The 72089-nt window shown below is 34.4% G+C and overlaps 3 protein-coding genes across 3 annotated transcripts in view; 2 read left to right on the top strand and 1 right to left on the bottom strand.

The window, feature by feature from the left end:
• The first annotated feature begins 29248 nt into the window (after nucleotides 1-29248).
• Nucleotides 29249-34872, top strand: LOC136230993 (protein neprosin-like). Its single transcript, XM_066020219.1, has 8 exons — nucleotides 29249-29796; nucleotides 30122-30208; nucleotides 30294-30369; nucleotides 30484-30620; nucleotides 31280-31444; nucleotides 32582-32635; nucleotides 32782-32928; nucleotides 34078-34872. The coding sequence occupies exons 1-8, from the start codon at nucleotides 29455-29457 to the stop codon at nucleotides 34453-34455; spliced, it is 1386 nt and encodes a 461-aa protein (XP_065876291.1). The 5' UTR covers nucleotides 29249-29454; the 3' UTR covers nucleotides 34456-34872.
• A 12556-nt stretch (nucleotides 34873-47428) lies between these two features.
• Nucleotides 47429-50365, bottom strand: LOC136230506 (large ribosomal subunit protein mL101 (rPPR4)). Its single transcript, XM_066019590.1, has 2 exons — nucleotides 50023-50365; nucleotides 47429-48910 (listed from the first exon to the last, which is right to left on the bottom strand). Exons 1-2 carry the CDS (start codon nucleotides 50248-50250, stop codon nucleotides 47678-47680), a joined length of 1461 nt encoding a protein of 486 aa, XP_065875662.1. The 5' UTR covers nucleotides 50251-50365; the 3' UTR covers nucleotides 47429-47677.
• Nucleotides 50366-71107: 20742 nt separating this feature from the next.
• LOC136229340 (uncharacterized) overlaps nucleotides 71108-72089 on the top strand; it is a 3435-nt gene continuing 2453 nt past the window's right edge. The window contains exons 1-3 of the mRNA XM_066018056.1: nucleotides 71108-71709; nucleotides 71825-71919; nucleotides 72054-72089. The exon at nucleotides 72054-72089 is cut by the window's right edge and continues 68 nt beyond it. Of these exons, the coding sequence (XP_065874128.1) occupies nucleotides 71437-71709; nucleotides 71825-71919; nucleotides 72054-72089 (404 nt within the window). The 5' untranslated portion in view covers nucleotides 71108-71436. The remainder of the gene's footprint in view (nucleotides 71710-71824; nucleotides 71920-72053) is intronic.

Genomic DNA, 72089 nt, shown 5'->3' with positions numbered 1-72089 from the left:
GCATGGTTTATATATAATGTATAACAATAGACATTAATGGAATAAATTAAATATTTAGAATTTCAATTTAGAGTTTAGATTTTCAATATATAGATAATTGGAAGAGTTTTACGGGAAAAATGTAAACATCAATGAGAATACTAAATATTTATAATTTCAAGTTGTATTTTGTATTTCCAACTTATAGATAATTTCAATAGTTTTTTTTAGGGATAAGTACAAAAAAAATGCCTGTGGTATACCGGTTTTGCGAACTCGAACATGTGGTTTTTTTTTTTTTTTTTTGCAAACAGAGGTCTGTGTTACAAACCGTTAGCAAACAGAGGCTAAATTGACTAACGGTGTTAAAATTCAAAGAGAAAAGAGTTAATTTGACCCTTATGTTTATTTATTTTATAAATGAACCCCCCTAATTATCTAATTATCATAAATAAACCCCAAAATCAGAAATAAAAATAAAAAATACCATCTTTTCCATCTCTTTTTCATTTTTTATTTTCATTATTCTTTCTCTCTCTTCTCTCTCTCCTCTCTTCTTCCTCCTTTATTTTGGGGTTTATTTGTGATAATTAGATAATTAGGGTAGTTAATTTATAAAATAAATAAATATAAGGACCAAATTAACTCTTTTCTCTTTGAATTTTAACACCGTTAGTCAATTTAGCCTCTGTTTGCTAACGGTTTGTAACACAGACCTCTGTTTGCAAAAAAAAAAAAAAAAAAACCACATGTTCGAGTTCGCAAAACCGGTATACCACAGGCATTTTTTTTTTGTACTTATCCTTTTTTTTAATATTTTAGAATTTGGTTTGAATTCTTAATATATATATATATAGGGGCATAGTTTCTAAATGTGAGACTTGAAAAGTGTATAACAAATAACTTTTGAGAGGTTATTCCTATTTATAACTGGCCCAAGTTGGGACCGAGTTTTTTTCATAACAAAATAAAGGTTATTCTTATATAGAGTATTCCTATATAGAGGTTTTACTGTAGATATTGTTAGAGGTGTCAAAATCCCCCCGAGATTTGTTCAAAATACCATTGAAGGGGAATTAGGGTACTTTGCTAGAGTTCTAATTGATCGATTAGGTAGAGGCGGATCAACCTCATGATACCATGGTTGTGGTAGAATTTCTTAAATAGAACATATCTACCTTATGTGGGACTTCTAGAGCTCTAATTAGTGATGGGAGCACCCATTTTTACAACAAACAATTCTATCAATTACTTATAAAGTATGTCGTAGACTATAAGGTTGCAATCTTATATTATCCCTAAATAAGTGGGTAAGTCGATGTATCAAAATAGAGAGGTAAAATATTAGGAATGTTCACATGCACTTTAATGATCAAATTCATTTGGTCATTAAGGTCCATATAATCAAAACCGTGTAAAATATATGTTAGAGAAGACGAAAAGATTAGTTGCTAAAGTTAGATCATGTATGAGCATAAAGTCAATAACTTGTAAATATAGTTAAAAAGAATTAATGAATTAATGCAAGAAAAAAAAGTCATTGAAATGAGCTCTGATGTCATTCAAGTAATGTTCTAGAGGAGATATACCTTGCAATAAGAAGGATTCATACTCATTATTCCGCCGCCATGGACAATACCTCGCCACCACTAAATCCACCGCCGTTCCAACCTCCAGACCCTCCAGATCAAATTACTATAGCGTCACAGTCTGCTCCTGTCTCTCCTAGACTCTACAACAAGGTTGTTGAAGATGATGTCGAGATTGTTGATGCTCGCACCCTGGAAGATCTCCACGCCCTTGGGTTAGTGTCTTTTGATTTTGTGGATAATAATGAACTGAAGCCAAGGATAAATATTGCCCCTGAATTGATTGAAAGACTCCAACAGCCTTGGAAAAAGGCGCTGATTGTGAAACTGCTAGGGCGGAACGTTGGGTATGTTGCTCTCAAGAATCGTGTTACGACTCTTTGGAAACCACTGGGCGAGTGGGAGATGATGGACCTAGGCTTTGGGTTCCACCTGGTAACCTTTGACAAGGACTCTGATCGGGAACGTGTCGTCCGGGGAGGGCCATGGATGGTCCAAGGGCACTATTTAACAGTCAGAACCTGGTCGCCTGGATTTATTACGTCTGATGCGATTGTGAATTCAACTATGGCATGGGTACGTTTTCCAACACTTCCTTTGTAATATTATGATGAAGATCTTCTTTTGGCAATAGCTTGTATGGTTGGGAAACCTGTTAAAATAGATAAAAACACCATTGAAGCCTCGAGAGCTAGGTTTGCGAGAGTGTGTGTGGAAATGGACCTATCCCGCCCACTTGTTGGCCAAGTTTGGATTAATAATGAACCTTTCAAAGTTGAATATGAAGGTCTATATGTTGCTTGCTCCCGGTGTGGGAGATACGGGCATAATAAGGATGGTTGTACTCTCCCGAGCATCCAGGAAGAAGTAGCAGGGACTATGACCACAAACTCCAATGTGAGTGCTAGCACCCAAACTAAGTCCAATCCGGGAGCCTCTTCATCTGAAATTGGTCCTTGGTTAGTCCCTAAAAGAGTTTACAAGCCTAGAAACAAGCATACTTCTGAGGTGACCAAGGAAAATATTGAACCTGTGACTAGCCCGTCTCTTGCTACTGGTCTCTTGAATGGGGAGATGCTTTGATGAGGGCAACGGTTCCCTCTACCGAGGGTACTAAAAAAAATGGGGCCGATAGAGGCTCCTTTGTCTATTCCATGTCCCGAGCTCTCGTAGATATCACCAACAACAATATTTTTGGCTCCCTGCCTGTTGATGTCCCTAACCAGAATATTGATGCTGGTGGCTCTAGCTCGAAACAAGTAGCTTTAAACCTCGAGAACACCTCCAACCGTGGGAAGAGAAGCCGGACTGAAATACCACACTCCAAAAGCTCTGCTTATCCCAATGGCCATAAGGACAAAGGTATTGTTTTTAACCCTAACAAGAACTTGAATTCTAGTGAAATCTCTGGTCCTTTTAGTCAGAGTGTTAACTTGCAGGAAACCATGGATGTGAGCACCTTTGGTGCCTCTAGTGTGAATGGGAATCTCCTCCCTAATTGATTTGCCTGTTGGCTTACCGTCCTCCCCTTTATTTTCTTATGAAGATTATTTCATAGAATAGTTTTGGGGCTAGTAGCCCTAGTTTCTTGCGTGCATCTAGGAATTTGATTGCTTCTTTTGATCCTGATGTTTTTGTGATTCTTGAACCTCGGCTCCCTGGCTCACGCACTATTGATATTTGCCGTAGACTACGGTTCTCTAATGTTGATTTTGTGGATACAGAGGGTTTTAGTGGTGGGATTTGGGTCTTTTGGCATGCTTCAAGAGTTCAGCTTACCGTTCAATCATATAACAGACAGTTTCTCCATGCCCGGATCTCAAGTATTGGCGGATCTATCCATAATCCTATTTTTGATGCGTGATTTGTCTATGTTCGTCCCCAGATGGCCTTTAAACGCCAGTTTATGGAAGACATGCTTGCTGCCCGTACTAATGTGGTTAACCCGCTCTTAATTATTGGGGACTTTAACTGCATTAAATCCCCATCTGAAAAGCAAGGCGGGTCAATGCGTATTTTGGAAAGGTGTAGCTTCTTTGCGGATTGGATTAATCTCATGAACTTGGTTGATCTAAACTTCTTGGGACCCTATTTTACATGGTTTAGGGCTCCACACCCCGCACTAGAGTTGCCTGCAGGTTGGATAGAGCCCTTTGTAGTCTTGATTGGCGCACTTGCTTCCCGGAGGCCACGATCAGACACTTACCGAGAAACAGTTCCGACCACTGCCCGATTCTTCTTCATCTAAAGAGCCCCACCTCAGTCCCCCGAGCTCCTTTTAGATTTCAGACAGCCTGGCTTACACATGAGGCTTTCCACACTTTCTTTTGCAATAATTGGGATGTCAATTCTAATATTCAGGACTCTATGCTCAACTTTACCGAAACGGTTTCTAATTGGAACAGGAACGTGTTTGGTAATATTTTTCAGCGAAAGGAGAGTCTGTACCGCAGACTAGGAGGAGTTCAGCAACATCTTAGTAACCGTGTTACGAGTGGTCTACTCCGGCTTGAAAGAAAGCTTGTGGCTGAACTTAATAACACTCTTTATCAAGAAAAAATTCTCTGGTTCCAAAAATCTCGAATAAATTGGCTTCAGTTTGGTGATAGAAACTCTACCTTTTTCCATGCGTCTACTGTTATTCGTCGAAGGAAAAATAAGGTGGAAGGGCTGATTGACACTAATGGTATTTGGGTTTGGGATCATAACATTCTAAAAGACATGGCTCTTAATTTCTTTGGCAACTGTACTCGGAGGAAAGCTCATCTCAGCCTAATCTGGTTACTGGTGTTGTTTTTCCTCCTTGGGAGCCCAATGACCTTGAGTTTGTTTCCCGGCAATTTGTTGTCAAGGAAGTACATGATGCTCTCTTCTCTATGAACCCCTATAAAGCCCCTGGCCCTGACGACTTTCAAGCTTGCTTCTACCAGAAGCTATGGGGTATGTTAAAGTCTCAGATGTGCGCTTCTGTGTTGATAGTGCTGAATACAGGCGTTCTTGATCCAGCTTGGAATGACACTCTTATAACCTTGATTCCGAAGATTCCTAACCCGGAGTCAATCACACAGTTTCAACCTATTAGCCTCTGCAACGTTGTTTACAAGATAGTCACGAAGTGCATCGTCAATCGTCTTAAGCCTTTCCTGGGACAGCTTGTGAGTCCCTCTCAGAGCAGTTTCATCCCTGGGAGACAGATCACTGACAACATCATCATCATGCAGGAAGCTATCCACTCGTTTGGGAGGAAAACTGGTCCGATGGGTTTTATGGCCCTTAAGTTAGACCTTGAAAAGGCCTACGACCATATCAGTTGGAACTTTTTGAAGGATACTTTACTGTTGCTTGGTTTGGGATTGCCCATGGTCAATTTGATTATGAGTTGCATTTCAGCCTCCTCTATGGCTCTTCTCTTGAATGGTCAGAAGCTCCCTTCGTTCACCCCTTCTCCTGGCCTTCGTCAAGGCGACCCGCTGTCCCCTTATCTATTTGTGCTGTGTCTCGAGAGACTGAGCCACTTAATTGAAGATGCCATCCGGGGCGGAAGTTGGCATCCTTTTTACCTCTCGGCACAAGGCCCAAGGTTTTTGCACATTTGTTTTGCTGATGACATTGTGCTCTTTGCTGAAGCTAGTATCACCCAAGCCCATGTTATCAAATCCATCCTCAATACTTTTTGTGCGAGCTCTAGGAAGAAAGTCAGCGAAGCCAAGTCTAGAATCTTATTTTCTAGAAATGTTCTCACTAGTGTCAAGCGGGACATCTGCAATGTCCTCGGGTTCAAGAAAACTGATAACTTGGGCATGTATTTGGGAGTGCCCCTCATTCATACCCGTGTTACAAAGGAAACCTATAAATATGTTCTTGACAAAGTTACTCAGCGGCTATCAGGTTGGAAAGCCCATAACCTTTCTCTTGCAGGAAGACTCACTTTGATAAAATCTGTTACTAGTGCTATTCCTAGTTACTCGATGAAAACGACTCTTCTACCAAAAGGTATCTGTAATAAGCTCGATGTCAGAAACCGTCGCTTCCTTTGGGGTGGTACAGACAATATCCGCCAAACCTCTCTTGTGAATTGGTCAATTGTGAGCCGTCCGAGACATGAAGGCGGGCTTGGAATTCGTGATACTCATTCTTTCATTCTTGCAATGCTTGCTAAACTAAGCTAGGCGATCTTGAAGTCCCCTCATCCTCTATGGGTCCGTCTAATCAAGTCAAAGTACTGTCGTGCTCGGAATGATTTAGCTATGTTTGAGATTCGGCACCCATACTCACACACTTGGAGAAGTTTAGTTCGAGGGGCTGCTGTTATTATTGCACGAACTGGTCGAATTGTCAATAACAGGCGCAATACGCGGTTTTGGCATGTCAGATGGGTTGGTGCTGAAGCTCTCCTCGACAAAGCCATGGCCATCATCCCTACTGACCTCTTAGCAGCTTCAGTCTGATGCCTTTGGTTGCCCAGCGGTGGTTGGAACTGGAACTTACTATCCCGATATCTCTCGACTTCCTCTCTCTTCCTTTTGGCCTCAATTGTTATTTTCTCAGAAATATTGGAGGAGGATTGCTGGTTTTCGCCGGAGTCCGCCAGTGGGGATTACACGGTATCCTCGGGATATTGGGGGCTTATTGACACTAGATCAGACCAGCCTTTTTGGTCAGCTGCAATTTGGAAATTGATTTGGCATCCTCAAACTCAAGAACGAATCAGATGTTTCATTTGGTTAGTGGCTCATGAGGGAATTATGTTTAACGCAGTCAGGCGTCATCGTCACCTCGCGACTTCTGGCATGTGTAATGCCTGCAGCAAGGAGGAAACTGTCCTTCATGTGCTTCGTGACTGTCCCGTGGCTACCACTATGTGGAATCGGTTGGTCCCTACCCAGCATAGAGCTATTTTCTTCTCTCTCCCCCTTAGAGACTGGATAACCGCTAATGTTCAAGTGGATTATGTGTTTGATAATATTAGCTGGCCGGTTTTATTCTCTGTCTGCAGTTGGTGGATTTGGAGATGGAGGAACGACTTGGTTTTCAATGACAAGTCCTATCACAATTGTAAGGTTTCCTTTGTCATCTCTCAATCTCAGGATAACTTTAATCCTCATTTCTCTCTCTCTGATCCAAGGCAGAGTTATTGTGCTACTTGTGTTATTTTCTAGAAATGTTCTCACTAGTGTCAAACGGGACGTCTGCAATGTCCTCAGGTTCAAGAAAACTGATAACTTGGGCATGTATTTGGGAGTGCCCCTCATTCATACCCGTGTTACAAAGGAAACCTATAAATATGTTCTTGACAAAGTTACTCAGCGGCTGTCAGGTTGGAAAGCCCGTAACCTTTCTCTTGCAGGAAGACTCACTTTGATAAAATCTGTTACTAGTGATATTCCTAGTTACTCGATGCAAACGACTCTTCTACCAAAAGGTATCTGTAATAAGCTCGATGTCAGCAACCGTCGCTTCCTTTGGGGTGGTACAGACAATATCCGCCCAACCTCTCTTGTTAATTGGTCAATTGTGAGTCGTCCGAGACATGAAGGCGGGCTTCGAATTCGTGATACTCATTCTTTCAATCTTACCATGCTTGCTAAGCTAAGCTGGGCGATGTTGAAGTCCCCTCATCCTCTATGGGTCCGTCTAATCAAGTCAAAAGTACTGTCGTGCTCAGAATGATTTAGCTATGTTTGAGATTCGGCACCCGTGCTCACACACTTGGAGAAGCTTAGTTCGAGGGGCTGCTGTTATTATTGCACGAACTGGTCGGATTGTCAATAACGGGCGCAATACGCGGTTTTGGCATGACAGATGGGTTGGTGCTGAAGCTCTCCTCGACAAAGCCACGGCCATCATCCCTACTGACCTCTTAGCAGCTTCAGTCCGATGCCTTTGGTTGCCCAGCGGTGGTTGGAACTGGAACTTACTATCCCGGTATCTCTCGACTTCCTCTTTCTTCCTTTTGGCCTCAATTGTTATTTTCTCATAAACTTTGGAGGAGGATTGCTGGTTTTGGCCGGAGTCCGCCAGTGGGGATTACACGGTATCCTCAGGATATTGGGGGCTTGTTGACACTAGATCAGACCAGCCTTTTTGGTCAGCTGCAATTTGGAAATTGATTTGGCATCCTCAAACTCAAGAATGAATCAGATGTTTCATTTGGTTAGTGGCTCATGAGGGAATTATGTGTAACGCAGTCAGGCGCCATCGTCACCTCGCGACTTCTGGCATGTGTAATGCCTACAACAAGGAGGAAATTGTCCTTCATGTGCTTCGCGACTGTCCCGTGGCTACCACTATGTGGAATCGGTTAGTCCCTGCCCAGCATAGAGCTGTTTTCTTCTCTCTCCCCCGTAGAGACTGGATAACCGCTAATGTTCAAGTGGATTATGTGTTTGATAATATTAGCTGGCCGGTTTTATTCTCTGTCTGCAGTTGGTGGATTTGGAGATGGAGGAACGACTTGGTTTTCAATGACAAGTCCTATCACAATTGTAAAGTTTCCTTTGTCATCTCTCAATCTCGGGATAACTTTAATCCTCATTGCCCTCTCTCTGATCCAAGGCAGAGTTATTGTTCTACTTGGGTCTCTTGGAAGCCGCCTGACGCTGATTGGGTGAAGATTAACACAGATGGTGCTTCTAAAGGTAATCCTGGGCTCTCTAGTGCGGGTGGCATCCTTAGGGATGGAAATGGAATGTGGTGTGGAGGCTTCCTTGCCAACATTGGTATTTGCAATGCTTTGATGGCGGAGTTGTGGGGTCTATTTTTTGGGCTCCGGTTAGCTTGGGAGAAGGGGTATCGTAAAGTGGTGGTGGAAATGGACTCGATGACAGCTCTTAACTTCATGAAGGATAATGTGAGTCCAGCGCACCCCTCAGCCTGGCTTATTAATGGGTGTCGGGCCTTCCGTGATAAGTCTTGGGATCTCATCTTTCTTCATACTTATCGGGAAGGCAATCGCGCTTCCGATTGGATGGCGAATTTCGCAGGTTCAGTTCCACTGGATCATCATGAGTGTGACGTGCCTCCTGCAGGCCTCCAAAACATCTTATTTGAAGACAGTTGTGGCTCGAGTCTGAGTCGTCTAACTCGAGTGTAGTCCCTTTTGTTGTTTTGTCTCCCCGGGCTTCGGCCTTCTCTGTACTACCAAAAAAGTAATGTTCTAGAGTCAATGAATTTTTTGCAGTGTAAAAGAGGAGAGGTTTTTATTAGGATCCCACTCTTAAATTAAATGTCTAATATAATAATAATATACCATACATTGTGGCCCTATACTTTAATACTTATTGTTAATACATATTTTCTTCTTTTATGGCCTCAAAGCCACACCTAGTTATATCTATTAAACATGAAGTTGGAGACACCATGATTACTTCTAGGTTTAAATCCAATCATGCATCTATATATATTCAAATCAAATACTCTCAAATCATACAATATTATAGTAACTCTAGCTTTATTTTACAATGATTTTTATATTTGTTAAAGGTTATTATAAAACACATGCCATAAAATGAAAATGAAAATTTGAAAAAAAAAAATATTCAAGGTTTCAATTTGACTTAACTGATAGTTACAAAATCAATAGTTAGTTGAGTTAATTGTTGGATATATGAATTATTAGTTTTTAGAATTTAGAATTTAATAACTAAATTTCAAATATTAATGTTATAATTAATAGCTAAGGTGATAACATAATCAACTTAAAAATTTCAACTCCATATATTAAAAAAAATATATCTCAATATATATAAACATATGTAAAGTATTTAACACATCTCCTTATACATCAGTTGTAGGATCTATCATGTATTCCATGTTCTGTATGAGACTTGACGTTGCTTTTGCATTAAGCATGACTAGTCGATACCAGTCAGATTCCAGCGATGAGCACTAGACGACAGTTAAGGCAATCCTGAAATACCTTAACCGAACAAAGGATGCATTCCTGGTGTTTGGAGGACAAGAGGAGCTGGCAATATCAGGCTACACTGATTCAAGTTTTCATACTGTCAGCTGGAGCTTGTTGGGAGCTGTCCGTGATGGATAGAAGCGGACCGCCGGGTTGTTGGGTCTACTACACGGGTCGAGTTTTTGAGGTTTTATGTTTTAAATTTAATTTTAACTCTAGGGTCGTTTTTGTATTAAATAAAATGTTTTGATATGCAAAATGTTTTATTTTAATTAATTCATAGGATTTAAATTATTCAGTATAAATGATTTTAAATCAAAATAAATCATGATTGACATGCATTTTATTTATTATAGTTATAATATATTGTTTTATTTTATGCTATGATAAATAAAATGATGTTAATTGTGAAATTAGTTCAATGGATCATGTCACCGTGCATTAAACAGGCTTTAATTTGAGAATTAATGACGATCCAAATTTCAGTGCGAGCAGATTTGATAATTCTACATAACAAACCTTAGTTATAAAATTGGTAAAATTAAAATGGTTTCATCCTAAGTAACTCGGTTTAACTAAAAGGCTTAAGTCTGCATGGACTTGCTATGATCATGTATTGTATTTATTTTGACTAACCCTGCAAGAATGTGTTTTAATTAATAGAATTCTATGATCCAAATGCGAAGTATAGTTGTAATTTAATTTCAATTTTGCAAATATGACCTGCGGGGCATTATTATTATGTTATTAGATTATGATTTTATTTCAAGTAATTAATATATAATCAAAGCCATGAAGAAAGTAAAGATAAACCAGGATCCATGGTGAAAACTCAGAAGCAACCTGAAATAATAAATTATAGTTAGGACTGTTAGGGACTGTTTTGTATTTAGTTATATTAAGAAAGGGTAGATTAGACTTTTACTACAGGTTTTAGTTAGCGTTTATATAAATTGCCTTCTTCTTCTTCTTCTTTGACTTACTTTTGTACTCTCTCTTTCTCTGTAGCTTTCTTCCTCCTATTCATCAATGTTCTTCATTGACATTGTAAAGCAATTCATGTAGTTCTTCTTCAATTCAATAATACAGTTCCATTTCATTCAATTCTTTCAATTTAATATGGAATCAGAGCTTTAATGCATAATTTTTCATTTTCAAAGATCAGTCTGGTCTTTTCCTCTTTGTTTGATCTCTCGATCTTTTTCTAGATTTTCTTGATCAATCGTTTGTGCGTTTTCAGATTTCAGAATCGCATTCATCTTCAATCTTCAAATTGATCTCTTGGTCGTTTGATTTCATTGTTTTAGAGTGATTTTTCTCACTTTTCTTCCAGAGGAATTTTCTCGATCTAGAAAAATTTTCTTGCTCATTTTCCCCAATTTTCATCTTTCTCGATTGTTATCTCAATTTCTTTGGAAAATGACACAACCAAATTCAGGAGTCACAATTGCTTCTGCCATAGCAGTTGATCCTTCACTTAATCCTTCTAGTCATTATTTTCTTCATTCTGGAGAAAACCCTAGTTTGGTACTGGTTGCGCAATTGCTCACAGGGAACAATTATCATTCATGGAGTAGAGAATTCAAGCGAGCTCTGCATGCCAAGAACAAGATACCTTTTGTTGACGGAAGTCTGGTAATTCCTGCTATTGGCTCTCCTAATCGCGCCGCTTGGGATCGTTGCAATACTATGATCTTTTCCTGGCTTAGTCGGTCTGTAAGTGCTCCTATTGCTCAAAGCATTCAGTATTTTGATAATGTCTATGATGCTTGGGTGAATCTTGAGAAAACATATTCTCAAGGTAATTCTATCAAAATCTCTGAGTTACAGGAACAACTATATTCATTTACTCAGGGTAATTTGACTGTTCTTGATTATTACACTCAACAGATGATTGTTTGGGAAGAGTTGATAAACTTTAGGCCCTTATCTCTGTGTGTTTGTATTCCTGCTTGTACTTGTGCTCATTTGCTGACTAAGGCCAAGACTTATCAAGCAGAGGATTTAGTGATTAGATTTCTTAAAGGATTGAACTCTGAATTCAATGTTGTTAGGTCACAAATCTTTCTCATTAAACCCATGCCTGATATTACCACTGTTTTATCAATGATTTTGCAACAAGAGAGGCAAAATTTGGGGAACTCTATTCATATAGAATCTTCCATCAATCTGGCTAAGGGTCATTATCAGGATAAGAAGAAGTCCAGTTCCAAATGTAGTCATTGTGACAAGTCTGGTCGTACAATTGATCAGTGTTATAGGAAACATGGTTTTCCACCTAATTTCAAATTCACAAAGAGCAAGAAAGGAAATATGACTAACAATGACATTTTAGAAGGGGGATCATTACAGGCAGATGGTGATCGTTCTGCACATCAAGATGATGTTCATTCAGGAGGAATTACTTTTTCTAAGGCACAATATGTAAGGCTCATGGGATTAATTGATGCTGATGATTCTTCAAAAACCACTCATTCTTCACACATAGTTGGCAACGTGGTTTCAGGTTTGTCGAAGCCTTTGCATTTAGTTTCTAATTTACAATCTTTGCACGATAAAAGTGATACTGTTTGTATTTTGGACAGTGGTGCTACTGACCATATGGAAATAATATGGCTAGTTTTATTAGCTTGCATAAAGTATCAAATGTCACGGTTAATTTGCCTAATAACTAGCAGATTATAGTTAACCAAATTGGAAATGTCAGGATCAATGATCATATTATTTTGCAACAAGTGTTCTACATTCCCAGTTTTAAATTCAATATAATTTCAGTTAGTAGATTAAATGAACACTCTAAGGCAGCATGTGTTTTTATTGACAATGTATGTCATATACAGGACACACAACTTCAGCTGATGATTGGTTCAGCTAAATTGTGCAATGGTCTGTATATCTTGACTCAAGAGTGTTCAACTGCTCCTCCTAGTAATATTTCCGCTGTTTTCACACAGTCTGCTGCAAATAAATCTCAGCCTTTTCCTGCCAAGGAATTATGGCATCATAGGTTGGGGCATTTCCCTTTTTCAAAGTTAGGTTTAATAGGTGGTTTACCTATTTCTGCTGATTGTAATAAAGACTCTCATTATGATTGTAGTGTTTGTCCTTTGGCAAAAATGAAAAGATTGTCTTTTCCTATTAGTACTTCTACTTCTAGTTCTATATTTGATTTAGTGCATATTGATGTTTGGGGTCCTTTTTATACTGAGTCTCATGCTGGTTATAAGTATTTTTTGACTGTTATAGATGACTTTAGTAGATATACTTGGATCTATCTTCTTAAAACTAAATCACAGGCTATTAATTGTATACAAGGTTTTTATTCCTATGTTCAAGTTCATTTTAATAAGTGCATTAAAACCATAAGAAGTGACAATGCACCTGAACTGAAATTAGAAGATTTTTGTCTTAAAATGGCCATTCTTCATCAGTTTTCATGTCCTTATACTCCTCAACAAAATAGTGTTGTTGAGAGGAAGCATCAACATTTGTTGAATGTGGCAAGAGCTCTTAGATTTCAATCTTCTTTACCTTTGTCTTTTTGGGCAGATTGTGCTATGCATGCTACATACTTGATAAATTTGTTTCCAACTCCTGTTTTGCAAAATAAAACTCCTTATCAAGTTTTGTTTAATAAAGAACCTGGTTATGATAATCTTAAAGTTTTTGGATCTCTGGTTTACATAGTTAATTTTCAAACAGGAAAGACAAAGTTTGATTCTAGAGCAGTGCCATGTGTTTTTGTTGGCTATAAAGCTAATGTTAAGGGTTACAAAGTTTTTAATCTCATTACTAATTCTTATGCTGTTTCTAGAGATGTGGAATTTGTGGAACACATCTTCCCTTATAAACAAGCATCCCTTTTTACTTGTATTTCTGAGGTTCCTGAACAGGTTTTAAGTGACTCTTTCCTAGATAGCTTATCTTTTCAGAATGTAAGTGCTACTCTTCCAGAGATCTCATCTACACAGGTGCCTTCTCATCCTCTCAGTAATTCTATTCCTGCAGATAATTCTATTTTGTATGATGATGTTACTGCTGATCATTTTATTCCTGCTGATTTGATTGGTGATATGACAAATGAAATACCTGAAAATAATGATAGTTTACATTCAGTTTCTATTGATGCTATAACTGACGTGGTTAATGATATGGACTTGTCTAACGCAGATGATTCTAATCATTCTGCTGAATATCTTTCTGATGTTCCAGTTATAGATAACTCTTTACCTACTAGGCGGTCAAATAGAACTAGAATTAAGCCCACTTATTTGACAGACTATCATTGCAACCAACTTAGTTCTATTCCTGATTCCAATGGTTCTAATGCTGTTAAATATCCTTTATCTAGTGTCATTGGTTATCAATCTTTATCTGAATCACAAAGGACCTATATTCTAAATCTAAGCATTATTCCTGAACCAAAGAGTTACAAGGAAGCTGTTCAACATGATTGCTGGGTATAGGCAATGAATGATGAACTAAAGGCTTTAGATTTGAACAAAACCTGGATTTTAGTTCCGTTACCACCAGGAAAGAAAACAATAAGTAGGAGATGGGTTTGGAAAATTAAACTTAACAGTGATGGTACACTAGAAAGATATAAAGCCAGGTTAGTGGCAAAGGGTTACACACAGGTAGAAGGCATCGATTATCTAGACACTTTTTCCCCTGTTGTGAAATTAAGCATTGTTAGGCTTTTGTTAGCATTAGCAGTTACTCAAAATTGGCCTTTATATCATTGTGATGTTAATAATGCATTCTTACATGGAGAATTAGAAGAAGAGGTTTATATGGATCCTCCAGAAGGATTGGTTTTACCTCAAAAGGGTCTAGTTTGTAAATTACAGAAGTCTCTGTATGGCTTAAAGCAAGCCAGTAGACAATGGAATTCTAGACTTATTTCTTTCTTAACTGCACAGGGTTATTTGCAATGTGAATCAGACCATTCTATGCTTGTCAAATATAATGGTTCATTACTTACCATTTTGCTTGTTTATGTTGATGATATCATTATGACTGGTAATGATCATCATGAAATTGTTCATATTAAATCAGCATTGAATAATGAGTTTAAAATCAAAGATTTGGGTACTTTGAAGTACTTTCTTGGATTAGAGATTGCTAGGAACTCTACAGGGTTACATATTTCTCAAAGGAAATATGCCTTAGAGTTACTTGAGGATGCTGGTTTATTAGCTTCAAAATATGTCGTAACACCCATGGATCCTACTTTGAGGTTGTCCAAAGATAAGGGCATTCTGTTATAGGATCCTTCAGTTTATAGAAGGCTCATTGGCAGGCTCATTTATTTGACAAATACTAGGCCTGACATAACCTTTTCTGTAAACACATTAAGTCAATTTTTATCTAAACCAACTGATATTCATTATGCAGCTGCTAAAAGGGTGTTGTTATGCATTAAGAACAATCCAAGTCAGGGTCTTTTCTACTCAGCAGAGTCAGAGTTGCATCTTAAAGCCTTTTCTGATGCAGACTGGGCAACATGTGTAGATACCAGAAGATCAGTCACATGTTTCTGTGTATTTCTTGGGAAATCTTTAATCAGTTGGAAAAGCAAGAAACAGGTGACTGTTTCAAAATCCTCCACTGAAGCAGAGTATAGGGCAATGTCTGCAGTGACCACTGAAGTGCAATGGTTAACCTATCTTCTTAACTTCTTAAAGATCAAGCACAAGATTCCCATTCCTTTGTTTTGTGACAACAGTTCAGCCATTTACTTAACCAGTAATTCCACTTTCCATGAAAGAACAAAACACATTGAATTAGATTGCCATTTTGTAAGAGAGAAACACAAAGCTGGTTTGGTACATCCTTTGGGCATATCTACTTCACATCAACTGGCTGACATTCTTACAAAGGCTTTGCCTTCAAGACAGTTCAACTTTTTTCTTAGCAAGCTTGGCATTCTCACAATATGTATTCCAGCTTGAGGGGGGGTAATAAATTATAGTTAGGACTGTTAGGGACTGTTTTGTATTTAGTTATATTAAGAAAGGGTAGATTAGACTTTTGCTACAGGTTTTAGTTAGCGTTTATATAAATTGCCTTCTTCTTCTTCTTCTTCTTTGACTTACTTTTGTACTCTCTCTTTCTCTGTAGCTTTCTTCCTCCTATTCATCAATGTTCTTCATTGACATTGTAAAGCAATTCATGTAGTTCTTCTTCAATTCAATAATACAGTTCCATTTCATTCAATTCTTTCAATTTAATACGAAAAACTCAAAATGTTTTTAGATCATTTTAAGTTGTCCATATGATGTCTATTGTTTTATTACTTTTCTGTAAAAATATCCAATATAAATAGAAATGCAATATAATCACTGGATCATCTCACGTATTTACATATTAAATGTTAAGCGGTGTTTTTACAGAAAATAAGTTGCTGGTCAACTAACCCGTGTTTTTCATTTTTATGTCTTTTCAAAAATCAGAAATTTTCACATGCACCTTAATGAGTAAGTGAATTTGTTCATTCACTGTTAGATATAGGCTTATGATGAAGGATGTTCAAAAATATCGAAAGAATCCCTTCAGTCATCAGATTACTAGTTGGAAATCAATTCATTTGATTAAAGATTCCTTTCCTCATAGCCATAACATTGAAAGAATAAATATTCTCTATTTTCTCACCAAAACGAGTAGCTGCGGATTTGTTTATAGTAGCCAGCCATCTTTTAGACATAATTATATTAGTTTTCAGCTTTTATTGTGTTAAGATTATGGAAAGGCTAAATACTAATCGATACATTACAAGTAAAAAGACAACATTATCACATACATACATGGATGTTTTCACTTAACAAAGTATGCTCATCTTCACTTGCTCAATCGTAGCACGAGTATAATATTTTCACAATCAGACTATTTAGTATGAAAATTCAAACGGGATATTCTTGTGACACAAGTGAGCATGGTTAAATAGTTGTCATGGAATAAATAATGGTCATGGCACAAATTGGTTTTTATACCAAACAAAATTCATGGCTAATTATATCCCTTAGCCATGGGTAAAACCGTGGCAAGATAAAATACTTATGGCAAGTCATAATAATCGGTAAAAATCAATTTCACTTGGTCACGAGTATAACCGTGGCAAAAATAGAGAACATGTGGCTAGAAACCTTATTGAGCCCCAAACATAATCGTGGCAGCGGCTTACTGAGCCACGAATATAATCATTGTTAGAAACCTTACTTAGCCACGAACATGATTATAGTTTGTATTCCAGCTTTACATTCTATAATTAATATATATGCTCGTTCATAGTATTTAAACAAAGCCTACTAATAATATTCTGTATTTTCAGAATTAAGTTTCCATGCAATATTTTGTTTTAAGGAAGGTTTCCATCCAACTTCATTACACGATATATGACAGGTAATAATTTATTAATTCTCATCTTTTTATGCAACATACTGTTTAGTCCTTTTATTTTAAATATAAAGTCCATTTTTTATGAACATTAACCCTTCTTTTAGTATATTAACTTTCTAAGACTGTTATAGTATATGATACAAAATGATCATGTTACTCTTGTTATTTTCTGTCTGTATGGTTATATCAAATATAGCGGTTAAAAATCTATAAAAAAAATAGACCGAAGGGCCAAAAAGTTAACGTTGACAAAAGATAAAGACCTTATGACATGTTTTTTTAAAATAAATGGACTAAACAATATGTTAGATAAAAATGATAAGACTAATAAATTATTTACCCTGTAATTAATCCCAAAAATGTTAACTAATTAATTTAGCCATATAATCAAAATAATTCTAATTATTAATTTTTTTTAATTGTTTGCATATATATTAAAGGCTTAATACATTATCAGCTCTTCCAAAATAGTAGATTGACTCCCTGAATTTCGCAAGCGTCTCACCAGCTCTCTAAACTTGCTCATTTCGTATCACCAGCTCCCTAAACTTGTCCATAAAAGTAGATTAGCTCCTTGAACTTTGCAAATGTCTCACCAACTCCCTAAACTTGCTTATTCTGTAACAACTAAATACAAAAACTTATTAAACCTAAATTCTAAAAATACATCTCCATCTATTCGAGAGGTAATTTTTTCGTTTTTCTTACCTTTTAACTTATTATAAGAGTTAGTGTTGCAGGTTTGAAAGGTTGAATGAATTAGGATCGAGAGTTAGTATTATGGTTTTTGTATTTAGTTGTTACAGAATAAGCAAGTTTGGGGAGTTGATGGGACACTTGCAAAATTCAGGAAGCTAATCTATTTTTATAGACAAGTTTAAGGAGCTGGTGATACGAAATAAGCAAGTTTATGGAGCTGGTGAAACACTTGCAAAGTTCAGAAAGCCAATCTATTATTGTGGACAAGTTCAGTGAGATGGTGATGTATTAGGCGTATATTAAATAATTAATATAGTGAAATGAAACACATGCATTACAGCCTAGTCACGCATGGCCTCATCTCTTGATGGTTCTGACCTTTAAAATTTCTATTCACATTTAGCATATAAAGTTAATCTCATTATCAACTCAAACCTTTTTTTTATTATTTAATCCTGATGTTTCTCTATAAAAGGAAAAAATAATATTTATTTACTTTAGCAGCCTTTCATCTGCTGTGATCAGCTTTTTCAGCAGAATATGGAATAATATTTAATTAATTATATTTTAATTATATAAACATATGGAGAACAAAGTCTGAGGAATGTTACTTTTATGTTGGGTTGGGATAAAGCAGTGAAAAGTTAAAACTAAACCTATCCTTATCTCAGAAATTTCCAGCTATATTATTCAACTGAAATGAATCAATTTAAAGTTTAATTTTGGGGGACCATTTCAGTCCCTGGCTCCTCATAAATTTGTTCTCCTACTACCTACAATTTGACAGCTAAATCAGTATCTATTAATTTCGATTTTGACTATAACCACGTACCAATCATACAATTTTATAATAACATCCAAAAATGAAATTGCTACTAAAAAATAAAAAGAAGAGTAATTTTTAATTATTACGGTAAATTTCAAAAAAAACCCATTTGGTTTGGCCGATTTCCAAAAAAACTCTTGTGGTTTGTAAATATAAAAAAAAGGACTGTGGTTTGCGCCGTTATCCGAAAAACGGAAAATGGCTTAACGGTGTTAAAAGTGCTGACGTGGCAAAGGGTAAGGTTGGAAATTCGATTTTTTTTCCCTCTCTCCTCTTCTCCTTCTTCCTTCCTTCCTCCTCCTTCTTCTTCTTCTTCTTCTTCTTCTTCTTCTTCTTCTTCTTCTTCTTCTTCTTCTTCTTCTTCTTCTTCTTCTTCTTCTTCTTCTTCTTCTTCTTCCTTCTTTCTTCTTCCTTTTTCTTTTTTTTCCTCTATTCTTTTTTTTTTAATTTCGGACACTCTCAAATTTTCCAGAAATCTGGAAAATTTCCGGATTTCTGGAAATTTCCAGATTTCCGGAAATTTTCCAGAAATCTGAAAAATTTCCAGATTTCTCGAAAATTTCCAGATTTCCGGAAATTTTCCAGAAATATCCAGAAATCTGGAAAATTTCCGGATTTCTGGAAATTTTCAGATTTCCGGAAATTTTTCAAAAATCTGGAAAATTTCCAGATTTCCGGAAACTTAAAAAAAAAAGAAGGTAGAATAAGGAGGAAGAAAAAGGAAAAAGAAAAAAAAGAAGAAGAAGAAGAAGAAGAAGAAGAAGAAGAAGAAGAAGAAGAAGAAGAAGAAGAAGAAGAAGAAGGAAGAGAGAGAGAGGGAAAAAAATTCGAATTTCCAACTTTACCCATGTGCCACGTCAGCACTTTAACGGTGTTAAGCCATTTTCCGTTTTTCGGGTAACGGCGCAAACCACAGCCTTTTTTTTGTATTAACAAACCACAAGGGTTTTTTTGGAAATCGGTCAAACCACATGGGTTTTTTTTTTAATTTACCCTAATTATTATTTAAATCCATTGGTTCGGTGAATTTTTCATATTTATGATGTGTGTTTTTTTTTCCAAGTTTGGCCATATTTATTGAATAAGCTTCATGCTCATATGCTTGCAATATGGTCCTATTCGTTGTTTGTTTTACGGTTTCTTTCTTGCTTATGTTTTTATTTGGAGTGCAATTGAAAAAAAAGTTGGTACTCACCAGGGAAAAAAAAAAAAATTTAAAAATGTTCACTTAAAAATGACTTGTTTTTCAACCAAAATGAAATTGGAAGCTAAGTTCCCCTTCTTGCACTTAAGGATACATTTACTTCAAAAAAAAATGCAATAAAAATTTGAACATAGTAGGGAAAAGAATCTCCACTCTTACCAAAATATAAATGCAAACATTAAATTGCCTTCTAAAAACGTTATTTTATAGATGGTTAGCTCGACTTAAATTTAAGTCTCACCTATATTTTTCCGGTCACGTAATGAATTCAAATTTCTGGAATAAGCATTACATATTTGCATGTTAGATTCAAAACAATTTATTAAAAGCCATGATAGAAGTTTATAATAATTATGAAAGAGATTCATCTTCTCCCTTTTTCGATTACTTATGCAGCTCACAAATAACATAGAATTCGAAGTTAGGGAGAAGCTTGAACTCTTTTATGGTGAGATTTTTCTCTAAAGGGTTAGACTTAATCGACTCATAATCGACTAGAATTGGAACTTCCAAAACCCTCACAATTGGACGGAAGAGCAATGATCTTTTAAAGTACTTTGTGCAATGGAGTTAATTAGGTCCATATTTAAAATCTTTTGTGGTTGTTTGTAATTGTTATTAGTTATTTGTTGTTTGATGTTTGATGTTTGATAGTATTGATATCAAATAGATTTTAGTTAATTTTCTTTTCAAAATAGTTATAATCGATTGTTTTTCAAATATAATCAAACCAGCCCCTTTTATATCTAATATTGAAATACAACACAATAAAAACTAGCTACAAAAAGAAGAACCAATAGACATTTAATTGGTATTAAAGTATTGTAAAGACCGAGGGGAGGTGGCGTTCTGGTGTAGAAAGCCTGAGAAAAGAGTGATACTAAGGGATGAGGATTCAGGAATAGAGAGATAGTTATTGAGGTAAATAGTATTATGTGTTTCTAAGATATGTAAATGTATTTTAAAGTTGTGAGGCCTAATAAATTAGTTTTGTGATTCGAACTCATGACCCCCTAGTCATAAGTAAGCTCTCAACCACTAGGCTAAGAGCTCCACCACATAAATATTAAAATTGAAGTTAATTAACACAAATTATTTATATTTTTAATTTAGGATTTAATTTTAATTTTTTTTTTATCATCAAATCAGTTTTTAGATTTTAGTTTTTTCCATTTTAAAAAAAATCTTGAAAAAACCGGGATCAATCTGGTTCACTGGTTTGACCTTGGTTTAATATTGTTAAACCGTAGCATTTATAACCGGATCAGACTCATGTCTAGTTTGCGGTCCAATTGGTCCAACCAGCTAGTCTGGTTTTTAAAACACCAAATAAAACTAGAAGAATTATATATTTAAGCCATTGTTCAATTTAATTTTTACTAATTAGGTCTTTAATCTATTAAATAGATATATTAAGTCTTTGATCAATTATTTTTAAACACATTAAGCCCTTTTTTACAATCTAGTTATGTGTATAATTCAAACTCCATTTAGCCACTAAAACTGCCATCATATCATAATTTGACACATCAATTGACATAGATTGTCACTCAAAACAATTTCTTAACTATTTTATTTTAGAGGCATAGTGATATGCTTACAGTTATACGCATGTTAAATGGAGTTCGAATTACTCACACATAATTGGTATATCTAATAGGGGCTTGATGTGTTAAGAAAATAACTAATCAATGGGTTAATATATCCATTTAAAAGATAAGGGGCCAATGTATAAAAAAAAATTAATCAATGATTTAATGTACTTATTTAAAAATTTAAAAATTGAAGGGTTTAACCAATAAAAATGAATTATAATGGGCTGAAATATGTGTTTTGCATAAAATGAAGACAAAGTTTAAGAGAGAATGGGGGAAGGCAGGCATAATTGATAGAGCCCTAAAAAAGTCCCAACCTTGGAGCTCTCACATTCCCTCTATATAATCAACTTTAAAATGAATAAGATAATAGCTCTAATTTAATCTCAATATTTATGAAATTGTATGATTATAATCTCTTCTGATTACCTTGGAAAAGAAAGAGATAGAATATTAAGATTTAATTGATATTATTTCATAAAGGTCGGAATTAAGTTGATAAAAGTTTAGATTATATCAGTACTATTTTATACGGGTCAAATTGGCACTTCCGCAATAACGGATCATTTTAGTAACTTATCCATTAATTTTTTTTAATATAATTAATAATTCTTAAAATAATTTACAGGATTTTATTTTTTTATGTAGAAATGCATGAGGATTATGGGTAACCCTCTCTATTATTTAATTTCAACATTAAATAATTAGCTCAAAGACTATTAAAAAAGTGGGAGACAAATATGAAAATCCAAAACTCCAAGCAATATATAGTGATAAGTGGGTTTGACCATGACCTCACTGGTCTTCTATTCTATTTTATTTTATTTTATTTTTCCCTTGATCGTATAGTCAGTTAGGAAAATTACCTCATGGCCTCAGTAAATCTCAGTTTTCAGTTACAGTAATGTCTTATGAAACTTTCTTCTGTTTGTTTTTTTAACTTCAACGATATTAGGAAAACTGAGAGATTTTCACATGTAATATATTCATATCATGCATGCAGTGTTTTTGTTTACCAATTCAATCGCCATATATGCTCAATATCTTATTATATATTTAAGAATTGTTGTTCAATTGCCAATGGATAATGAATATGTGATGTCCTGATATGTGAATGGTCTTCTGGAATCTTTTTCTTTGGTTTGAAATAAGAATAACAGCTAGTTAGATCCAATGGCTTGAAATAAAAATAACAACTGGTTAGAAAGGAACCGGCTCTAATGCTTAAATTAGCAAAACTCGAAGGAAGGTCGAAGATAATCAAAATATTGACGGATGTCGTATTTAGATACCTCGTATCGATCATATACATTTTCTATTTATAGTGAGTGTCAAAGATAATCATCGTCATTTTGGAAATATGTCCTAATGAGTCACTGAATACGTGTCAATCTTCGATTGGCACCAAGCTCAGACGGTGACGTCATCATGTGATGCACCCTGTCATGTAGTAAGCGTGTTGTCAGGTGGTCACTGTTTCATTGGGTCTGGGCTTTCGAGCCTCGGTAGTGTCAGGTGGCGCCCGCCCTCCGTCTTGTGTCTCGTCCTTTATGCAACGTTTATCTTGATCCAACGGTTGCTTGTTTCCACCCATACGGTTATTGGGATAGATAGTGGAGATTCTTCCATGTGGTTGAAGGGTATCATCCGCATCTTTAAAGCATATTTTTTTGTCCAAATCGAATGACTCCTATGAATTTTCTAGATTCAAAATGTGATATTGATCCACGTGTAAATCAGGTTACAATGCATGCAAAAGCTAATATCTAATCTTAAAACTCCAAATTAACAAATATATGAGAAAGAACACATCTAAAATGTGACATCCTTTTGTTCCACTTTTCCTAAGACAATGTTTTGGAAACAAGTAAATGTTAGATTTGTTGGTGTCGGAATGCAATCTCTAGATGTTTTGTTTTTAATTAAATGGAGAAAAAGCAATTGAGCCCCCAAAACTCAACATAAGCATGCATTTTCATATTCATGCATCATTATATTATAAGAAAATTAACCAATAGAGGGAGTAAGCGTGCCCATCATAATATTGTTTCTAAACTTTATTTGCACAATTAATTTAGCTCAATATTATTCACAGTTTGTTTTATTTTTTAATCAAATCAATCTAAATATAGTACATATATATGTAGTTGTTAAAAAAAAATTTAACACTTATCATTATGAATGGATTAATATAAATAAAAATCACTTTGGGCCAACTCCACAACAAATTATTAGAAGTACCCGGTTCTCCATGTCAAATGGAGGACCTCCTATGTATATTTTGACACGTGTAATATGGATCTACTTATATTATAAGAGATCTCACTATTTAATTATTATGTGGGGTCACAATACACGTGTCCAAATGTGAATTGAGAGTCTTTCGAATGACATGGAAGACCGGGTGCTTAATATAAGAACTCCAACTCGACCCTCAAAAGAAAAAATTTAATTTAAAAAAAATGATTGATGTTGGATGAAATTATTAAAGCCAAAAATAAAATATTTTGAGCTATATATATATATATATATATATATATATATATATATGAGCAAAGTAGATAGGCTTTAATTGAATTGAATTAAAATAAGAAATAGAAAAGAAAATAATGAAGAAGCTGACAGAAAGAACATATAGGGAAGTGAGAAAGAAGAAGGGGAAAGAAACATTGGAAACCCAGAAAGAAAGAATCATTTTTAATTATAGTAAATTATAATTCCTCTCTGTCCCTCTTTGCCAAAGTAAAGAATAACTGAAATATTCATTATTACCATTTTGCCCCTCTCATTACAATAAAGCTAAAGTTTTCAGTCCTTGTATTCTCATTTGGAAACATACCCTCTCATTCCATCCACTATCTTTTTATTTTAAATAAATAATACTAGAAACTCTGAAATTTTGTAATAAATAAACAAAATGACATAAGCCTACCCGTACGATTAGTAGGAAGAACAAATTTAGGGTTTTTTAAAAAAATAATAATTATAAGTAGTTATTTCTTGATGTTAATTGATAAATTGTAAAAATTATTCGATTTATGAGATTTTAAATGTTACTACTATTCAAGTGAATTTCTACAAAACAAAGGAGGTTCCAAACAATCGGTCATAAACACTTTGATATTTAAATTAGTTTTTTTTTTATAAATTTGGGACGAAATCGAGAGCAGAAGTCGAACATCCCAATTAGGGTGACACTTCTTTCCCCCGGCACTGATTAACCCGATATATAAATAAATTTAAAAAGATCACAAAGAAGAGTCGTAGAGAGCATATGTGTGCAATATTACACAAGTTATAAAAAATAAAAGAACGACAGAAAGCCGGGGCCGAGGGCCACTAGAGTATCTCCGGAGACGTCACACCATAACGTGCCAGGGAATCTGCAGCACGGTTACCTTCCCTATAAGATTTACAGCAAGCATCAAATCTGATTCCACCCAAAGCCGATGGCAACCCTTTTCCCATGCCATCTCCACCGTAAACCATCCTTTAGCGAAACCTCTATCCGTGCGAAAAAATCCGCCCGAGCCGGCAGAACCTTGTGTGTCGTCGGCAGACCCATCTGTGTTGACCTTTGTCCATCATGCTGACAGTGCAATCCAACGAACATAGACGTAATCTGGAGTAGGCGGAGGTCGGTGCGGAACAGCAAAACAAAAACTGCTACTAATATTGGGACAACCGAATCCTGCCTCATGGATACAAACTCCAAGCCGAGAGGGAGTCATTTGGATTGAAGGGAGATCGTCATCAAAAATTGCACTGTTTCTGGACTTCCATATTAGCCACGGGCAAGAGATCAACGCAACTTTCTAGGGAGACCCAAAGCCTCGCGGAAGCGGGCGGTCTTGCAAAACAAAGAAGGAAGTGGAGAAGGGAACAGTAGTAACAATAGCATAATCAAACATTTCACCAATTTCTACCAATAAAGCAGATGCAAATGAGCAAGTGACAAACAAGTGGTCTGCTGATTCTAAGTGACACTTATAGAACTCACACTGTGAAGCTAGTGAGAAACCACGAGACTGAAGCATGTCATATGTGGCAATGCGGTGATGAAGAAGTTTCCAGTAAGTGATAGATCGACTAGGCGGGATAAAGTTATTCCAAATAAAGCGACCCCAAGATACTGGCATAGCCAGCGGTGTTAGAGTCTTATACAGTAAACTGGCTGTGAGGAATCCCGTGTCTGCAGGTGTCCAGATGCACAAGTCAGTATTTTCCAGGCCCCGATTTGTCCGCCTAATGTTACCCTAGATATCCACGGGGAGATGGTCAATATTCACCCAAAAATCACCATAGAGAAAAACCTCCACACAAGCAAAGAGGTTGGCCTAAAACTGAATAGGAATACCGAGTTGGTCAGCCACCGATGGAGAAATCTGTGCATCCCTCCAAAAATTAAGAACAGAGTTAGACCCAATCCACAATTTAATGGTGTCATGGATTTCAGAGTAAATATTCTTACAGGAAACCCAAACTAACGAGTTTATAATGTATTTTCTTGGCTGGCTAGATGAAATAAGGATACGGTACCTCAAGAGATTGCTAACAAATGAGTTGCCCTGCAACATCTCCTAGCAGAATTTCCCAATCAGTGAAGAGTTAAAGAGGCTGAAATTTGTTATCCTTAGGCCGCCATACTGAGGACCGCTACAGCAGGTCGACTATGGAACCGTAATCAGCTTGAACGTATCTTTGTTACTCGTCCATAGAAATTTTTTTACTACCCGATTAATTTTGTTCACCAATATAGGAGGCCATCGATAGAGCATGAATGAGTGAGTTAAGGTCCCAACAAGAGCAGATTTAACCAAAGTCAGTCTTCTTGCGAATGATAATGATTTTGTTGGTGTGCCTTAGTTCTTAGGCGTTGGTTCTATGCTATGTATTGAACATTATGTATAATGTTAGAATACATTGTATAAGTCTTATTTAAATAAAGGCATTAATTCATTCTATTTGTATCTTGTGCTATGAACCTGAATGAAGTATCTATTGATTGTTAATCATAAATCTATCTTAGGCTTGTTCTATTCGTGGGAATGAATAAAACCAAAGGGCTATTCATCCAATATCTATGCAGTAGTGTTGAACATAAGACTACAATACTTGTATAGTAAGATATGGATGTAGGTACGTGTTGATGTAGCTCAATACAGGACTGGATCAATTCGCTCTAGAAAGATTCGTGGTGGACGTGTCATTGATCTTTCTATACGTAGAACTCTATCATCTCCAGACCTGATTTCATTATAGTAAACGATGTGGAATCTGGTTTACTTTGATACACGCCTAACATGTATGTAATATGATGCCAAATATGGGTATGTTGGGTGAATCACTGAACACATTGTTGCGGATAAGTGAAGTGAAGGAATTATCACTCATCTAACAGTGAGCTGATATCACCGGCCACTTGGCTATTGCTGATTATGCATCAGACATAATTTTGGTGCCTACATCAGTGCCATCTGTTGTTACTTCCTTGAATCTTCCTATTTGTGATCAGTCCTCGCCCGCAGAAGTAGCTCACAACCACGAACCAGACCCATCATCTATTCCTATGTCTTCTGTACATATGCATAGTCCGACTGACACTACTATAAGTGTTGCTAGTCCATCTGCTCCAATTCCATCAGTTCTGCCAATCGTCGCCTCGACTTCATGTACACATACCATGAATCTTCACAGTCTACACGACACTCCCTTGGACGTTTTATTGCACTCGCTTCCATACAATCTAATGTTGATCCCATCTGCTTTTCCAAGGCAAACAAAATTCCTAAATGGATAATTGCGATGTCCGAAGAAATCAAGGCACTACTTGATAACGAAACATGGGAGTTAGTTCCTCGACCCCAAAATAGAAACATTATTACATATCGTTGGTTATTTCATACAAAACATCATGCCAATGTTCAATCGAATGTTACAAGGCTAGACTTGTTGCTCATGGCTTCTTTCAGCAGTTTGGCTTGGATTATAAATAAACTTTTAGTTCGGTACCATGAATCTTCACAGTCTACGCAACACTCCCTTGGACGTTTTATTGCACTCGCTTCCATACAATCTAATGTTGATCCCATCTGCTTTTCCAAGGCAAACAAAATTCCTAAATGGATAATTGCGATGTCTGAAGAAATCAAGGCACTACTTGATACCGAAACATAGGAGTTAGTTCCTCGACCCCAAAATAGAAACATTGTTACATGTCACTGGTTATTTCATACAAAACATCATGCCAATGTTTAATCGAACGTTACAAGGCTAGACTTATTACTCGTGGCTTCTTTCAGCAGTTTGGCTTGGATTATAAATAACCTTTTAGTCCGGTGTGCAAAGCTGCGACATTTCGTTATGTATTTTTACTTGCTTCCTCCAAAGGTTGGTTCATTAATCAATTGGACGTTTCTAATGCCTTTCTTCATGGCAACATAACTGAAACAATCTATATGGAGAAACCATAGGGCATCACTAACAACAATCACCCAGATTTTGTCTGTCGCCTCAAAAAGTCATTGTATGGCCTTAAACAGGCTCCACACGAATGGTTCACCCGGTTAAAACATTTCCTAATTCAGATTGGTTTTGTTATGTCTCTTGTAGACAACTCTCTATAAAGAAAACTAACACGATCATGGTCTATATACTCTGTTATGTTGATGATATTCTTATCACCGGTATGCTACCAACCCTCATTCAATGGACCATCTCTCAAATTGAGCATGAATTTCCAATACGCAATCTTGGGCGTGCTTTGTATTTTTGGGTCTCGAAATTCGCTATATTTCCAATGGCATCCACATTTGTCAAGCTAAATATAGCAACGATATTTTGGATCGAGTCAAAATGATTGATATGAACCCTGTCTAACTTTGATGGCCACTACCCCATCGTTATCCAAAGAAAATGGCACACTTCTTCACTCTGAGACTGAATTTCGTAGTTATTGCAGTGCCTAACTATCACCAGACTAGACCTTGCTTTTTCAGTCAACAAACTCTGTCAGTTCCTTCACTGTCCCACTATGTACACTGGAAAACGGTCAGACGTCTTCTTCGTTTCTCTAGAGCACCTCTAACACTGGTCTCGCACTTCATTATACACATATTCGACATGTACACTACTACACTAACAGTGACTAGGGTGGTTGTCCGGATGATCATCATTCAACGGGACCCTATTGCATTTACTTGTGGAATAGTCTTGTCTCCTAGCATACCAAGAAACAACCGTGATTGCTTGCTCCTCCACTGAAAGTGAGAATAAGGCAGTTTCCACTGCCACTGTCGAACTACTTTGGCTTCGATCTCTCCTCTTTGACTTGGGTCAACCTATCCCTCGGCTAGTGACTCTTTGGTGTGATAGTGTTGGCGCCATACATCTAACTTTAAACTCCATGTTCCATGCTCGTACTAAGCATATTGAATTAGATTATCGTTTTGTACATGAACATGTTCAATCTGGGTTCATCAACATTCATTTTATCTCAACTGATGATCAAATGGCTGATATCTTGACCAAACCGCTACTGACAACCCGATTTCACGTCCTTCGTATGAGACTTTGCCTCTCATTTTGACATAGGCTTGAGGGGGGCTGTAAATGATATCCAGTCAATTCTCATTATACTCAATTGACTAATTCTCACTTGACTAGTTCTACAGTTAGTTATATCAACTCTTTCAATTTTAATTTCCTTTAATTACTTCTTGATTACACATTATTTTACTCTCTCAAACCTCCATTATTGTAACACACATTACCATTTTTTAGAGATATATTGCATAACCCCAAGCCTACAACTATTCATACCGACTACCTCTTAATCCCCAGAATCCCAACCCCTAGGGTTCTAGATTGTATCGTATTGAATTCCAGTCGGATGTAAGACATCCCTATCGGTTTTATACGTGGAATCTAAATCTAATCTCCTCAAATAACTATGCTAATTATAATAAAGAAAAAAAAGAAACATGATTTAATCACTAGGCGGTATTTATAACTCTACACCCACATGGGGGAAAACTTTAAAGAAAAAACACAACCCCAATACTCTATTTTTCTGTCTATTTTAGTTGAGGTCGTGCATAGAACTTCAACCCCCCTTCTGTCTCAACATTAAATCCAACGCGTAGAAGCACCTATTCTATTCTATTTCTTCTTCTTCTTCTTTGGAAATGGTGAGAAATTGAATTCAAATAGTTGGGAAGAGCATCAGAAGAAAAATTCAACAATTTCTTCAAATTTTTATGATTTTGTTGGATTGGATGGATACAACAACTAGGAATAAATGGTGTTGTCATTTTGATTACAGAAGAAGACAACATCAATGTGCAAAAAAACAAACACATAATACATATTTTGTACAACAAAAAACAAGATCAAGAAATTTCTCATACATGGGTTATGAGATCTCACAATTTGTTTTCTTTCTTCTTTTCCTTTCTTTGATTTCTCCTGTTTTTTCATCGGAGACCGGAAACCTCCACCCTTCCAATCAGACTTTCCGGCCAGGGGAGGAGCTTCAGAAGCTCAAGGTTATAAGAGAACAGCTTAAGAAGATTAACAAGCCTTCTGTCAAGACAATTCAGGCATGTTTTTTTTTAATAATATCCTTATTTTCTTGTCTTTTCAGGTTTTGACTTTAGTACTTCCCCTGTTTTTGTCCTGTTTCTTGCTCTCTATTTCTTTTATATACAATTAGTTCGAGTCTCTTCAAACACCTTTTAGCGGGATGGTTTAGAACTTAGGACTCGAACCAATCTTAATTGGTGTTTCTTGTTCTGTTTTGTCATGTTTCTGCTATTTTTTTAATATAATTTATCTGATTATTCGGTATGGATTTAAATGGATTATATTTAAATTAAAGTTTATTGTATATACTAAAACTCGAATTAACCTTGGTGTTTGTTGCAGAGTCCTGATGGAGATATTATAGACTGTGTTTTGTCTGATCAGCAGCTTGCTTTTGATCATCCAAAATTGAAAGGAAAAAAGCCATTGGTAAGTAAACTATCTCTAATTGAATAATGAATGTTTAGGGATTTTGTTGGAATTGTTTTAATAAATTTATAGGAACAATTTGCAGGAGGCACCAGATAGACCAAAAAGGCATAATCCAACAAGGATGATGTCTCAAAATTACCAATTATGGAGTCTTTCAGGTAAAATCTCAATTTCTGGTATGGAAATACGATTTAGTACGATAATCCAATACAATTATCATTTTTGTGTCATTTATAATAGACGGTAATCCGTTTTGAAACCACTAATTACAGGAGAGACATGTCCAGAAGGAACAATTCCTGTAAGAAGAACAAGAGAAGAAGACATGTTAAGAGCTAGTTCTGTCAGAAGATTTGCCAGAAAACCAAGAAGGCATGTTAGAAGAGACACAAACAGCAATGGACATGAGGTAGGTGTCCTAACTGCAAAATTACATACAACACCCCAAATCTTTTCTTTATTTTCTTTTCTCAAAAACTGAAAAAGAAAAGTGGTCAAACAAATTGGTGAATGAAATTTGACTCTTTTTTCATACCACTTTCTCTTCAACACATACTATTTTCTTTTTCTTTTTCTTATTTTAAAATAAATATTATAAAGAATGATTACAAGAAGAGTAATGATACAAAAAAACTGCTTTTTGAATTCTCCTAAGTTTTCTTTTTCACAATTTTAAAATTTTTTAAAATCCAACAACTCTTTTTCTTTTCTTGCTTCTCTTTTAAACAATAAAAAATAAAGATTTCTTCTAGGTTCCATCTTTGAACAAAGTATAATTTTCCTCAAGAAAAAACAATTAATTAATGAAACCCATAATCAAGAAAGCTCATCTTGTTTATATTTTCAAGAAAATTAATAAACTATCCTCTACTTTTTTTTTTTTATTATTAATTCTTTAATGATAGCATCAGGTAACACCCCAAATTGATCTGTTATTATCTGAGTGGTTCAGAACCAATTGATCCGGACCACAGTATAACTTTTTTTTTTAAGCAAATGAAATGAATTGTAGCTATCAAGAATCCAAAAATTCTTTAAGTAACATATTATGAATAATGATGGTTACAGCATGCAGTTGGATATGTGAGTGGAGAAGAATATTATGGAGCAAAAGCAAGTATAAATGTGTGGGCACCTACTGTTACTAATCAATATGAATTCAGTTTATCACAATTGTGGCTTATTTCTGGCTCTTTTGGTGATGATCTTAATACTATTGAAGCTGGTTGGCAGGTTTGTATTTAATTTCTTTTTCATCATTTTTTTTTTAATACGCACAATACGCTTACATTAAAAGAAGAAAGAAAAATCTTCACCCCACCACCCCACCCGGATGTGATTTGAACCCATGACCGCCCTAGTCATAGGTAAACTCTCAACCACCAGACTAAGAGCTTCGATCACTGTATTTTTTTTTTTTTTTTTTGGTAAGAAAGGAAAGGAAAAAAACAAAACCAACAAAAAAACCTACACCGGGATCAGTCTAGGAGGCTGACTCCAATCCTATCGTCTAGGAGAGAAGGCAAAAGAAAAGAAGGAGGAACAGATAGGGTAGAAACACCTAACATTCTCCCATGCCCAGCAGCTGCTAAGCGATCCGCCACGCGGTTTTGCTCCCTAAAAATATGGGAGAAATTAAGATACTCAAAGGCTGGACAAAGCCTCAAAATAGCTTTGATGAGATTCTGGCTCTTCAGACAAACAGCCTGGCTATCTGAAATCCTGTTAATAGCCTCCAGATTATCAGATTCCACCGAGAGCTTTTTAACACCCATGCGAATGGCGAGTTTAATACCTGACAAGATACCCCAGAGCTCCGCAGAAAAGGAGGAACCCGTCCCCAAGTTATGGGTAAACCCCGCCATCCAATTGCCACCAGCATCCCGAAGAACTCCTCCAGCAGCAATTCTGTCATTGCTAAGGCAGGAGCCATCAGTATTCAACTTAGCAAACCCTTCTCTAGACTTACTCCAGCCAACTAGCAGGATCTGTATAATTAAATTGTATTAGTCCACAACTAGTATTTATTAGGGGTTTGATTGAAAAAAAAAACAGAAATTTCATGTGTTAAAATAAAAAATTTATAATCCAATCCACCAAAATGAAAATGATCAGGGATCTTATAGTGTTTTTTACCAAATTGTTTTAGTCCATTAATAAAAAATTATTATGAAGATTGACAATTAGTGGTATATATCATTTTCAAAATTTATAGCAAGATTATGAAAACATCAAAATCATGAAAAGGAGGATTTAAATATTTTGATGTCACATTTAAATCTCAACAACCTCTCATTTTCATTAATATTTTAGTTATAGCTAATAAAGACAATATTAATACTATTTATTTATTTATTTAAATTTGTGCAGGTGAGTCCAGAATTATATGGGGACACACATCCCAGGTTCTTTACATACTGGACTGTAAGTACATTTATTATATAGAATTTGGCATTTTCTAGTTGCAATTACTTCTATTTCCATTTCTTTTGTTTTTTTTTTTAAAAAAATTAAATAATTATTTTCCTTAATAAGTGAATTTATTTATTATTATTATTTTGATTTCACAGACTGATGCTTACCAAGCAACAGGATGCTATAATTTACTATGCTCTGGTTTTGTACAAACCAACAATAAAATAGCAATTGGGGCAGCCATCTCCCCAACTTCTGCTTACAAAGGAGGTCAATTTGATATCAGTTTATTAATTTGGAAGGTAATTTTATTTCTTATTTATTAATTACTCCATCTGTCCTATAATATTTGTTTTTTAAGTTAAGACATCAGAATTAAGAAATATAATTAATTTTAACGAAAGTTTTTGTTACTTTTACATTAATCGTATCTACTAATTAATTTTTATCTATTTCTAAAATAAAAATGCAACTTAAATAGAACTATATTTGGTAAAACGTTAATTAATATACATAGATTGAACAAAACGTGAAATAATAGGGAACAAAAAAAAAACCTCCAATTAGTGTCTGTAAATTTCATAGAATCTTTTGCCCTTTATTCTCTTCTTTTTGTAGTAAAAGAGAGCTTCCTCCACTCTTTTTTATCTTTTCTATGTTAAGAGGAATATTTCACATCATTACAACCCAACCCACCTCAAAATAAATACAATAAAACCTTCATTTTAAAATCTGATTATTACCCATTTTTAGTTCTATGTACCTATTCACACTGCACATGGTTACTCTTAATTATACAGTAAATTACACCCTTTACCACTAGAACTAATATTATTATCACTAAACTTCAAAACTTAATATAAAAGTTACTCAATTTTTAGATTTTCTAACATAAAAACCACTCAATTTTGACCACTTTAATACTAGGTAACCATTCACTGTAAAACTGATGAAAATGATATTCTAAGTGTTTTGATGTGATTTATGTGTTATTTGGTTAGGAGATAGAAAGTGAATGTTGAGACAAAAAGTTCTGAAAATTAAAATTCTGATGTTGAAAAATAAAATTGTGATTTCATAGTAAATATGATTTTAAACAACTTTAATTCTAAGATATTTTCATTTTGAGGGCCCTGTTTGGAAAATAGTTGTTAGCTGTTAGGTGGTTACATTAGATGTTGGCTAATTACCTTTTTGACTACCTGATTGTGTAAACTTGTTTGATAAAACTTAGCTGATGAAAAAGTGACTCAAACCTTTAAAGTGACTCAAACCTGTAATTTTATCCTAAAAAACTCTTTACCAAACCGGGCCATAATGTTAGAAAGCCCAAAATTGTGTGATTTTTATGTTACGTTTAATGTTGTAAAGTTCCGTGGTAATTAATGTAATTTACCCATAATAGTATAAATAAGCTTAATAATTGAAGTGTTTATGGTATGAAAATGTAGGATCCAAAGCATGGAAATTGGTGGCTAGAATTTGGAAATGGGGTTCTAGTAGGATATTGGCCATCATTTTTATTCACACACCTAAGAGATCATGCAAGTATGGTACAATTTGGGGGTGAAATAGTAAATTCAAGACCATCTGGATTTCACACTTCAACACAAATGGGAAGTGGTCATTTTGCTGGAGAAGGTTTTGGAAAAGCTTCCTATTTCAGAAATTTACAAGTTGTTGATTGGGATAATAACTTAATCCCTTTGTCTAATCTTAAAGTTTTGGCTGATCATTCTAATTGCTATGATATTCAAGGTGGGATTAATAGAGTTTGGGGTAATTATTTTTACTATGGCGGTCCCGGAAGAAATGTCAGATGTCCCTAATCAACAGCGGATCCAGAATTCAGTGACCAATGTATATTTGTGCTTAATTGAAATTTTTTGGGTGCTTTTACCTAAAAAAAAAGGGTTCATACGCATAATCAACGAGTTTTCTGGCGATCGGTGGGTGCTCAAATTCTCTCCCGGCCTTCCTAGATCCGTCCCTGTCCCTAAGGGAAAATGGGTATATAGTTTTTTTTTTTCATTTTTTCTTTGGGTGAAAATATTTTTTTTTCTCAATATCATTGGTGAGTTTGGGGTAATTCTTAGATTTGTTACTTTTTTTTTTTGTCTTCTCTTTGTAATTTTTACCACTTAAGTCAACTAACAGATGATTTGTTAATTATACCATTACCTTCTTAATTAGGGATATTATGTAAATGTGAGAAAAAAAAGGAAAATATTATATTAGTGAATATACATTATGGCTTGTGAAATTGTGATTTTAATTTCTTTCAACTCTTGTACTTAGTAGAAGATTTTCAAGAAACTATGAGAGTTATTCATAAATTGGCTACATTGTGTTAAATTTCCATTTAGTTCTTTTTTTATTGTTTTTTTACTTCAAAAAGTAAATATAAGGTGCTTAGTTATGGGTGTTTGGTTACTCAATTTTCTCCTCCAGTTGAATTTTCACTTTAAAATTGAGAGTTTCAAGTGTTTGATTAGATACCTCATGTTTGCTTTTTATAGCTGAAAATTAGCTTTTTATAAAAGCCAAGAATCTCTGCTTTTTGAAAATGTAGTTTTTTCAAAATATCAACAGCAAACAGCACATAAACTATAAATTCACAAGTGTTGAAAATAGTCATATCCATTCGCAAAAACCATAATAAACTATAAATTTTGATGAAGGTTTACGATGAAATTTAAAATTGTTTATTAAATGAAACTAATTTTGATAGAGTAGAGAATTGAACTCGAAACTTGACAACACAAAATTATCCCATTCTTAGCACATTTCTTAAATACCTTGTATTTTGATATATATTTTTATTAATTTGATTCTATATTTTAAATCAGAACGATATTAACGTGTAATTTGATCAAATATGATACTCCATCCGTTTCATATTACATGACTTTTTAGAGAGTTATACAAAAATTAAGGATATTAAAAAACATTGTTGCCCCTTATTTATTGATTCCAATATTTATTTATTCTATAATAAGTCCATTATGCTAATTAATTTTCGTAAACCCACGTTTTATAGCAGAAAAAATGATGACTTAACGTGTACTGATCATATAAAATGGCATGTAATATGAAACAAAAAAGAATCTTTAAAAAGACATGTAATACGAAACGGATGTAGTAATAATTTGGTACCAGAATGGAGTATTTGCTCAACATTACATTGTCTCTAACTTATTATATTACACTAATGAAGGCATGCTAAAGCTAAACAAACTATATATAAACACTGCAGAAAAGGGTAATTAATTAGTTTGATTATAAATTCATATATCTTAATTACTTGAAGGTGAAGCCTAAATGTAAGCAATTAATATATATAATTGCAGTAATGAAGAGTCCACCTTCCGGTATTATAATTATAATTATAGATATATGCATGTGTAGTTGCATAAATAATAAATAAATTAATAAATAGACAGCTACCTTTCTCTTAAAGTTTACGTCTTTGAATTAAATTCTAATAATTCAACTTCAACTACGTACGATAAAGATACCAACATCATCATTATCATCACTTTTTTTTTTCTCCTAAATTATACCCAACCTATATTTTCTCTTAAAAAAAATATTGTAAATAAAAAATAAAAGAAAAATAAATAAATCCAACCCACATTTATCTAAGATTCTTTGTGTGTGTGGGAGTATCCGAGTCGCTATATATATATATATATAGAGAGGGGAATAAACTAAGCATGGGGGAGATACCTAGTTTATTTTATAATTTTACATATTTAAACCCTTCAACTATGAATTAAATATTGATAAACCTTAGTATAATTAACCGAATACTATGAACAGGCCGCTTGCAACTCAAATCACGATGTAAGCATGTCATATGCTAGAGAACGTTAACATCAGCCCGCTTGGATGAAACTCACATACAAACGAGAGAATTCACCATCCCTATAAGCCACCATAAATAATGATGACGTGGAAACACTATGTAAAAGTATAATCAGCTCTTTAGACTTTCACTCTCAGTGGCGGAGCCAGGAATTCATATCCGGTGGGCTAATATTAGCTCTGTGATCGGATGTGATTTTCTAAAATCCAGCCCACCAGGGCTGGGCAATTTTTTTTTCCCGCCAGAAGATAAAACTGTTTCGTTTTAGTGTGTTAACTAAAGAATTAAAAGTCTCTAACGTGAAAAGCGTAGAGATATTTAATTTTTTATAAGTTCAACTTTGTAAAATGAACTTAAATATCAATTTAGTTTAGAAACTGTATCACTATGTCGGGATATCTTATCTGTCTCTCCCGGAAAATGGATATCTCCAGAAAAGATTTTAAGTTCTATTTTTTTTCTCTCCACCCGGACAAATCCGCCCCCTCAACTTCTTGTATTTAAAGCGATTTGTGTGTCAAATTAGTGTAAAAACGTAAAATGTTCATACTATGATTTATTGTTTCGATTTAAGAAGTTGTGCTAGAGGAGGTTGTGTTTAAAGGGAAAAAAATTAAATTAATTAATAACAATGATAAAAAAAATTAAATTAGATGATAATATTGTGGAATTTTTTTATCATTTGATCAAAATAATAATAGAAAAAAATAAAAAACACATTTTGATTTGAAGAGGGATTTGAGAGAAAAATTTATAATTGGTATTAAATTAGATGATAATATTGAGGAATTTTTTTTATCATTAGATCAAAATAATAATAGCAAAAAAATAAAAACACATTTTGATTTAAGAGGGATTTATTGGTATTAAATTAGATGATAATATTAAGGAATTTTTTTATCATTAGATCAAGATAATAATAGAAAAAAATAAAAACACATTTTTATTTAAGAGGGATAAATTTATAATTGGTGCCGGAGACCGGGGGGCTTCTGGCCCCCCGAGCTCCGAGCTGTCTCCGCCCCTGTTCACTCTTTATATACGTGATTTTTCTTTATAAGAACTTACTAATTTAAATATAGAAGTGTAGGGCTCTCTTCTAACTCTCCCCTGTTTTATAGATTCATTTCTCAAAGTCGTTGAAAATCACATTTTCTCTCATCAAATACATTAAATTCCTTAATTTTTGTTACCAAACACATTAAATTTATTTAATTTTTGTTACCAAACATATTAAATTTATTTAATGTTCTACTATTGTATGAGGGAGGCCGCCTAGGAGACCAATTCGGGTTTGGTTGAAATTGGAGTCGTATATGAAAAAATCAATGACGAACCGATTTTTATTGAAAAGAAAACTGAAAGATCTCCGTTTGCATAAAGGTAAATCCATTCAAACTCATCTTGGAGAATTTTCTACAATTGTTATCGACATCCAAAATATTGATATAGAAAAATGGATTGCTAAATACCTCCCTTTTTTACTAGTTACTGTCTCCATTTGGACTTTTTTTGCCATTTTTTCTCATAATTTTGATCAAAAATTGAAAATTCTCTCTCCAAAATCATAAACTCGAACAACAATAATTGAAATTATGAAAATAATTGATATATGACAACCTAAACCCTAGAAATGGATGATTACGAGTCGGAAACATTAAAATTTACATTTTTTTTCAAAGAACTCATGAAAATAATGCATATTTTTGTACGACGATTTTACATTTTTCGTCGTAAAAAAATTGAACGATTTAGTATTTTTCGTCACTAAAAATTTTACGATTTTGCACTGGCCCAAATTTGGTCTAGGCGGATGCCGCATCCGCGGGTCCCATGGAAGGGGCGGATGCCGCATCCGTCTAGGCAAAATTTTGACCAATTCTCTCAAAAAAAATCAGTTTTTAAATTTTTTTATGAAAAGGGCAAAATTATTCAAATGGGGACGGTGATAAGTAATTTGGGAGCGGTAAGCAATACCCTATAGAAAATGATGATGAGGAATTAGTTATTACCTTATATGTTTCTTGTCCCAATCATGTAAAACTTTTAATGAGACTTTATCGTATGGTAGGAAAGAGATTACTATTGAAGAAGTTAAAACTACTTTGTTAAAATCGAGAACTAATGGATAGTCAGTTGACCAAAAATAATGAGCATGTGGTCGAGGATCTTATAGTTCATGGAAGAACTTTTGAAAGGGATTAAACTAGTAATAAAGGAAAAGGTAGATCTAATTTTAGGTTTCACAAAAACCTAATTTTCCAGTTTTGCAATAAAAGGGACATGTTAGATATAATTACCTTAAGATGAAAATTGTATGAATGAAAAAGATAAACTTGTTAAAAATACTGCGTACACTAGTTTTACTGACGATGATATTGACAGGGACGTCTTTGCTGTCCCATGGGAAATGGATAGATCTGAGTTCGGCTGTGTACTTGATTCTGCATTTCATACCATATATGCCTTTATAAGGAGATGTTTTCTTCATTAAATTTGATTACTAGTGGTATTATTTTGATGGTATTGATTTTCATTGGGACTGCAAAATTATGTATGTATGATGGTATTGTAAGAATATTGTTTAACCCATATTTTAATTTGGATAAATTTTATAATTAATTACTTAATTCGGCCTAAATTATGTAATTGACGAGATTCGGGCCGAATAATTTTACCAATTATTCTGGCATGAATTTTTAATTATTTTTTCCGTCAAGAATTATACAAAATATGAAGTTTTGAACCGATTTGGTAATTTATCAAAGTTCTAGCTGAAATGTGTAATTGCCCCCTTAAATCAAAGAGTTGCAACATCATATTTTGTGGAAGTGGTAGACATAAGTTAGTGGAGTGGAATGTGGATTAGTGTGAGAGAAAGCAGTTTGGAACTTCCTTACTGGGGAGTTATAAAGAAAGGGAGCAGTTGGAAACTTTCTTATTTGTCAGTTATGGAGCAATCTTAGCGAATCCGGGATCTTCCTTACGGAAAGTTGGAACTTAACTTTCTTATTTGTCAGTTATGGAGCAATCTTAGCGAATCCGGGATCTTCCTTACGGAAAGTTGGAACTTTCTTGCTAAAAATGGAAGGAATATCCAACAGTTGGAAGTGGATTAAAACCAGGAGTGGTGGGGATGGAGCGGTTATATGCTCTTGGAAGTTAGTATTAAAAGGAGATTTCTTGGAAGAAACATACAGACACAATCACACAAACCAGATGGAATTCTAAAAATTCTTCAATGGCTGCAACTTAGTTATTTTTACTTCTTCGTTCATCTTTTATTGTGTATGCTTGTTGAAAAAATCTTTAAATGGGACAAAGTAGTCATTGAAGCAATGGTATAAGAGGTTTGGTTCTTTTATGCATTCATATGTTAATTGAAATCATCTTACGATAGTGGTGTTTATCTAATGAACGTTGGAGATTCCTTCATCTATTTTTTATTGTATGTTGATGATGAGCACATCACTTGCAAAGATAAATCTATAATTTGTAAGCCAAAAAAACTTTTGAATGGTGAATTTGAGATGAAAGACTTAGGTGGAGCCAAAAGAATCTTGGAAATAAAGATTGTTAAGGATAGAGAAATTGGTAAGGTATAACTTTGCAAAAAAAGGTATATTGAAAAATTCCTTGAATGGTTTGGCATTAGGAATGAAAAACCGGTGTCTACTCCATTAGTGGCTCATTTCAAGCTTTATACTACGATGTCATCATAATATGAAGAAGAGAATAAGTACATGGCGTTTGTCCCTTATTGTAACATGATGTACTTTATGGTGTTTACTCATCCTGATTTTGCTCAAGTAGTTAATGTGGTTAGTTGGTGTATGTCGTGTCTTGGAAAGGCTCATTAGGAAGCGGTGAAGTAGATATTAAGATACCTACGTGGAACTTCTCATTATTGTCCTAAATATGATGAATCTTCTAGTGGTTTGATTGGATTTTGTGGTTAACTATTCAAGAGATTTGGATAAGAGGAGATCATTGATAGGTTATGTCTTTAACCTTAGAGATACAACTATCAGTTGGAAGGCTTTTCTGCAACTTATAATTACATTGTTAACAATAGAGACAAAGTACATGGCATCGGCTGAAATGATTAAAGAAGAAATATGGCTAGGAATTTTTCTTGGTGAACTTGCAACAAAACAAGAGGTTGTGTATGTTAATTGTGATAGCGAAAGTTTTATACAATTGACAAAAGATCAAACTGTTCATGAAAGAACAAAGCATATTGATAAACATTATCATTTTATTCGGGAAGTTGTGAGCAATGGGAAAATTTTGGCGAAGAAGATTCATACTTCTAAGAATCTGGCTGACATATTCACTAAACTTGTACCATCTACCAAGTTCGATTTGTGTAACGACTTGGTAGGACTTAGAGCGTGATACTTTTTCCCCTAAAGGACACAAAGGGAGGAGGAGAATAAAAAATTAATAATTAAGTAGGACATTGTTAATATTAAAAAATTAATTCATGATTATTAATTAGTCATATGTGAAAGCTTAATTTTTGAACAGTGTGAGAAAGTTTGATTTTTGAATTGTGCGGGAAAGCATGCTTTTAGAATAGTTGGATATATACATAAGTTTTGTGTTTTTATAATCTTCTAAGGCTTATATATGGGCATATAATGTTTGATTTAAATCATAATTGAGAGCCAAGAAATATTGAGAGTTTGGAAATATTTAGGCATTAAATTTATAGAAAATTCATGAATTTGTGAGGTTTCATAAATTTCTCTTATAAGTTGTTATTGGTTTCTTCAATAATAAAATTTTCTCCTTTCCCGTGGAAGTAGGCTCAAATTGACCGAACCACGTAAGTTTCATGCGTTGTTTATTTTTTATTTTATTTTCAATTGTTCGGTTAATTTACATAAGTCGGTATTAATCTCCTAACAATATCTGATGAGGCATTGAGATTACATTGTTCAAATGTTTAAGATTTTCCTTGACTTGCACCAAGAGAGGTCCCTTATATACACTCCGAACATTCAATTGGTGTGGGAGTAATGAAGATAAGTAGAAAGAGTTTTGGATCCCCCTTTAAGGGTCTCAAATTTCTTGTATTTATAGGCTTTGGCTACGGTGAAATGATAGGATTGCCCTTCGGGTCTGGCCTAAGAAGGATAAAGAGGACCCAGGTTGTTCTTATGGCTAATTAGATCATTCGTGATGACTTTTCCTTGACTAGGCCTCGGAGGCTTTGGCTCATTTTGCGCTTTAGGAAGCCCCCCCCCCCCCCCCCCCCACCATTTTAAGTGCGAGGTATTTGATATGAGTTGCTTTGTTGTCATCGTAGGGGGGGAATTTGACAAGGTTGCAGTTAGATCGAATATGGGGCTCGCTTCTTGGTTCATCTTGCCTCTCTGGTATTGGATCGATGCATCATCCCTTCTAGAGCAAGAGTAGTCATGGCCGATACCCTGCTTTGCTTTTTATTCCTTGTCGTGCTCTCTTTTGTTATTCTCCTTTTCTAGTTCCACATAGTTTTCATGCCTAATGTTGTTATCGTATCGAATGAAGCTCTACCCAATGGACCTCATCTCTTCAAATGACTTGTGTAGCTCTTTTCAGGAAGGTTCACAAGTAGTTCCCTTTAACGAGGGCGTCAATGACCACTTCCAATTTTATCAATTTTGCATGTGAGGACATATTATGCAGCCGAGACAAGTAGCCTTTGAGGAGTTCAATGTTGCACTAACGCACATTATTAAGATGAGAGCTTATCATTTTGGTCTTCACTGCCCCCATAAACATTGCCACAAAGAGGTCTTTGAAGAGGCCAAATGAGTCGATGGACTCTTGTTCCAGACCTCGGTACCATTCTTGGGCTACCCCAACCAGGGCTATTGGAAAAATCTTGCACATAACGTGGTCCTCCTTGGAGTACAAGTTTATCATGCTCGTGAAGGTGGCGCAGTGTTCTTATACTTGTGTATGTGGACAGCTTGAGGGTCTTCCAGTTCTTGGGGGAACTAAAATCCATGATTTGTTGAACAAAATGGTTTTGCTATAGGTAACCTTCCCTTGGATGACTTCGCCCAAGGCTTTCTTATCTAGAAATCTTTGGCACTTCGTTTCCCAAGAGTCTTTCGACTCCATTAGTGTTTTCTCAGCAGTTTTTGGTGCTCAATGAACACCAGCAGTAACGTGTACATCTAAGTCTCTTCCTTGAGTTGGTTGGCATGGTTCAACAGGTCGTTTTTCTTATGTGTGTGTGTGGAGGGGGGGTGTTGGTTGGTTGGAGGAATTCCCACTCCTAGATCAAACTCGATCATCTGTCATTGGGACTCGATGTATTAGGCTTGTGCATCCTCGAAGCCTCGTAGGGTTTGCATTATTTTTGTGGTGGGATTTCTAGTATCATCTTCTTAGTCTGTCGAAGACGTCGGTGTCCAAATTCTGGGGGGTGGGATAGGGATCTCCTCCTTATCTACCGTCTGCATGTTGGTCCCGATGATTTCCTTTTGTGGGGGTGATTCCAGGAATGGTAGTTTCCACCATTTTCTGTTTTTCTTCCATTGTTACTAGAGAAGACGAATAGTGCTTTTCTCCACATCCACCGCACTAAAGAATTTTAACTCCCCCTTTTAGGATGTCAAGGGCTTCGTGTTTATAGGCTTGATTGGAATGAAATAACTGGATTGCCCTTTGGATTTGGCTCAAGAAAGCACAAGGGGACCCGAATTGTCCTCCAACCGATTAGGTCGCTCCTGATGAACTTGGGCTTTTCTCTTAACTGGGCCTTAGGGGCTCTTGGTTTATCCATTTGAGATTTCTCTGAGTATATATTAACATCAAATTAAGATATAGAGATACCATATGATAAGGGTGATGTGGAAGAAACTTGTGCTACACTTTAGGTATATGCTTTTATAAGAGCATCTACAATGGTTTATACTCGCAACCACTCAATGTACATGCCACGTCATCAATTTAATAAACTTCATTTTATGAAACTATGTAACTTCAATGGTTAAACTCTATAACCACTCAATCATAATGGACCCACCAATCACAAAGCATCCACCAATTAATTAAACCAATCATAATTGATCCAGCAATTAATTAAACCAATCATATTATTTTAAAAATAATAAAAAAATATATATATAAATAAGCAAAAGCTCAATAAACATTGAGTGGTTGATAATGATTACTTTTTATCATACTCTCTCCAATTGGAGAGTATGATACAATGGAGTATATTGAGTGGTTTATCATGCCCCATTGGAGATGCTCTAAGGACCAAGACCCATCATACTCTATGTTTCCTTTTCGTAGGGCATATGCACAAAAATCAACTACACTAATTTCTACTTTTATTTTTTTAAGAAAAAGAAAACAATTTTAAATTTTCCTATGTTAATTTATTTTTACATTTATCCTCTATCACGGGTTCGAGTCTTAGGAGCGGCATCTTGCCAAATAAATTGACAGGGGAAGGCTTGCCCCCAGTACACCCTTGTGGTGGGACCCCTCCCCGAACCCTCGCTCAGCGGGGACGCGTAGTGCGACCGAACCGCCCTATCCTCTATCAAATTTCATTAAACCTCAATATTTTATAGTTGAGAAAATCTATTATAAAATTGCTTTTAACTTTTCTTTTATGGTTCAAAAAAAACTTGTTTTTTTTTTCTTTTTTGATAAATTATTTAACTTGTTTTTTTCATGTACTAATTTCAGCTTATTTCCCAACCTAACTATAATGTCTACCTCTAATTAATCCTCAAATATAATATTGGGGATAATCTACACATAGAATACATAATAATAACTACATTTGCATGTACCTAATTTTTCTAATCATAAATACTTCTCATAATAACATATAAATACTATTAAATGTCTCATTACGCCGAATAGGTGGATATGATAAGATGCAGATCCTACTTTATTTGGGTTTTGCTTAAGCAACATAAACTGATAGCTCATATTTTCATTTTAGGATAAGGAAAAAAAAAATTACCCTATTTAGATTTAGTCCTAACGTATAAAATAATATGAATTTAATAGTGCAAATTTAACATCAATATTTCCAACCAACCGAAAATTTTAAAAAAACTGGTTGACTGTTATTTAACTGTCACATCAGACATTCCAAACAAATTTCTTGATAAACTAAAACAATTTCATACATTTTTTATTAGTTATTTGTAACTATATTAGTAACACAACAAACATTTTAAACACTTCGACAAAAAAAAATTGTGATCAAGTCATATCTAGCAAACTAACAGTTTTTTTGTAGCTGTGTTATTAACACATAAATATCTTAGACACAATAGATATTTGGAAAGTCCGATTTAACAGTTAAACAATAGTGAAACTAGTATTAAAATTGATCTTGTTTGAAAATGTTATGGCTAAATTTGGACTATTTTATTTTATACATTAAGATTAAATCTGCACTGTACCAAAAGCATTAAAATCAAATTTGACCCTTAAGTTTAGTATAATTTGATATATACATGTACCATTTTTAGTTTAAGTTATATCAAGTAATGATTTGAATATCCAATGGAGTTGGAATGAAAATTCAAGCAAAAAATGTCAAAAGTATCAAACATGATTCTGACTTGATGAGCTGAGCCATGAGTCGCCGAGCCAATGGGCAAAAAAATGTGCAAGCCAAAGTCACAAGCACAAGCTAAAATTGAAAGTGACTCGCCGAGCTGCAGTGCAAATCCAGTTTTAGACTTTAAATTAGAAGGCATTTATGGGGATGGGAGTTTTTTAAAATAGTAAATTCGGGTAGAGCTGTCAATGGTAAGAAATGAAATATATAATGGAAGAAACAACCACTCTTACAGACCTCTTAATGGAATCCAACAACCAACCATCATCAAATGTTGCCTAACTTCACAATCACCCATAATGCCCAAAGTATTGATATAGGGGTCTTAATGAGGCGGAATAGCTCGTAAACTATTCAAACTCGATTTACTTAAAGGAGATCGAACTTGCGAAAGCTCGTGCACACATGTCAATTATTTTTTTATTATATATAGTTTTTTATTAATTCTATAATCCAAAATAAAATAATTAAAGAAAAAAATTAGTGATTAATCATTGATTCCATAAAAAAAAAAAAAAACACTTAATTGGTGCTTTGGGACTTTGGCTAATAAAAAAAAAATTAAGGCCTAATACACAAATAATCCCCTAAACTTGTCCAAATATTGCAACTGCTCCCCTCAACTTTCAATTATAACAACTTACCCCTCAAACTTATCCAATTGTAAAATATAACCCCTCAAACTTGTCCAATTGTAAAACATAATCCCAAATTGGGATTTTTTTTACCCCGTACTTGAAGCAACCGTAAAAATGTTCTCCCGGATTCGTATCACGCCGTGAAATCTTCAATGGAGCTATTTCTCCACATAAACACATTTTCACCCTCATAATATCCCAAAACTTTGAATCAAGAAATCACTAAAAAACGAATAGGAATAACAAAAAGAAGAAAAAGTTGAAGAATAAGTTGGAGAATTGAGGAATTGGTTACTTAAATACTGATTTTTTTGGGCCCAAAGATCTGATTATCGCATTCCAGGAGCGTTTGCAGCTTTTGTATTTCACGTGTTTCTTCAATTGCAGTCAGTGTCAGCAATTTGGGGTTCTGTTTTACAATTTTACAAGTTTGAGGGGTTATGTTTTACAATTGGACAAGTTTGAGGGGTAAGTTGTTACAATTGAAAGTTGGAGGGGACAGTTGCAACATTTGGACAAGTTCAGGAGGTTATTTATGTATTAGGCCAAAAATTAATGACTAATCATAAAGACTAATCCGCTTCTCCCTCTCCAAGTTACCTCTCTATTTTATCATCGACACCAGTGGCACTAGCAGTTACCTCTCAAATTACACCAAGCAATTACCGTCAGTATAAAACCACGCGGACAAAAAGGTCATTTGCGACCTGTGAAGTTTTCTTTTCCAACAACCAGTAGCAACTATTATTTTGGAAGCTTGGCCATAATTGGTGATTGTTTTTTTAATATAAATCATTTTTAAACTCAAAGTATGATATAGGACTTTTATTTTATTTTTATTTATTTATTTTCTATGTTACTTATTCTATGAATGTAATTAAATCTCAGTAAACACTTGGATCAATCAAAGTTTGACTCGGTCAAAGCTCAAGGCCAACTCAAGAAGTCAACGAGCCAATACCAAACCTACCTCGGTTCTTTTTTATTTGTTTTGCTGACACGTGTTTTTACGTCATGTTAAAAATCATTTATTTCCAACGTAGTTGTAACGCGACTATTCTAGTGACTTTCTGTTGAATTGCCCAAATGACTTTATTGGGGAAAAAAAAAGATATTCAATGAATGGTGGTAAAAACACCAAAGTTCAATGACCACTAGTGCAATTTACCCAAATGCAAGGAATAAACAATTAAACCAGCAACCCTTATGTCCCTAATTGTCAAAAGCACAAGGCAAGAAAAAGTAGTAGAAGCATGGGTTTGTGGCCCTAGGTTTTGGCTCTATGCATAAAATCATAGGTCTGTATGGCTAATATTTTATGCCCCAAAACTGGTTGATGCATGATTGATCGTTTGTACACGCCAAAGACTTCAGAGACGAGAATTCTATAAAATACTAACCGCACAAGTTGGGTAGGACACTCAAATTAATTGTTCATGCCTCAAATAGTCATACCTATGATGTTGTTCCTTACTTGTCAATGTCATGCAGGCTAAAGTACGCATACATTATCGAGTCCGAGTATATACAGAAACAACTTTAATTGTGAAAAGAACTATCTAAAATGTGTGACAAATCTCGAACCAAGTAATTGAATAAATAGTATTGTTACTAATCAGAGTGATTCCAAGAATGTAGATGATGTGAACTTAATGCATATTAAATACTATGAAATTTTGATCTACAGCTAACTACAATGTCGAAACAAATAACAAAAAGCCGTCTCAGATAGGTTATTCATATGTAACTTCTTCCATGTTTAACAAAAAATGGACAAATAAAATTCAATGACCATAGGCTATTTTAGTTTCAGTGAAGGTGCTGCAGATGTCAATTCCCAGTAAAGGGTTTAACCACATTTCATTATTTTACCAAAACTGCAAGTTAAAACCGCACATTTTCTTTCTGCAGGAAATAACATTATGAGAACAATATGAAAAAGCAATTAGAACTCACTCTATGCTTATTACTTCAAGCAACTTCTCGCTAGCCTCACTGACCTTTACTTTCTCCATCTTCAATCTGCGGCTCATCGTGGGACTTGTCCTTCCAGCAGCTGCATAAGTCCTTATCAATGATTCGAACACACTTACCCCTATATCGTCTACAGCTTTCTTCAAAATATCAATAAAACCTTCTGCTCCATCGACATCCTTCTGTTGCTCAAAGTGTTCCATGAAAGACCCAACAATCTCAGGCGAGGGAATCCATTTCTCACCATTCCCTCTACCGACAGATATAGCATTCGCTAAACACTCAGTCGCCAATTTGATCTCCCCCTTTTCAAAATAATAATCCAAAAATATTTCCCAGGTCTTAGAATTAGGCTTGCCCCTTCTGCCCTTGAGCTCTTTCGCCTTTTCAAGCAAACCCTCTTTGGCATAAGCGCTAATGAGCACATTTGGAATCCTCATATCATAATTTGAACAACTGGATTCCCATTCTTTAAAACATTTCTCTGCACCTGGTAAATCTTTTAAGTTAACCAGCACTTGAATCATATTCAAATAGCTTATATTTGACGTTTTAGGAAAAGCCAGTCTCAAAGAACGCCATACTCGATAAACCTCAGTCAACTTTCCTATGCGACCGTACAAAGTAATTAGGAACTGGAATGCAGAATGATCTTTACGTGCATTTTGCTTTTCCAATTCTTTCAGAGCTTTGTCCGCCTTATCCAATAAGCGAGCATCAACATAAATAGATGCTAAGTTACTATACGTTGTCCAATCGGGAGCAACTCGACCATCCCTCTTCATCTCATCAATTACCCTTTCAACACCAGAAATTTCATTGACTGCTGCTAGACCCCTCATCCAGACATTATATGTATACGAATCTGGCATGATATCGCTAGCCTTCATTTCCTGAATGATGGCTGGAATTTTTTGAGGCTGACCAGTTTTTGCATATAGGGTCATTAGGCTATTGTAAGACATTGAACTCAAACCAAGATTGAGTTCCTTCATCTTTTCCATGAGAGCTTCAGCTTCTTCAGTCATCAAATCTTTGCAATAACAGTTTAAAAGGGCCCCATATGTTAGATGGTTCTTAGATGCTTCAGGAAGATCTATGAAGTAATTCTCTGCAGCAGGAATGCCTCTAGCTTTGGCAAGTAAATCAAGATGAATTGCTTGATCACTGACTGTCTTATTCATACCCCTCTTAGACGTAATTTCTGATAGCTGACAATTGAAAAACTTCAATTAACTAACTTTCATGTAAGTTGAGAACTAATTAGCACATGAGTTCCAATAAATAACACAGAAAAAAGGTCAAAATACCATACAAGTGATCCTCAGACCCTAAAGACAAGGAGGATACATCATTGCGCAACCCAACTTTACTGCTAAGCTATTATATTTATAAAGCTCAGATAAAAAAAGTTATTGAGATTCTGAAAAATGCAACTAGTTTGAAGATGTGAAAGTAACTCAATATGCAACAACAACAACAACAACAACAAAGCCTTAGTCCCGAAATGATTCGGGGTCGGCTAACATGAACCATCATATAAAACCGTGAAATCAAGTCGTGTCAGCAACACAAATTCTCTCCCTCCACTCTGCCCTATCCACCCATATTTTCCTCAATCCCCAATAAACTCATATCAATCTCGATCACCCTCCTCCAAGTTTGCTTAGGTCTTCCCCTACCCCTCACCACTACATCCCTTTGCCACTCTTCAGTCCTCCTAACCGGCGCATCGAACGCTCTTCGTCTTACATGGCCAAACCACCTTAGTCGGTTTTCCCTCATTTTATGCAAGTAAGATAAATTGAAGTGCAGAATTTCATGATCAAACCATTAGCTATCTTTCGATTAAAAGATTAAGGTCATGAGCAGAAAGTTGAATGCAACAAAGCTTGCCGTTCTACTAGAACTAAAACATGCTAGGAAAATTATTAAGCACAACACTGTAGAATGGTAATATCTCAAACAAGTAACCATAAAATGAATAATTCTTCAGAGTGGCAACACAATGTGCACTTTCTTAGAATTTAATGCAAAAATTTCTACTGAACATCAGCTAAAGCTTTTCTCAATTCGAATTTGACACAATATAACAAATTCCTTTTCTATTTATACTTATATGCAAACTTTCAAACCCAAGTAACAATCATCCAATGGGTTGGTCTTCACTATAAATGATAAAAAAAAAATGAAGAATCTAAATATACTACAATGAAGAATCCAAATGTGCATAATAAAGGCAACCAGAAAAGGAAATAAGCAACTAATTCTGAAACAAAAAATGCTATTTATAGACTGGGTTAAGGGTATGGAGAGAAAGAACCTTGAGAGCAGGGTAATAAAGCTTGCGATCGCGAAGCTTCTTAATAGTATCGCCAGCTTCCCATTTGTAAACACGCTTCGAGCTCTTGATGAACTGATTCAATTGATGTCTAACGCTGACTTCAGAGCTACCGTCTTTGAAGAGCTGCTTATATAACGGTTCTTCTAAGTACTTCTTCGACCTCTTTGTCACGTTCTTCGTCCGGCCAAACAATTGCGGCATCGCCATTTTAGATCTTGATTGAGTGCAGAATTGGGGGAAGGAATGTTAAAACTTGAAAAAAAACACTTTTTACTGGATTTTAAAAAAAAAATGCGAGATTAAACCCTAACGCCTATTCATTTCAGGGGATCGGAGGGGAAGGTGTAACAAAGGGTTTTGGCTGTTTACCTGGCAATGGAATCGAGGCCCATCCTTATTCCAAAAGCCCAATGAGCTCGTTAAAGCCCATATCGTAAAATCGCAAAACTAACCTTATGCACTGAATAATATGGACATTTAAATAATAATTTTTAGGTTTTTTACATGAAATTTATATATATAATAATATTTATTGTTTAATTAATATTTAATAATTTAATTAATATAATATCAAAATATAAGTTTTTATTTGGTAAATGTCAAATTTTGTAAATGGTTTATTTAATGAAGTTGTAGTGGAAATTCGTTAACTGCCAACTTGACTTAATTCATAATTTTTATTGATAAGATTGTAAATAATCTTTAAAATTTGAATTTTCATGTAAATTTCTCTAATTTTTAATATTTTTTATCAGAATAACAAAAATTACTCAAATACCGAGAATCAAAAGGTTCAACACCGACAAAATTGCGAGATTTCGACCGCCCATAATGTGCGCTATAAACTGGTGGCTAAAGCATTTGAAGAGTTCTCCCCCGAACTTGATTGGTAAGAATCGGTCACTTTTCGCGGGACTGCCTGGTCTTTGCGGACAGAATATTGCAGCTGCTAGACGACATGTTCCATCCACTAGGTGGCAACGACCTTCTAATGGATCCATCAAGTGGAACTGCGATGCGGCTTCATTCACGGCTGAGAATCGCAACGGCATGGGTGCGTTACTTCACTCTTCAGATGGTACTTTTATGGCTTATTGGAGTCGGGTAATCCCGCTTGTTGACGACGTGCGTACAGCTGAGGCATTAGCACTAAAGGAAGCTATCTTTTGGGCAATTCACCTAAATTGCACTAACGTATTCTTTGAAAGTGACTCCTTGTATGTCGTTAATAGCGTTAATTCTGATGGGTTAGATCTGTCAGAGTTTGAAACTATAATTCAAGATTGTAAACTTCTTTTAAGTTCTCGACACGATTTTATTGCGTCCTATCCTCCGCGTCTAGCAAACAGATGGGCACATGTTGTTGCACAATATGTCATGTCCAATGCTAACAAGTTTGTGTCCTTTTCTGCTCCGTCTTGGCTACAGGAAACTATTTGTTCTGATTCGGTCCTTTGATTAATCTATTTCTTTGATTAAAAAAAATAGTATTGATTTAAGTGGTTAAGGGTCTTAATTCGCTTAAATTAGAAATCTCATGTTTGAGTCTTAGAACTTGATTGGTTCAGATGTTAGTTAATAATTTTTGTGGTTGCTGTTAGCTGTTTGCGGTTGCGGTTGCAGTAACTTGTTTGTTGTTAATGTTAGCTGTTTAATTATTAATGTTTGATAAAATTAGTGAGCTGCTATATACCGCAATTTTTTTTTCATCCACCGCACTCTTTTGACATTTATGCCCTTCTCATTTTATTTTTTTTAACAACTCAAAATTTTTTTCTCTCTTTCTCTCCCAAGCCTAAAAACCCGAATTTGACGAAAATGGATCCGAGTATATTCCCGAAGACCATGATTTCGAACACGAAGTAATCTTACGATATAAATTTAAATTAAAAATTCGTTTTTTAAATTTTGAATTTTTTTTTAAGGAATAAGCCTAAACGGATGCGTCACCCAGTTCCACCATACGGTGGAACGAGCGCGGAACCCAGTTCCACCTTACGGTGGAAAGTATGGCCGATGCCGTTGCCACCACGGGCGGAACGAATAGTTCGTCCGTTCCGCCTGTGGTGGCAACGGCGTCAGAGTTCCGTTTAGGTAAAAAAAAACGGGTTCCGCCTCCGATTTCGGAGGCGGAACCCGTGATTTCGGACATATTTTTTTAAAAAAAAACTCATCGGAAGATTCATTAAACCTTTCCCCCTTCCTTTCTTTGGCGGTATGTCGTTTTAGGTCGGGTTTTATGAAAAGCTTCAAAAGCTAGAGAGGATTTGAGAGTTTTTGGTTATTGGTTTGAAATTGTGAGGAGGGCATAAATGTCAAAAGAGTGCGGTGGAAAGTATAACTTTTGTGGTATATAGCAATACCCTAAAATTATGGTGTACTGTTGTTACTAGAATGTAAAATGTTTAATGGACATATTTTAAATTAATTAACAAATAAATTATAAAATAAAAAATATATTACACAAATTAATAAAAATAATTTAAATAAATAAATAAAAATTAAAATACGCATCAAAACATTGTTCGTTCAGCAATGATATTATAGAAATACAAACATATTTTGTGAAAATAAGAAATATAATTTTGTGATTACATATTTTGCTCTGAAACTCACTGTTTTAAAAAAATAAATAAATAAACGCTGTTTTTTTTTTTGGTTCGTAAGTGTATCCACCGCCGACAGCAGTGGCTATTCACTAAAAGCCGTTGTTTTTTAAACTTAACTAAACACTATATTTTTTATTGTTCAAAACATTAAACGATATTCCGAACAATAAAACAAACACATCTTCAATGTACACAAAAAAAAATTCTAATTAAAAGAAAATCAATCTAAAAAGTACCTAACGAATCTCGAATTAAATAACCATATTAACTATATAAAAAAATTAGGACCGATTGAGGAGTTTTTATATTAAGCATCCGATCTTTCATGTCACTCAGAAGACACCCAATTCATATTTGGACAAGTTTAATGTGATACCATGTAATAATTAAAATAGTGGAATCTCTTATAGTATACGTGGGTCTGTGTTATACGTATCAAAATATGTATAGGAAGTTCTCCATTTAACACGGAGAATCCGATGCTTTTATGTTTGAACCATCAACAACAAAAAAAAAAAAAAAAATGTATTATTTTGGGGGCAAAGATGGGTGATGAGCTAAAAAGAGAAACATTTAAAACGTTTTGTGAATTAATTTGTCCAGAACTTTCCAGCACTATAAACTATAAAGTCTATTATTCTATTCAATAATTCTAAAAAACGCAGCCGCGGATAATTTGGATTCACGTGGATACCGCGTTATATTGGATTCTTTTATGGGAAAATTACATAACTAAAAAACTAATGGTGAAGCACATCTATCTATTTAGATCCATTTCATTTTATATTATATAATTAGATTTTTTTATTATTAATTTTAAAAAATACCATTAGTATATATATATTTCAAACACTTGTAAGGACCAATCATTCTCAACATTTATCTTTCAATCACTCTCAAACATTTGTCTTTAAATCACTTGTAAAATCTGAGAATCTTCGACGCAACATTTGTCTCCAAATGTAAGGTAAGTTATTTTCTTGTTGAAGAAAGCATATATGCAATTTATCTCATTCAAATTTTGTATGTATATAACAGCTACATATTTAGGGTATGCCTATTGCAAATCGCAAAATACTGTCCGATTGTAAAATTGTGATAGTCGCATTTTCATAAAATGTGATGGCATTTATCTCATTGATGCTCGAAATTGATCAAATGTGATCGCATTTTCACTCATTTTCAAACTACATTTTGCACAGACATGTCTACATATATTATTATTTGTACGGTACCATGGAATGACCATTGGAAAAAGGTAGCAAATACCATGACGTACATTGGTGGTGAATCAAAGTTGTTCCGGTTTGGAAAAAAAAAAATCAAATTTGAGAAGTTAAAAGAAAGAATTTACACATGTATAGGTGTTGATTCAACCTTATATGACTTGTGAATATCTATGCAAGTAAAAGACAGTCCAATCAAAGTACCTATTGTAGATCGCAATGATCTACGATGCTTTATAGATTATTGATCAATGAATTCGAGTAATGTAATGCCACTGTATGTTGAAATGGTACGTCGCACAATAAATGCATAAATTCGTAGAGGTTGCAAAGAAGAAAATGACGAGTCGAGTAATATTCCAATTGTTGATCAAATGCCACATGAAGATGTGCGGGGTACTTACAACTCTGATAACGACGACGTTGATAATGGGTGGGATACTTATAATGCTGCATATGACGATGTTGGAGATACATTTGTACCGTGAACAACCCTTGTATTGTCACGTGCACCCACTTTCCATTGCGTGTATTCCTCTTGCATGTTCGGATCGATTAAATTGCTCGGTCCTAAAATAGTATGGACCTTCATCATTTGCTTGATCTTTTTGCCTTCATAGTATCGTAAGCAGTCCACGGGGACCGCAGTAAAGGTCCTCGTTTCCTTATACGCCGCTCAGCGATAACCACATTAGGACTATCTATAAGAAGCAATGGTTGCTCAACACATTGTCTATGTTCGTCTTCCCAACGTTAATTAGAATTCAATAAAATAAAATTACGGAATTCATAAAACAATATATAGAATTCAAAAAAGAATAGAGTAAGTACCTCAGCATCCTCCTATCCCGAACCTTCCAAGATGCGGACCTTTTTCTCTAGGATCCGCACATCTTTGACCAAACCCGTGAGCTTGTTATCTAAACACGAAACCTTTTTATCCATCGATTCAAATTGACCCCTACACCACTCTTGGTGCTCGATGAACAAAGTACATATCTTGGATATGACATCGCGTGATGGCATATCTTTCTCATCAACTCCATCACCCACTTCATCCTTACCCTCATAATACGTTTCACCCTCTTCATCATTACCCTCTTGATACGTATCACCCGCCTCATCCTCCTTACCCTTACCAGAATCTTTAACAACATCCTTACCCAACCCGTCAACATCAATAAACGACTCAAACAGCTTATCAAAATCAGGCTAACGACCCTCAATATGATCAACAAGAGCATTATACCAAGAAGCATTCTTCTCGGTATCTTCCACAACAAGTTTGGATCAGGGAGAAGTGTTTTCCTATAAATACATATATCAAACACTAAATATAATGTAAATGTTATGAACATCACGTATAGATACTCACCGTGAGAATCTCAAACACTTGATCAAAAGTCGGGACTTTGATTGTCTTCCATCTATTTACACGGGGTGGAGCAAGTTCGGTTTTCTTCACGTAGAAAGTCTCTGATGCCTTCCAAAGCTCAAATAACCAAACCTATACAAGATAAACAAACAATGATGAGAACATTAATAAAATTTAAAAATACTATTCAACAATATCTACAATACTTACTTGGACTACATGAGCAAATCTAATCAGTTGGTATTTAACTGGAAAAGCTTTTTCTTTGTCGGTAATTGCTCCTTTTCGTTTCGTAATACCTCTTGACATCGTCTTGTACGTTTCAGACCAAGTCACCTCGTCCCATGGGAATGCATCAAATAGCATGGGATAATCAACGAGGACTATCCAATCCACATTCACTGACAGTGATCTCTCAATTGTAAGTAGACAACAATGCACAAAATACAACATCGTCATACTTACGGCTTCATCAACATTCACTTTAGTCCAATCAGTGTCTGACCGCACTCGAAAAATATCACCGTGAGTTATGGTTTTTATCTCACTGAAGTACTTCGTCAATATCTATTCTTTAACTTCTGAATCCTTTTCGTAAACTCGACCAAACCACCAAATCGTAATCTCGACATTAACCCGTATTCCCAATCACTTATACGCAATTCAGCTCCGAAGATATCAAACCACATCTCTCTCTCTCCATTGACTTCTCGTGCACAATCTCTCTCGTTAGCAATAAATGAGTAAATGCACTAGAGAAAGAGAAGTTACCGATTTCCATAAGGTGTCCAAAACATCTGCTTTTGAACGTCGTTCTTTGTTTTTCCGTTAATTGTCCTAGTATGTCAATCATTGCATCAAAATCTCCTCGTACGGTTATCGTTCCTTTTGAACCCCAACTCCAAATGTACTTAAATTCCGTACCACTGTCCTGTTTTGCAGCTTTTATCTTCACCGGTGGCACCTGTAATTGCATTTCATTCATTCATCTAAAATCATTCAGTTGAACAATTTTAGATCCTTTTTTCCAAACTCATTTTGAACCAACACAAAGATTATTACATTCTATATCAAATAGTCACAGTTTCTGATTTTACGATAAAATGAGGATCTAATTAATGATTTTTGCTTATTTTTGTTTAGTTCAGAGACATAATTGATAAGGTTGATAGTTTAAGATTCTAATTGATTTTGAAATTTTAGTTTGGATATCTAAATGCATGTAATGCCTATTATAAATAAGGGATCTCATTTTGATTTCTTACTATATTTTCTTTCGAACGTTAAAAAAAAAAAAGGGGGTAAATTTCCCATTTTCAAGAACAATTTAAATTATGTAATGTGAGTCAAATAAGTTATACGGTCCTCTCCATACCATATGTCATCAAATATCAATGATGTGAGGACCATATTCCACCTGTTGCCTTTCCAGACTCTTCTATTCATTTCTATACACAAGTTTTTTTTTTCCTAAAAGACACACAAGTTTATTTATGGCTAGTAATTTTTCCAATTTTTTTTTTTTTTTTTAAAGTAATTTTTCCAATTTTCTATTGCTTGGAATTTTTCCAAATTTACTGCTAAATAAATAATAATAATAATAAAACATTTTTTTCCTTATCTGGAAATAAAAACCATATTTTTTTTCTTTTACACATTAACTTTAGTAACATTTGGATTCATGAATTCAAAATTTTTAAAATATAAATATATATTTTTTAATTTTCCAATTTTTGGTAGGATTTCAAATGTATAATCCATATATACCCAATATAGAAAATATATTTAACTATTTGCCTTATACGTGTGCAATGAGATCGACATGAATCTGTGACTGGTGCAAAAAAAAAAACCCATCCATTTATAGTGATTTTGTAAATGGATTTATCCCACACATTGGTTGGCAGAGAAAAAAAAAACATTTTAATTTCCTTGATTGTTTTAAATTTTGTTTAATAAATCTCTAATTTTTTCAATTTGACAAATTGAAATAGTTCTTGCACATTAAATTTCTGCTTAACAGATAACTTTAAATATCAAAATCGGTATAAAAACGTGTGACTCGTTTTATTTGCGTTTAAAATTTCATTTTTTATAGTTCAAAATGATTTTTTTTTATATAGTTTTCTTAAACCACATTGTTTGGAATGCAGAGTATGCAATGGTTGTTAGCTAATGCTAATACGGCATAGGATAGGACTCAAATGTAAAGCACGCTTCTAGCATGGTTAGAATTAAGCGTAAATATCAAACTCTGTAGCGGTAGTGTTCATTGTGCAATAAATGAAGTTTATTATCTTTTCTTCTTCTTAGCTTTATGCAATATGATATCACAACTATAGGGTGTGCTTAAATTAAGCTCGTTTTTCCGATCTCACAAATTCATCATATATCAACGCATCTATCTCCATGCTTTACAAAAAGGAGAGGAGAGCATTCACATGATTCTACTGAAACTCATAAAAATCAATCAGATTCTTCAAAACTCGATGATGAAAGCAATAATTCTGCAAACGATGATCAATAACGATGCTATGAAGAAGAAGACAAAATCCCAAGGTTTTTCAAAAAAAAATTCTACCTCCAATTCGATAAATTTGTTTCACGTACAGATGATCCGAGCTTAGTGTTCGTTTCTATTGTTTTAACCAGAAGTGATAACACATTAGGAAGTTTTGTAAAGTTGTCCTACAAATGACAACTAGATGCCTCTAGAGGGGGCGCTTGAGTCCCTAATAGGAACTTGGTGTCCGAAGCCAAAACGTATTTGATATGAAGTCGAACGTCTAAGCTCGTAGCACTTTAGCTAGCAACCAGAAGGAGGGGGGGTCCGTAAAACAAGGTAGATATTCTGACGCTCAAGTCAGTCGAGTGTTTAAGCAGAGAAGAAAACTAGCTCGAGTATGATCGCAAATCGGCAAAAAATATTTTTATACTAAACATATAGATAAATCAATTGAATTGGGGAAATACAAATCAATATAAAGAATTGAAATGTAATAACAACAAATTGAAATTCAACGACAAACTCGAAGTCAAACCAGCTATCTCGGCTAGACGTTGAATTTGGTATCAGCTTGAGGTCCTCGGAGCACCGCGGTTGGTTGGTAAGATCAAAATTGATCTAGCAAATTTTTGATTTATAGTAGGTAAATATGGGGCAGATTTAACTTTCGACTTCAGAGGGACCGTATAAGTGCGTACAAACACGGAATCAAGCAAAGAAAAAGGCTAAATTTAACTTTATCAAGTCAAGAACAAATGTTTAGAAGGGATCTAAAGCTAAAATGGATTTTAAATGGACGAAATTGGGCTTAGAAAATCAATGGGCAGATTATATTAAAAGCCGGAAACGGAATCTATAGAAGATTTGAGGTGCGAAGATTGACTTGTAAATAGTGTTTCTGATCATGGAATTGGGCAAAATAAAAGGCTAAATTTAACTTAAGGAAGTCAAGAATAAATATTTAGAAGGGATCGAAGGCAAAAAAGAAATTTAAATAGACGAAATCGGGTTTGGAAAATAACTGTACGAATTATAACAAGAGCTGGAAAAATTAATTTGGAAATGATTCTAGTTAAGGAATTAAGAACTTTAGGCTTAGAAATGCTAAATTAAATAGAAAAAACTTCAAAAACAACTATTAAAACTTGAATTTAAGTTAAAGCAAACTAAAAGAAGGAACTAGAACTAAGAACTAGGAAGAACAAAAGTTAAGAACTTAAAAACTAAGAACTCAAAAAGAGAGCATTGGAAAAGACTTTTAGGAATGAGTTTTGAGGTGTTGAATGAGTGAGTATTAATGGGAGATTGGAGCTCTATTTATAGCATTTTTGTGATGGCATTTGTGGTAATTAATCAATTCACTACCCTTTATTTTTCTCTCACATTTTCACCAGAAATTGATATCTCATTAACTTCCTTAACTTTCACTAACCACTACTAACTTCACTTAACTTTCATGACACATCATCCAACTAACTTGTGGTTAGAGATGGTTTGGGGCTAAGTATAGGTGTGAGTGGGAGGTTAGATTTCATAGGTTAGCCTTAGGTGCAGTTCGGTATACATTGGAGAAGGCAGGTGAGTCGAGCCAGGACAATGTTTGCTGAAAATATAAGCCACGCGGGCAGGCTTATGTCACACGACGTGTCACTTGCCTTCGTGTATGACTTGTGCTGAAAATAAACTCACACGTCGTGGAAATTGATCCTTTTTTTTGGGACAGAAACTCGGCACACACTGTGCCGATTAGCCACACGGCATACGAAAAGTTTGAGGATATTTTATTTTTACTCTTTTTTTTTCTTTTACATAATCTTTATTCAATTAGAACTTTATTTTAAAATTAAATACATACTTTTATTTACATAAATAAATACAACAAAGATAATCTATCTTCTAATTCAAGGTGAGTATCTTTTGAGTGAATATTTACTCTTCATCCTCATGATTATTAACTAAAAAAAAGGCTTAATACATAATTTGCCTCCGGAACTTGTCCAAAAAGCTTGAGTAGTCCTTTGAACTTTCAAAGTGTCTTGATAGCCCCCTGAATTTACATAAAATGTGCAGTTAGCCCTCTAAACTTACATAAAATGTAATCAATTGATCACTCAGTTGCAAAAAAAGTAAGTTAAATGCGGAAAATATACTCCACGCGACTTAAAAAAAAAGTAAAACAATCAAGATTGGAGTATTGCGGTTGTAATATTAGAGAATAAAAAGTTTATAGTTAAGCAAGTAATAACTTTATTTTCACTCTTTTCTTGAATTATGTAATGACATTCTAAGACACGTGGAATACATCTTCCGTAATTAACTTACTTTTTTGTAACCGAGAGATCAATTGATTACATTTTATGCAAGTTCAAGGAGCTAACTGAATATTTTATGTAAATACAAAAGGCTATCAAGATACTTTGAAAGTTTATCAGGTCAGTCAAACTTTTTGAACAAGTTTAGAAGACAAATGATGTATCAAGCCTTACCAAATTAGGTATAAAAGAAGTGCTTCTCTTGTATATACGGACCCACTTAGTACCATTTATGGTTCAAAAAAAATTAAAATAAAATAAGAAGAAAGAACAAACAAGAAAGAATCCAAAGTATGGGAATTAGGTTGATTGAACAACCTAATTTATTTAATTGTGAAATTGTTCTATCTTTTTCTCGATTTTGTACGTAACTGACCAAACCATAAAACTCTGCATGTGCATTCCTAACCACCCCCATCCACTACAAAACCATCGCCACTCTTATTAAAAAAAAAAAAATTTAAAAGAAAAAAAGACACACAAAAATAAATAAATCAAATATCTCTTCTCCAAATAGGATTTTAGCAGTTTATAGATTTAGGTGTACTCGGTTTGAAAAAAATGCCCCGCATGTCTCATATTATTTATGATTTTATAAGTCTATCTTTTTTTTATATATAAAAAGACTTCTCATTAAGTATTAAAATTATACAAATCAGTACAAATCACACTCCATACAGTAGCAGATAGTCCTCAATATGATACAGATTGAATCGGAACGTGTTAGTTTTAATCGTACACTAACAAATATGTTCTTCTCTTACTAAACTAGAAGGATTGAATCTCGGGTTTTACGACCTAAATCTAGAAGAAATTAGGTTAGAAACCTTAACAAACTTCAATGAAGAAGATGATATATTTGATTTGATAAAAGTTCCACATCCTTACAATAATATGAGCTTATATAGCTCAACAAAATAAAAGGCAAAAGACTAAAAACCCTAACTAGGATTATTGATAAACAAGAGTGCTAAGGGATAGGATGGAAAGGGAACGTCAAAATGACGTTTAGGCAAATAAAAGGAAAGTACAAACAATAGGGTTAAAATGACACAATAGTAATTAAGGGATGTAAGTAATTATGGCAGCCTTGGTCTCCTTGTCCCCTAGCATTGGGTGTCTTTTTTCTTGATATGGAAAGTTGATTCGCCGTCGCTAAAGATCAATATTTCGTCGCTGAAAATCAACATTCTATCGTCGCCAAAGATGGAGCTGCTGCCGCAGAGAGCTCAATGCCGGCAGGGGCATGCCCACACACCGTGTCACTTAAGTGGCATGCCGTGTGGGTCAGATTCTAACTTTAAGAGTGCATTTTCTTCGTGCCACTCCTCTAGATCAGACCCTACTCCACACGACATGCAGAATGATTGGCACGCCGCGTGGGGCAGTTTTGCCCCTTTTCTCGCTTGATCATCCGTGCTTCGTTCCTCTTTCAACTTTCATTGTCCGGACTTGAATTCGTGAAGAAATGCTCCGCATAACAATGAAAACTAGTGGTGAAGATAGATTGCTAGCCCATTCTCCCATGGAACGAGATGCGCTATTACCCTCCCTATGAGAAAATGAAAAAGAGAAGGAACAGAAAACGATATGCAGTGACGTCCTCGTACAGGAAGAAAAACGAGTGCCATGGGGGCGTTTTGGTTTTGAGTGTATCAGTCACGATCTTGGCGTCTGATTCCATGATAATTTGATTAAAACTACAGTCACGTGCTAAGAGAAGGTCTTCCAAAATAGCCATGAGTTCCGCCTCCTCAACCGTCCCACAGTCCACGATAGGTATACCTACAGATGCCATCACGTACCCCCATCGAGTCCCGAGCAATCAACCTGCAAGGCCATATCTCCAAATTTGGTATCACAATTAATTTTGACGATGCCGGCTGGGGGAGGATACCAAACTTTTGTAGAGCCAATGGAAGAAAGACATGTCTCAGACGGAGTGTGTTGCTGCATATTTTATAAGTCTAATTTGTTTTCTCTTGTTGTGAAATAATAATCTAATATAGATATATTTTGAAAGTATTTTAATATTTATTTGTTGTGGTTGAGATAAATTTAATGAGATAATATTAGTGTCAGTTATTCAACATTCAGTTTTTCGGTTCAATTTGGTTCATACACACTCTAATTACATGTTTAATAGTATCATCCATTTATTGCCTTGGACAACGTGAAACTTCATCATTCATTTCTTTTCTAGCAAAAAGCATCCCGAGTTCTCTATATTTCATTTTTTTGTTTATTAAGCTATTAATTTTTTAATTGAATATATTAAGATGTTGATCATTTATTCTATTTTTTATTGTACTAAGCACTTATTAAACTAGATAGTTGTAAACATCCAATTCAATAAAAAATGTGTTAATTCATTTTATATATGTTTCAAATTATATTTTATTAGAGTTTGAAATAAGGTTTTTACCGCGTTAAAAAAAAGAAATAAGGTTTTACAATTTTTAAAAATACTTTCAAACTGTAACACATTTAAAATGAATAACACATTGATAACTGGGCTTTGCGTTCAAAACTGATTTTTTTTTTTATCATGAGATGTTTAATATGCCAAAAAAGAAAAACCAATAGTTTCATGTATCAAAATAAAAGAGTAATAACTTGATAAATAAAAAAACGAAAGATTGTTTCAAAAAAAAAAAAAAAAAACGAAAGATAAGGAGTCTCAAAATGCTTTTTACTTTTCCTTAGTGCAAGAAAAACATCCTCAAACTTTTAATTCATTCTAATTGTGATAAGTTGAGTTTTTAATCTTTTATTTATACATATCAAATTTTATTTATACATATCAAATCATTGATCTTCTAATTTTTTTTTTTTTTATATCATAGACCATCATAACTAGAAAATTCAATTTTGAACATACAATTCGAGTAATACAGTATATTTATTTTACATGCATTCGATGTTTACATTTTAAATAAATTCGAATATATATACTATATATATATATATATAATGTGCTAGAATATTGCAAAAGAATATTAAGTTATTAATCTTCTATCTTTTATTATATAAAATAAAGGCTTAATATATGTAAATTAAATAATCAGAGATGTTAAAATAAAGGGTAAATAATTATAAGGTTTTTTTACCTAATACACTAGTTAGTCTTTCTATTTTTACAAATAATTATATAGTCTGTCATTTTTTATTTTCGTCAACTCATTAGTCCTTATGTTTGATTCAATAGTCAAACTATACTAAAAAAATTTAAAATGCCAAAATTACCCTTAATTTATGTTTTAATAATAAACATATTATATTTTTCTTATTTTACGTTTTTTTTCTCTTTTTTCTACATAATCATAATCTCTCCTATATTAAGTAATTAATTTATTAAGTTTTATATAATTATAGAACTTTAATTTAGTAACGTAAAATTTATTGACTAAAAAAATAAATGAAAAATATTTCAAAAATTATTAAAATAGAAGTAAAACTATACAAAATTATTAAAAGTAATCTTTATTTATCTCCAATAAATTGTATGAATCAACAAATAAAATTTGATTTTTTTTAAGTCATCGAAAATTCATTTAGTATTAAAATATTATATTAAAAAAATAAATAAAATACAATTTTAAGAGAATAAATAATATTTTTTTATGATTTGTGTACACAAGTATATATCAATTTTGGTGTATATATTTCAAAAACATCATTAGAACTATTTAGCTTAAATTTGAAACTAAAAGATAAGTTTTTTTTTATGTATATAACTATGAGCAATTTTATACTTTCATCTAAAAAACAAATAGAAACACTAAAGAGTATTAAATCAAAACTTAAAGACCTTATAATAATATGATGAACTTACTAATAAAAAATATAAAGATTTTATAATTATTTATCTTTTTTTTTTTTGCCTTTTCACCATTTCTTTAAGGATAATTAATTTATTAGTCCCTATATTTTGACAAAACACATTGTTTAGTCATTGTATTTTCAAAAACACATGGTAAGGTCCCTAACCTTTTTCTCAGTGAACTGTTTAGTCATTCCGTCTGTTTGTTAGATTTTTTACCGTTTATGACTTCGGAAATGACGAAGTTACCCTTTACTATTTATCTTCAAACTTTAGAAGAGGAAATCCAATTTAGAAGAAGAAGCTATTTGTATAGAGAACAAGAAAAAGAATAGACTCAATGCTTACAAATTTGAACGATTAAGAAGAAAATCAAGAAGAAGAACACTCAAAGTTGATTTCAGATGCATTAGATTTTAAAGGAAAGGAAAATAAAGGAAAAGAAGAACGCAAATCCAAATTGACTAACAAAAGAGTCTAACGGCAGGGACTAAACAGTTCACCGAGAAAAATGTTAGGAACTAAACAGTTCACTGAGAAAAACGTTAGAGACTTTACCGTGTGTTTTTAAAAATATAAAGACTAAACAGTGTGTTTCGTCAAAATATAAGGACTAATAAATTAATTACCCTTTCTTTAATGGTGAATAAGACTCATGAACTAATTTAATAATTTCTTTCAAAAAAAAAACTAATTTAATTATTGATCGTAATAAATTCGTGTTGCAGTACTTTCATGAAGTAGTGTAGCAAAATTGATGGCTAATGAGTATGACTGCAAAAATTTAGGTACCCTACTATACGACTTCAACTTTTTAAATTATAGGCTGCATGTGGCTTCTCAATTAATGTAAAGAAAAATAATAAATAATGAAAAATGATTAAACTAGATAAGGTTATAATAGTAATACATCCTGGGATACTGAATTGTTCCTACTTGCTAGATTGAGTTTTTAATTTTTTTATATGGCTTGTTTGGTTCCGCTATTAACAGTTAACTATCTGCTGTTATAGTAAGTTGTAGGGATAGTAAATAGTGTGGGGCGTGGGTGAAAATGCATTTTCTACTCCATTCCTAGTGTTTACGGGGACAGTTTCGGGGAATCCCCATTAAATGATTCGGAGATTTTTTTCATCTCTATCCCTTTCCTATACAGATCTCCATGAATGCTCATTCCCAATAAAATAATAACTTCGGTGTGTGGAAACGGAATGAAGAAGATAATATAATATGCGAAGTTGTTAATGGATTTAAGTTAATTTAGTTTGTAAATAAAATAATAGTTATAATCAGGGGCGGATCTAGGGGGGTAGGGGAGGGTCTCCCGACCCTCCGACCCTCCGGAACACCCTTAACGAACAATGGTTCAGCCCCGAGCAGCCCCTCCAAAATAGTTAAAATTAGTACTTATAATGTAGAATGTGATTATATGACATAAAACTAAGTTTGCATAGTTGGTTGTAGTGATAATTAAAGGAATGTCTACATTTAATTGGTCTTATGTTCGAATCTCCCTCTCTTCACTTTTTTTTTATCTCATTTTAATTTTTCCCCTTAAATCTCATTCTCCTTTAAAAAATATCAATATTAAGTATCATTTTTAACCATTATTAACCTCATTCTCCTTTATTATTTTTACTTGTATTTTTTTAGTTACAAAATTCATGACCGAGAAGACAATTTGATGAATAATTTCTCCAATTGACCAAACTTGTCGACGTTACGGATAAAATTGCTCTTGGTTGCCAACGTTAAGGGTAAAATTGCACCATTTTAGACGTTAGGGGTAAAATTGTTTTTAGGTGTGAACATTAGAGTATTTTTGCACCTTATCCTTACTCTATATTGAATCTCAATTGTTTTGTACCTTAATGTTTCCAACTATGATCAAATTTACCTTTATATTATCAAAAATTTGAAAATTTTGATTTGACTACTATGAATTAAAGCCTTAAGTCGTTATTAAGAAAAAAAAATGTTCATGCAATGGAGCCCCTCCGGACTTTGAGCTCTGGCTCCGCCACTGGTTATAATAGCATGTGATATATTTGTATGTGAATAAAATAATGGTTAGAATAGCCCCTGATATGTTTGTAAAACCAATAATTGATCAGGTAATAACAAACGACTCATGATAACAATAACAATCATTTAAAAGTGACAATAAACATCTAACAGAACAACAACTATTAGCTAATTGTTAAATCAAACAGCTCAAGTCACTGATTTTTTTTCTGTTATATTAAGATCATGGTAATAAGAAAAATCAGTTTTGAACATAAAACTCGAGCATATTCATTTTACTTGCATTTTAAAATATAATTTCCGATCGAAAATAAAATAAATAATATTTTTTAACTGAATTAAATAGTTCCAAATTAATAATTTGTGAAGTGAAAATTTAATGTATGTGAAAGTAAATAATTAAAGATCTGGTTTATAACGGGTACTGAATTCATCAAAATCAAACTCATAATACTTGTTGCCTTTTCTTTAATGGTGAATGAGACTCGTGAACTAGTGTAGCAAAATTAGGTACCCCACTATAGGATTTGAAGTTTTAAAATTCATTTCCTAAACTTGTACCAAAAAAAAAAAGTTTCATTTCTCACTTTAACTTTCAAAAAATTTCGATAGCCCAACATTTATATAGAATGTTCAATTAGCCTTTTTAATTTACGTAACATATAATCAATTAATCACACGGTTATAAAAAAACTAAGTTAAATGCGAAAAATATATTGCATGGGTCTTGAAAAAATAAAACAACCAAGGTCGGGATATGCGATTCTAATATTAGAAAAGACAAGTTTTACCGTTGAGCAATTAATAACTTTCTTTTTAATCTATTTTGTGAATTATGTAATAAATTTTAAGACGTGTGCAACACATTTACGACATGCAACTTACTTTTCTGCAATCGAGTGACTAATTGATCCAATATTACGTAAGTTCAGTGGACTATATGATTATTTTATATAAGTTGAGAAGGTTATTGAAGCACTTTGAAAAATAAAGAGGGCAATCACGGGGCGTTTGGTATTCTATTGGGATAAGGATAAAGATAAAGGTTGAGATAGGGACAATGATAAATGGTTGGGATAATGGTAAAAATATAATAGTCGGGAATTATTATTCAATGTTTGGTATGTGGGATAGAGATAGAGATAAAATAATACATTTTACTATTTTAAGCTTATTTAAACTACATAACATTAATTTGAGGGATAAGATGGACTTTTCCATCCTATTAAAATCGCAGAAGCTTATCTCACCTCCTTATACCACCCCCTCAGGGGTATAGGATTTGAGGGATAAGAGGTTTATCCCTCATCTGTCTCACTCTCCTATCTCCCAAACAAACACGGGATAATTTATCTCGTGTTTCTTATCCCTATCCCACCTCCTATATCCCTTCTAACAAACACCCGTCAAGTAGGGGTGGCAACGGGGCGGGACGGGGGCGGTTTTGCATTCCTCATTCCGCCCCCAATATTTTCGGGGGCGGTTTCGGAGAATCCCCAAAACAATATTCGGGGATTTTTTGGCACCCACACCCGCCTGCACGGTTCTCTACGGGTTTCGGGGAATCCCCAATCCCCAAATAAAATTTAAAAAATTCCCCAAATTTAAAATTCCCTACGTGTTACTGGCATAAAATATCAGTTTAGAACAACAATAAAACGAAATTATAAAATATAACTTTAGATTAACAATAAAATAAAATTAAAGTACTGATATAATAAAAAAAACTTAGCATTCAGTATCAGTACTAATATAATAAAGAAACTCAACATTCAGTACTGATATATCTAAATACATGTGATATACAAAGAGTAACAATAATCTAAAATTGATATACCAAACCAAGAGCACCAATAAAATAAAATTAAATTGTTGTATGTAGATAATAGTATTAGTTAACTTATCACAATGCTGATTATTTTTTAATCACATTTAAATACTAATTATCTTAGATATATATAATATTTTATTTTATTGTATAGGGATTTTGCGGGGATTTTACGGTCGGTTTTTCGGGGGCGGTTTGCGGATCCCCGCGGTTCGGGGATAGTAATACCCACCCCCGCCCAATTGTAATGTTCGGGGATAAACTTTCCCCCGCCCCCAGCCCCGCACCCAAAATTTTCGGTTTTTCCCCGACCCTATCGGTTCGGATCCCCACGGTTTTCGGTTTTTCCCCGCCCCATTGCCACCCCTACCATTAAGGCTTTTGTATAAGTTGATGTATTAATCCTTTAAAAAAAATTAAAGTTGCATGTGGATTCTCAATTGCAAAAGAAATAAATAATGAAAATAATGAAAAATGGATAAGGTTATAATAGTAATACAGTTGGACGTTGGAAATAACATTTGTTTGGTAGGTAATCTTCCAGAGCCAGCTCTGGTCCAGCACATTTATTTTTTCTTAGAAAAAAACGCCACAAACGAATAATCTTTCATTTTCTTTTAACTTTTATTTTAATTTTAAATACAGAATCTTCAAATGATTTCGTTCTATCCACAAACTAATTCTAAAAGCAATGAGGTCCGAATTTTACTCTTACTATTTCTAAATAAGATTTAATTTTATTTTTTACTTAATACAAAATTTAATTGATTAATTTAAGGTTATTTCATTTATTATATAAAAATCAATTATGTTTTTAATATTTGACGGGTTGCGAATATAGTTATAAACGATTTATAAAAATTGCAACAATTAAAAGTTACTACTAACGAGATAGTCGATTCAACAAAGAGAGAGGTCATTTATTGATGGCAAAAAAATGGATGAAGAAATCTATCAAAACCGAATTAACCAATGTTACTCCCCCTCCATGGATAACGAGCTTCCTTTTCATTTGGCAAAAACGGTCGCAATTTTATCAGCAATTGGCCTAAAATATGAAGCACGAGGAGCTCCTTGAAACAATGGAACACCAAAATAATGGAAAAGAAAGGAACTGATTTTAATACCCGCCAGAGCAGCCATCTTTGTAGCATGTCGCAGAGAAATTATGGACCAAAGAATGCTCGAGAACTCCACTAGTTGATATAATCTGACTTGAAGTAGCCATACATAGCGAAAAGGCAGCATTTCAGCTCTAATATTAGAATGAGTTGCCTTATAGAATAGGAGGACATCATCCGTGTATAATAGGTGAGCCGGAAATGGAGTTTCACATGCATAAAACATAGGTTCGGGCTGTGGCCTTCCATGTGAGTGTGTGTAATAATTTAGAGGCGTGCAATCAAATTTTTGTATGGGTTTTTTTTTTTTTTCGTAAAGAAAACTACACTTGGTCAATTGGTCAACCGCGTGTCGGCCAAAAAAGGAAAGAGGGCTTGGAATTTGCAGTATCTGGGAGGTCAACCTTGTTATGTTGGAAAAACTTAGTTGGAAGGTTTTGATAGATAATGATTCATTATGGGTTAAAGTCGTCGCATCGAAGTATTGTGGGAAAAAATAAGGTATGGAAACATTTCAAGCTAAAAAAATCCGACTACAATATGGCGAGGCATTCTGTTGGGAGCTTCAGTTCCTTGATAAGAGGTGGGTGTATTTTTCATAACGGTCGTAGTACATTGTTTTGAACAGATATGTGGTGTGAGGATAGAGCTCAGTTGGATAGAGCGGTTTAACCAATTCCGGCGAACTAGAGCTCCCTTTTGGTCCGTGATTTCAAGAAGGATGGGTGGTATTGGAATCTTTTGGATCTGTATCTCCTGAGTAGTGCCTTGTTCGAAATGGCTTTGGTGATGCTGTTAGCAGATTTTGAAGCACATAACTCCTAATTCTAGCGAACATCAAAGTTATGAAAGTATGTAGTTGCTTTAGGTTCGGAACTGCTGCAAGATTTTGCTGGTAATTCCCATGCTAGGACATCTAGAAAAGTAACAAGTCGGAACATAACCGTTGTTTCTTATGGATGGTGGTACATAATTGAATTATACGTAATGAGAATTAGGGTAGGAGAGGTATGGCAAATGAGTTGGATTATATCACTTGTGGAAATTTGGAGTCGCAACTTCATGCCTTAAGGAAATGCGCTGAAACTACAAAAATTTGGAGTAGTTTAGTTCCTCCTTCTGCTCATCAAGTATTTTTTCTCTCTCGATTATGGGATTGGTTGCATGCAAATTTCAATGTAGATTTTTCTATTGACGAAGTTCTCTGTAATATTGTGTGAGAATTTGATGGATTTGGAAATTTAGATATAATAGAGTGTTTGAGGGGATTAATTTTTCTCGGTAAAAAATTGATGATATATTACACCGGGCTCGAGAAGTCGTTTTTACAAACAACAAACTTTTGAATTGGGTGGTTGGTGCTAAGGAGGAGATGTGGATTAGTTGGAGACTTCCAAACGAGGATTAGGTGAAGATTAATACGGATGGAGCAAGTAAAAGGAACCCATGACTAGCCTTTGCGAGTGGAATCATTCGAAATAATAAAGATGACTGGATGACGAATTTTACAAATGGCGAGACCTAAGAGAAAGAGATTGGGAGGTATCTTTTCATCATGTTTACCGGGAAGGAAATCAGGCTGCTGACTGGATGACGAATTTCACATGTTCTTTAGTTTTGGGTCATCACAAATGTGGTGCATCTCTTGCAGGCCTTCAAAAAATTCTTATTAAAGATCGATGTGTTCTATTAAGATTTTTGCTTGTTGTTTGCTTTTGTTTTCCCGAATCACTAGCCTTTCTATTTACAAAATAAATATAAAACAATTAAATCATTTAATACTTTCAACATTTATAATACCACTTTAAAATAAATATTGTTCCAATGGATTCCGACTGACTAAACAAATATGATAAATCACCTAATAGATTTAGGGTTTTTAGAATCTTAAGCCTAGTTCTAAAATGCAAAATACTATAGGGACAAATTTAGAGCATTTAGACAATATCCCAATTCTAAAATGATGATTAATGATCACTAATTACTAAAAATTACCAACATAAACACAGAGGCTAAAATATTGGATTATAGTAGCATTTGTTGTTTTGGATAAAGTTATATTTAGTGGGGTACTTGAGAGATTGCGGTGAAAACCAAGACACATGGCATAAAAATAAAGAACTCAAATTTCTTTTGTTGGGTTTTTCACGTTTTGGCTTTTACCCCCTTTTACTGGAGAAGAAAAATGAAAAAGTGTGCGCCTTTTTCCTATTGGTTTAGAATATTTATGCAAAGGTAGGCAACGAGAAAATTGTGGCATGCTATCCATTTTCAAACTCTGATTCTAAATTCTTCCTTCGATTCAAGCCAGCCAAACCTTTTTTTACTAATATACCAGAAGAGAGAGAAAGCAGAGAGAAGGCGAGAGAGAGAGAGAAAGAAAGAAAGAAAAGAGAAAGAAAGAGAGGTGCTTTTCTTTTCTGTTTCTTTAACCCCCTAATTTCATTTTAGAGGGTTTTGATCGTTAACTTCGAAAGTCTACACCTTTTCAAAGAGCTTTCTTCTTCTTCTTCCTTCATCCTCTTCTTCTTCTTCGCCTGGATTTGGGTTTTGGGGGTTTCTAATTTGATGGGAATGATACGATGGTGGATGTCTGCTCTGCAATTAACTGAGTTATTCGTGAGTACTTTAGTGCATATGTTATATGGGTTTTACATTTTCAGCACAGCTGTTGCTGGTGATCTTTCAAATGCTCTCAATGAATGGTTTTTAAAACCTAATGCTAATATTGTCTTCAAAGACGACGACGACGACTCTCTAATTTCTCCCCAAATTACTACCAGCGCTGCTGATCTTCCTCCTATTGTTTTGGTTCATGGAATTTTTGGATTTGGGAAAGGGGTATGTATATGAACTTTCTTTCTTGTTTTTTCTCATTTTTCCCCAATTTCAATGTTTGATTCATTTTGTGCCCTTGAAATTGATCTCATTGTGTTTGTTTGTTTGTTTGTTTCAGAGACTGGGTGGTTTATCCTATTTTGCTGGGGCTGAGAAGAAAGATGAGAAAGTTTTGGTGCCTGATTTGGGTTCTTTAACCAGCATATATGATAGGTGGGTACACAAAAGTTTGTTACTTTATGCCTTTCTTCTGGTTATTGTTGCTTGTTCTTGTCTATAAAGAAAAATTACATTTCCGAGGAAATTTCCGTCGCTAAACATATAATTTCCTCGGTACTGGATTTCAGGGCAAGGGAGTTGTTTTATTACTTGAAAGGAGGGGA

Source organism: Euphorbia lathyris, chromosome 5 (assembly GCF_963576675.1).
Source record: "Euphorbia lathyris chromosome 5, ddEupLath1.1, whole genome shotgun sequence".
Taxonomy (NCBI): Eukaryota; Viridiplantae; Streptophyta; class Magnoliopsida; order Malpighiales; family Euphorbiaceae; genus Euphorbia; species Euphorbia lathyris.
Note: the sequence above shows the minus strand (reverse complement) of the source record. Positions and strands in the feature narration are given on the sequence as shown.

What these genes read in the sequence shown, in the direction of transcription:
- LOC136230993 (XM_066020219.1), top strand. Translation starts at nt 29,455, where the DNA reads ATGATTTTGTTGGATTGGATGGATACAACAACTAGGAATAAATGGTGT. An exon ending in CTATTGAAGCTGGTTGGCAG is followed by an intron (nt 31,445 to 32,581) that starts GTTTGTATTTAA and finishes AAATTTGTGCAG; the next exon opens with GTGAGTCCAGAATTATATGG. An exon ending in GGTTCTTTACATACTGGACT is followed by an intron (nt 32,636 to 32,781) that starts GTAAGTACATTT and finishes TTGATTTCACAG; the next exon opens with ACTGATGCTTACCAAGCAAC.
- LOC136230506 (XM_066019590.1), bottom strand. Translation starts at nt 50,250, where the DNA reads ATGGCGATGCCGCAATTGTTTGGCCGGACGAAGAACGTGACAAAGAGG. An exon ending in TTTATTACCCTGCTCTCAAG is followed by an intron (nt 48,911 to 50,022) that starts GTTCTTTCTCTC and finishes TTCAATTGTCAG; the next exon opens with CTATCAGAAATTACGTCTAA.